General features: G+C 33.9%; 4 protein-coding genes and 1 long non-coding RNA gene across 6 annotated transcripts; 3 read left to right on the top strand and 2 right to left on the bottom strand.

The window, feature by feature from the left end:
- The first annotated feature begins 15183 nt into the window (after positions 1 to 15183).
- Positions 15184 to 17931, top strand: LOC120087911 (phenylcoumaran benzylic ether reductase POP1-like). Its single transcript, XM_039044923.2, has 5 exons — positions 15184 to 15550; positions 15813 to 15947; positions 16565 to 16802; positions 17181 to 17384; positions 17508 to 17931. The coding sequence occupies exons 1-5, from the start codon at positions 15368 to 15370 to the stop codon at positions 17672 to 17674; spliced, it is 927 nt and encodes a 308-aa protein (XP_038900851.1). The 5' UTR covers positions 15184 to 15367; the 3' UTR covers positions 17675 to 17931.
- Positions 17932 to 29810: 11879 nt separating this feature from the next.
- LOC150033444 (uncharacterized) lies at positions 29811 to 30925 on the top strand. Its single transcript, XR_016523663.1, has 6 exons — positions 29811 to 29889; positions 29995 to 30212; positions 30309 to 30367; positions 30454 to 30508; positions 30578 to 30637; positions 30758 to 30925. It is a non-coding gene; the product is annotated as an uncharacterized LOC150033444 (long non-coding RNA).
- A 15251-nt stretch (positions 30926 to 46176) lies between these two features.
- LOC120087858 (phenylcoumaran benzylic ether reductase POP1-like) lies at positions 46177 to 48680 on the top strand. The gene is made up of 5 exons (XM_039044822.2): positions 46177 to 46473; positions 46752 to 46886; positions 47568 to 47805; positions 48039 to 48242; positions 48340 to 48680. The coding sequence occupies exons 1-5, from the start codon at positions 46291 to 46293 to the stop codon at positions 48504 to 48506; spliced, it is 927 nt and encodes a 308-aa protein (XP_038900750.1). The 5' UTR covers positions 46177 to 46290; the 3' UTR covers positions 48507 to 48680.
- Positions 48681 to 48931: 251 nt separating this feature from the next.
- LOC120088311 (FtsJ-like methyltransferase family protein) lies at positions 48932 to 55648 on the bottom strand. The gene is made up of 11 exons (XM_039045520.2): positions 55019 to 55648; positions 54347 to 54394; positions 54107 to 54265; positions 53944 to 53990; positions 53353 to 53509; positions 53208 to 53269; positions 51675 to 51864; positions 51025 to 51114; positions 50772 to 50914; positions 50534 to 50660; positions 48932 to 50238 (listed from the first exon to the last, which is right to left on the bottom strand). The coding sequence occupies exons 1-11, from the start codon at positions 55490 to 55492 to the stop codon at positions 49195 to 49197; spliced, it is 2541 nt and encodes an 846-aa protein (XP_038901448.1). The 5' UTR covers positions 55493 to 55648; the 3' UTR covers positions 48932 to 49194.
- A 2303-nt stretch (positions 55649 to 57951) lies between these two features.
- On the bottom strand, positions 57952 to 60993 carry LOC120087626 (protein RER1A-like). 2 transcript variants are annotated; one of them, XM_039044464.2, is made up of 4 exons: positions 60747 to 60993; positions 59849 to 60221; positions 58417 to 58597; positions 57952 to 58237 (listed from the first exon to the last, which is right to left on the bottom strand). In XM_039044464.2, the coding sequence occupies exons 2-4, from the start codon at positions 60196 to 60198 to the stop codon at positions 58184 to 58186; spliced, it is 585 nt and encodes a 194-aa protein (XP_038900392.1). In that variant the 5' UTR covers positions 60199 to 60221; positions 60747 to 60993; the 3' UTR covers positions 57952 to 58183. The 2 variants fall into 2 exon arrangements, with proteins under 2 accessions (XP_038900392.1, XP_038900393.1); XM_039044465.2 differs by having other exon boundaries at positions 59849 to 60217; positions 60747 to 60970.
- Between the last annotated feature and the right edge of the window lie 11096 nt (positions 60994 to 72089).

Below are 72089 nucleotides of genomic sequence, written 5' to 3'. Positions count from 1 at the left end.
CACTCCTTCCCAACGTCGGGGTAAGTAGATAAATTACTCCATTAAGGGCTAATTTTGAGGCTTGAAGAATGTAGCACCACACCCTCTCCTAATCCGAGAGGGGTTTGGTCATAGTTAGACTATGATATATTATTCATTAGAGAGATCAGTGGTATTTAAGAAGTTAGATGTAACTACAAGGGCAAAATAGTAATTCTGGCCCAACTATACTTACGAGCAATTTGCTAAGGGTCATCGTACTATTGATTGGTTATATCCAATGGACATAGAATATATCTGTAGTGCAAAGAGTGTAGCTATCAATCTTTAGTGGAGTGTTCGATAGTTAACGAATGATGAATATCTTAATTAAAGAGTTTAATTAATTATTCACGTACTATTGGAGCTTCAAGCTACAAGTCCATGAGATCCCTTCTGTAGATCAATGGGAATCAATGAAGATCAATTTTTGGATTAACGTGAATTATTCAAATTAATTGGGGAATTATATGTGATATAATTATTTTAATCTAATTGTATATGATATAATTACTATAATGTACTTGATATATTATAATATAAAGTTTATTAGGGAGGAAATAATTATTTGAATATGATTAAAATATTAATTATGTGAATTGGACTCATATAATTAAATTTAATATAAATGAGATTTATATTAAATATTGTTGTTGAGAGAATTAAACTATATTTTATATTTTATTGGATACAATATTAAACTATAGGTTATATGTTATATTTGAAATAACATATAGTTTAATATAGATTATATGATAAAGTAGTTATCATAGATAAATGCATTAAAATTTTTCTCTCCACAGCGTGAGAGTGGGAGGGACATCGTTTATTCTTCTTCCTCCTGGAAAGGTTTACAAACACGTTCTGTAAGTTCTATAAGTTCCAAGTTTTTCCTTCCCAATCTCCTCCTCTTAGGGATGGCAATGGGGTCAGTGTGGGGTGGGGATGCACTCCCCATCCCCGCCCACCGGGGACCCGATTTAAATCCCCAGTTTGACCCCCGTTCTTGGTCAAACCGGAAATTCCTTGCCCCGATCGGGTTGGGAACCCGTGAGGAATTTTGTCATCCCTACCTCCTCTCTACTATCTCATTCTCCCTCTTCCAAAATAGCTAGACACACAAACTCCTAGATTCTCACCTAGAGAATACATAGGTTTCATTGTGGTGGTGTCCTTTTGGTTCGAGGGTTTCTTTCTTGAAGAAGATCTTCAAAGGTAAGGGTTTAAACCCATTTTATTTTTCTGTAGATTTATTCCAAGCATGCTATATTTTAGTCAAATTCATAATCTTTTCTATATGTCTACTATAAAATCATTGTTCTGTAAATTTGGGTTTTTGGGTCCGATCCACCTCTAGATTCGGAAATGAATCTCTAAACTCTGGAGGTTTAGGGTGGGTGTGTTTCATGACTTTTGTGGGTCTCCCGTTGGCGTTTATTTTTCGCAGATCTCCAACTTGAGAGTATTAAGGTTTTTTAAGCTTGTGCAATCTTTGAAGGGCTCTAGCATTGTCTATTATTGCCATCGGAGTTGCTTGATGCAATTGTCATGGAGTTAGACACTTGGGATGTGGTTAAGTTGTTGAATAAGGAGATCATTAACCTTTATAATATTGTGAATGACGTGGGGAGTTAAATATGAGTCTTTTTGACAAGTTTTTTCTTTTTGTAGTCACATCGTCACTTGGTGGCGCAATGCCTAATTTAGGTGTTTTGAGCTTTGCTACTATCTTCATGGTTGGTTGTCCTCTGCTATAATTGAACTCAACCATTCTCCTCGCCTTTCTATTTAGTTGTGTTTATGCATTTTTTTAAATTAAGAACTATATTAATCCAAAGTACCATTGATGTTCACTGATTAGAGATCTTCAAGAAGAGTCACCATATGAACTCTTTTCACTCCATGAAAATTCCAAGTACCGTTGATTTCCTATCCTCTTTTCACTCATTTCTCAACCAATATAAAAAGTGCACAACAATAATTAGGAAAACAATGAAAATAAGACAATTGAACCCTATTTACAAAATATCATAAAATTTTTACACCATTCATACTCATTTCTAACTCTCAAGAAGAGAATATAAAAAGAGAATTTAATTAAAGTTAGCAAACTCAAACTTAAGTGTTTCTAACTTAGACGATTTGAAATCAAAATTATAGATTTCTTTTATAGTATTTGGAGTCCACCACAATCTTAAATATCTTTAATGTGAAATTACAACACTCTTAAAATATTTTGTCTAACATTTTTCCATATTCACACCGTATTGGAGATATTAACTAGACTTTTTTAATATTCTAATCTTTTGTTAAGTAGCATTATGAGCTACAACGGTATGAAAGTTGTCATTTTCTTTTCCTTATTTGGTGATTAACCATTCTTTGTATCTATATTTTCAAACTTTCTTCATTAATGAATAACAGTGAGAGAATTCATATTTCCTCCTCTCATGAAATGGTATTAGAGTTTCTTTGAATTAATTGCTCAAAAGACCAATTTTAAAGATCTAAAATGGTAAATGACTCAATTTTTTTTTTTTAAAAATATCAAATGCCCATGTCATGAACACGTGAAGTTACATTATTGTCCTTCTTTTTTCTTTTTCCTCCTCTTTCCCAGTGCAAGAAATCTTCCTTTGCACGTCTTCTTCTCCTGTGTACGTCTTCTTCTTTTCTGACACGACGAGTCCATACGAGCATCTCCGATGCAATCAACTCTGGTGAGTAAGAGTCGAGAGAGGAGTGATTTTGTGAGTGATGAAACGAAGAGAGAGCGAGAGACATAGTGATTTGTAAGTGAAAAAAAAAAGAAGAGAGAGTGAAACGAGCTAGAGATTTATGAGCAAAAAAAAAAAAAAAGAGAGAGTGAGACAAGCGAGACTACTTTTCTGCATGCACGTGATTATATTTTTGTAATTTCACTCGAATTTGACATCAAAAATTGACATTTTTTTCAAAAATAAGGCCATTTCACATTTTTCGCATAATTTTTGGATCATTCATTTGGCAGACGGACCTTTTTCTCTTTTATCTTAGGTTTTGCTTCATCTAAACTTTTGTATATTTCTTCTTCGTTTTTCATTTTCTTTTCTTGAATCGTCCATGGCGGAAGAAGGAACGAACGAAGAAACGAATGAAGAAACTCTATTCAATGCATCAATGGATGCACAACTCAATCATTACCTTCTTCATCATTCATTCGCGCCGACTTCGATTCTTTTTTCTCAGCCTCTTCTTGGCGTAAGTAATTACAATTTGTGGAGTTTGGTAATGTTAATGGCGTTATCAGGTAAAAATAAAGCTATTTTTATTCGTGGATCGAAACCTATACTTGAAGGCACTTTGTTGTCCACTTGGGAGTGCAACAATGATATCATCGCATCTTGGATCTTGAATTCTATTTCAAAGGATATTGCCGCTAGTATTGTATACAATATAATGGATCTGTGAAGGAAGTATGGGATGAACTACGAGATCGATTTAATCAAGGCAATGGTTCAAGGATTTATCAATTGCAGATAGAGTTGGCTACGATGCAGCAAGGTTCTCACAATGTTGAAGTGTACTATAGCAGATTGAAAACTCTTTGGCAAGATTTGGTAGACCTTCGTCCTGTTTTCGAGTGCACTTGCAAAGGATTCAAAACTTTCGTCTAATACAAAGGGTATTGTTGCCCCTGTAGTTACTGGAAGTAATTCAACTTCATTAAATTTCTTTCCAAGTTTGAATTCTTCTCAATACACACAATTAATGGAATGTTGTCTTCACATCTTCAAGCGGCTAAGAATGAGTCTATCACTGTTGCTTCTTTGTCACTGCGGTATTGCCTACCAATTTTAAGGTTCAGATTGATTTTATTGGGGATATCAAGCTCTCTGAAAATTTAGTGTTACAAGATGTCCTTTGTATTCCTCAATTACAATTCAATTTTATTTTCCTTAGTTGTTTGTTGCAAACTCAGGTTGTTTCATTGAAGTTTTTGTTTTTTTTTTTTTGATGAGTTTTGTCTCATACAAGCCAAGTTAACCATGATGACTAAGCTTGGCAAAATTTTCCGCAAGGTTCACCCCGATCGGGATTGAGAATCCCCGGTTTGACCAGGGATGAGGTCAAATCGGAGACCTTTTTGGGTTCTTTCCATCCGAGGACGGGAGAGTATCCTTGCGCGACCCCAACTCCGATTAGATTTTAAAATATATTATATATATTAGGTATTTAACTTTTTATATTTAGCCCAATCTAACCCAAATAAAATATCCAAGCCCATATTAGGTATTAATCGGGGAAACGGCGAATAGGTCCCCGTGGGAACCCGTTTCCCTCGAAGGGGAATCTCCACCCCCGTCCCCACCTTTAAATGGGAGGGACGGGGGCGGGGGTGGGGCCAATTCTCTCATTGAGGATGGGGTAAATTCCCTCATCGGGGATGATGATAGGTAACACCCCCCTCCCCTGTTGGGTTGTATGTTTTGAAATCATTATGTGGAGACATGCGAGTTGAGACATCCTATGCAAAAGATGTTTGCATAAGACCAAACCACGAAATAGTCACTTTTCATTATAACGCCATTTACTGTTAAAACTGACTATTTAAACTAGATGACCTAAGGTAACTCGATCTCAATCCCGAGCTAACTATGAACTCCTGTTTATTCGAGATTATCCTTTAATCTGCAATGGTGAGAGTGGCTCAATATTGCCGCTCAACAAACCTCCCATTTTAGAGGTAAGATTGGATAGATAGCTGGGGACATAGTGTCACACCCCGCCCCAAATCACCCTCTTAGCCTAGTGAAGGGCGTGACTGCAGCAGTTATCAACCCTTAAGCTAACACTTACTGCCTAAAAACTCTTGCGGAATAACTCTGAAACCAAATACAAATTATATCCAACGGGACGGCTGTAGGCCCACAATTTATTAACTTAGAAACTTAATATGTTTAGAGTATTTACAACATTAGATGTACAAGTCCCAAAACCCACAAACCCTAGTCCCTATATGAACAATAGTAACATGTGTACAATATTAACAGTAACCACCTAGCAAACGGTTACAAGTCTTTTCGTCCTTTAGTGGCAGAGCAGATACTGAGCTGTTTTTAGAGGATTTGACCGCTACCTGTGGGGGGAGGGGGGGAAAAAAACATTTGAAAACGGGGTGGCTTACGCCCAGTGAGTGACCGAGAAAACATAGTAAATTCTCATGCATAATTTCAGAAGATAGTTTTATCTGAAATATAATTTAATGCAGCATAAACAATTTCCAAGCGTAATGTATATAAAACTATTTTAAACATAAAACAGTAAAATCATTTCTCAAATCAAAGTACTATATAACTGGTAAAATAATCCCAACACCAACTACTAGTCCAGAGAGAACCCTTTTGCTCAATCTTTGACTTTATTCACCTGTGGCCACATTAGGTACTACTGCTCAGATACCTTCTCCTTGTACTTCAGTATCGAGCTACTAGGATACCTTCTCCAACATACTTCAGTATCCCGTTGGCTTGGTACCTTCTCAAACGTACTTCAGTACCAATAGATACCTTCTCCTTGTACTTCAGTATCTAGTTGGGTGGATGCCTTCTCCTTGTACTTCGGCATCGTATTTTACCAAAACTATTTATAAACAACTTTTCTCTTTAAAGCATGTACAATATAACACATATACAACATGACTTTAAAGATGGTAACGCATGCTGGATAAAATCAATACATATACATATGTAAATAATTTTTCAACAATATGCATGCGTTCATAACACAATTCAGATCTTGCTTGGAAACCACTTTATAAAACTAGTAGGCATGAGAATTATTTTCGCAAACATGCTTTCTGTAAAACGTTTGTAATCAAAACAGTTTAAAAACATTTTAGTTCGAAAATATTTTAGCCACTCATCTCGAACTCTTAGGAACTTTTCACTCTAGTAGCTCCTCGGGTCCCTTTTTCACCCCTAGAATCCAGATTCAACTTACAACTTAGATTACTCATAGTTCCGTACTTTATTTGGAAATACTTCCTTCTATAAACTTATTCTAAAATGTATTAAGAATCTTAACCTAAACTTTCAACTCAGAATTCCTCGTGATTTGGACGGAATCTCAAAATTTTCAAGACTGGCTTAGACTGATCTGACAGTCTGACCCTTCTGCCTTCTTCTCAACCTCCAGCTCAGTTCCTTTGATCTTTTTCCTCTGGAAACCCTACTCTGAAAACTAGACTTCCAGAGCTTTCAGATGGATTTGAAGTCACTCAAAACGCACGAATAGATTGGAAGATCTCCTCGTCCAAAGTTGACACATTCCTCTAAACCCTCACTGCCCTCTACTTTCTCTACAAAATTTATGATTTTTGTGTGATTTGAAAATGAAATCCCAACTCCCTATTTATAGAAGTTCAAATTGCTCGTAGGATTGACAGCACCTACTTGGCTGCATGGCCAAATGTTTAATCCTCCCTTTATCAACGTCAGCTGACTTCACCTTGGTTCAATGTGTTCTTCCCAAATGCATCCAACACAATTTCTTAGGGTTTAAGAATTTCTCTTAATCGGACACCTAAATTTTAATTGACGTTTGCCCTTATGTCTTCAAGCTTTGTTTGTATTCAAATTAGGGTTTTTACATGCATAATCCACCCCAATGCATCCAAATACATCGCCCAAAAGCTTGCTCGGCCGTTCAATGCATAGGCGAGGCGTGGGCGTGACGTTCGAATGCAGCACCGGACAAGGCGTGGTTGATGCACAGGCTGCTCTCGCTCTCTCCCACTTTCTCGCTGCTCTCGCTCTCTCCCACTTTCTCGCTCAAAATCTCGCTGGTCTTGATCTCAATGATCTCGCTCTCTCGCTGATCTCGCTGATCTCACTCTCAACGATCTCGCTCTTAGCTACTACGAACATTATTTGTTTCCGTGCAACTTCTACACGTTTTTTCCAGATTTTTCCCAAAATAATTTCCCATATTTTTCTCAGTTCTTCAATCCTTTCTTCAGCCATAACGCATTTCACATAACTTCTCTATACTTAGCCGAAATTTTCCAAACTCAATTTCCATATTTTTCTTTTCAAATCCCCATTCCTTCTTCACCATTTCACATTAACTTTCTCATCAACCTACTCAACCTTTTTATACAAATTTAAATAGGGACACACAATTAAGTGGAAAATTAAGACAATTTAAATAAGAAAACACACTTAAGTATAAAATTGGGATTCGGGGTTCACACATAGTTCTACAAGATGAAATTCACTCTTAACCGTTTTAGGGTTAGCAGATAAATTGTTCCCTTAAGTACTGACTCCTAGTCTTGAGTAAGAGACCTCGCCTTCTCTATGGCTGAGTGGGACTCGGTTTATTAATTGGACCATAAACCAATTGTTCCTTAGTGGATCAGTGGAGATTAAGAGCAAAATATATTACAAGGGTAAATGGTAATTTTGACCCAGCTTTGAATATGAACAACCTATGAAGGATCGACTTACTGATCATAGTTAAATCATATGGACCGAAATATATCTACAATATGGAGAGTACAACTACTGGGTTTTAATGATGTGACCCGATAGTTAACGAATATTGGTTAATTCGGTTAAAAGAGTTTAGCCAATTAATCTCAAATCATTGGAGCTCATGATTTGTAGGACCATTAGCTCACAAACAGACTAAATCTTAGAATAATGTGATGAGAAAATTTGAGATGTTTAAATTTAATTTAAGGGACTTATTAATTATATGCGATATAATTAAACGTTTAATTATCGAATGAAATGAAATTGGAGAACTAAAAAAATATTTAAATATGATTTAAATATTCAATAGATGAATAGGGATTCATGTTTATGGAATTGGTATTTAATTAATTTAATATTTGATATTAGATTAATTTATTTAAATAAATTATTTAATTAATTATTAAGAAATGATTTTATTTAAAATTAATGGTAGAATTAATTTTATTTAAAATTATTTTTTAATATTGATTATTGAATTAATATTATTTTTTTCCAATTTTATTTTTTGAAATTATATTTCAAAATAAAAAAAGTTGAATCTTAATTCAATTAAAAAATTGAAAAAAATTGAATAAGTGGGTTTTTTCTACTTTTGCCACTCAAATTCCATTAATTTCTTGGTAGTTTGGTGTCAACATTTAATGCAATCAAATTGTATGTTCGATTTGTTTAAAAACAATTTCATTTAGATGAAATTTAAAAAGTTGATGCAATTGGAAATGTGTGTAAAAATTGGTTTTTCTCAAACACTTACACCAAAATCTAAAATTCTTCTCTAATTTTCCTAAATTTCAACCTCATCTTGAGTTTCACCTCAGAATCTAAGATCCAAGAGAAGAGTAGAGAAGATAAAGTGATGGTCTACAAGAAATTGGTGAGAAAAAACGAATAAGGTATTGTTGAATTGAAGGAGATCTTCAAAGATAAAGCATTATGAAACCCTAAACATATTATTTATGTACTTGCATGCTCATTACTCAAATTAGTGTAATTAGAGTGCTTAATGATTCTGTTTGCTTTCGTTTATTGCATGCTACCTCTATCACCGCCCTGATCCCAGTCTTGTTGTCAACCCTAATAGCGACGATTGACAGGGCTAATTGCATCAATGGACTTTACTTACTGTGAACTTCTGATTTTGCTATGACACACAGTTTATCAGCCTCTGTTGCAGTATCTTCTATGGTTTCGTCTATTACTTGGCACCAAAGATTGGGCCATCTTTCTAATAAACATTGGGCCATCTTTCTAATAAACATTTGTTGTCACTGAAAGATACCCTATTGTTTTCTGATTCTATTTCTTTTGATTGTGAAATTTGTCTCCTTGCTAAACAAAGAAGGTCGTCTTTTGATTCACATAATCATGTTTCTTCACAAATTTTTGATGTTGTACACTGTGATGTTTGGGGACCTTTTAAATCTCCCATTTATAAGCTGATTTTCATTACTTTGTTACTTTAGTTGACGATTGGTCAAGGTTTACATGGGGTTTTCTTGTGGGTCAGAATCTGGTGTTTTAACTACCATCCCTCGTTTCTTTCAATTTGTTGAGACCCAATTTTCAAAGTCTAATTAAAATTTTCGATCTGACAATGCCCTTAAGCTTAAATGTGAAGAACTTTTTTTCTTTTTTTTAACTTCCAAATGGGTTCTTCATCAATTTTCATGTGTTGAAAGGCCTCCACAAATTTCTGTCGTTGAACGCAAGCACCAACATCTTCTTAATGTTGTTTGTGCTTTCTTTTAGTCTCGAGTATCTTATCGGTTTTGGGGTGATTGTGTTTTGACTGCAATGTATATTATCAACTGCCCACCTATGCCTTTGTTATCAAATGTAGCTCCTTACACTGTGTTGTATAACAAACCGGTTGAAGATATTTGTCTCTCGGGATGTTATATTTCATGAGGATAAGTTTCCTTTTCTGCATGTTGTACTTGTTAAAGTAATGGTTTTTTATGCTTTTCGAGAGTTTGTTTTGCTTATTCCAATTTTAGAGAATATTTCGCAACCTTCTGTTTTTTATGGTTTATCTCTATAGAGGCTACAAATTCTTTGCATAGTTCAGTTGAAGATGGTGTTTTGGCTGGTTCTTCATCACTTTTGTCAAAAAGTTTTGATCCAGCACAAGTTGTTCAACATGCTGTTCCAAGGTTGATGAAGTATCAGGTTCCTCCTGTTGATGATGCTCATGTTCATTCTATTGATCGATATTTGTCCTATGATCGGTTTGCTACTCCTCATAAGTCTTCTATTCTAAAATTTCTACTGTCTTTGAGCGTAATTATTATCATCAAGCAGTGAAATTTCCTCAATGGCAAGTCATGGATGAGAAAATTGTCGCTATGGAGTGCATAAATACTTGGACTTCATTTTAATTACTTGAGGGTCGTCACACTGTTGATTGTAAATGGGTTTACCGTATTAAATATAAATCTGATGGTTCAATTGATCGTCATAAAGCATACCTTGTTGCAAAGGGTTTTAGTCAACTGTAAAGTATTGATTTCACTGACACTTTTTCTCTTGTTACTAAAATCGTCAATGTCAATATTTTTATCACTTGTTGCCTCATATAATTGTTTTCTTATTCAAATGGATGTCCATAATGCCTTTCAGAATGGTGGCTTATTTGAGGAAGTGTATAGGGATTTGCTTTCCGGTTACTACTTGCATATGGTTCAAAATTTGAAGTTGTCCATTGATTTTGGTACAATGTTGAGTTCTGACGATGCTTCATTGTATAGCCGTCTGATTGGCATGTTGTTGTATTTGCAAATCTCACGTCCTGACATTTCTTTCAGTTGTTCATAAACTAAGTCAATATGTTGCTAAGCAACATTTTGTTCATTTGGATGTTGTGTATCATCTATTATGCAATCTTAAAGGTAATATTGGCCAAGGGATTTTAATATTCTTGATCGACTACATGGAGATTCGTTACTAGTTTTTGTATTTCTTTTTGGGTGATTCCTCAATTTCTTGGAAGACCAAAAAACAAGCCATTGTTTCTATGTCTTCTATTGAGGTTAAATACTTCGCTCTTTCTACCGTGGCTAGTGAACTGACTTAGATCTTTAATGTCCTTACTAATTTACATATTTCCTATCAAACACCTACCTTCTTGTATATTGTGAAAATATTATGGCTATTTCTATTGCTTCTAATCCTATTTTTCATGAAAGAACCAAACATACTTGAAGCTTCTTAGCTCGCTGATATTCTTACGAAAATTTTGTCGTTCTTCGATGCTTCAACATTTTATGTTTAAGATGACGGTTTTCAATTTATGTAGTACATCTTGAAGGGATACTAGAGATATTAGTTAGAGTTTGTTAATATTGTTATATTTTGTAAAATAGCATTGTGGGTTACAACTGTATGAAAAGTGTCATTTTATTTATATTTTTGAACTTTGTTCATTAATGAATAACAATGAGAGAGTTTATATTTTCTACTTCTCTCGTAAAACATCCAAATTGATCAAAACCAACTTTAATCCAAATATCCAAATATTACAACTCATCAAAACCAACTTTAATCTACAACTACAAATATGTTGATGTTGTTTTATCAATCAAAGCAACTCCTTCATTTCATCATAGAATCCATTCGAGTTTTTATGTTAATCAAGAGAGGAAGAAATAACAAAAAAATTGGTAGATAGATTTGAACAAATTTGACAAAATTGACCAAATTGGTAGGGGGAGTTTCAATAATGCTTTTCATTCAAAGTTATTTTAAGGAAAATTGTAATTGATAGCAAATAATAATAATAATAAGAAAAATAAGAATATTGCTAAATATAGCAATTGTTTCTAAAATTGTAAATATAGCAAAAAAAAAAAAAAATTAAGTCTGATTCCTTTTTTTATTATTATTATTTTTACGATTTTACTCTCATTGTATCAATAGGTATATCAATATATTTTATATTTGGTATATCAATAAAGGCTTGTTTGGATTGGTTTGTGTGTTTTTTTTTTAAAAAAAACTCATTTTTATTGAAACATTTTTATAAAAAGTGATTAGAATATACTTGAAAAACTATTTTGAGTGGTTGTCAAACACTCCAATTTCTTCCAAAAAAACTTCTATGGTCAACATTGTTCGTTCGATTATGATAAATACTAATTTTATTTTCATTGGACCAATTCAATTTTGATGTTCATGGTATATGTTAAATGCATTTATTTTGTCAAGTAATATATCAAATATAAATTATATTAGTTTAAATTTGGTTTATTTCCAATTTCTTTATATAATTTTAATGGTATATAAGTTATTTACGTTGGTATATCAATTGTATAACAAATATTTCATATTTCGTATATTAATTGATTAATATACCTAATTTAGAAAGGAAGAAACATATCAATGATATATATACCAAATATGAAGTATATCATTTAGAATGAAACTTAAAGTTTAACATTGACATTTCAGTTGTATATTAGTACTAATTCAAAATGAATTGCAAGTAGATCATTAGTATATCAATAATATATCATAATGAGCTGAAAATGTAATACTAAGCATTTGGTGTATTAGTAATTTATTAACACTCATTTAAGTTTTATTTAAATTGTAACATAGATATATCAATAGTATATCAGTAGTCATTAAAGATTCATTTCATGTGCATCTTTAGTGTATCGATAATATATCACTCATGATCTAAATCTATTTTAGGTATTGTACGAATGTATTAGTAGTATATCAATACTCGTTCAAAATTCAATTTCAAGTATATATATTAATAGTGTATTAGTAGTTATGGTTAGACACTTATTCAGAATTCATCTAAAGTGCAAATTAGTTTATCAATATTGTATCAATGCTCATAAAAACTTAATTTGAGTATATCATTAGTGTATTAGTAGTATATCGACATTTATTCTAAATACAATTTTAAGTATTAGTATTATATCAACATTAACTCAAAATTCGTTTCAAGTATAAAACATTGATATACCATTAATATATCAGTATTTCTTAAAAATACATTTGTTCAAGTATATCAATGCAAATGTTCAAAATACAATTCAAGTGTGATATTGGTGTATCGATAGTTTATCGACATTCATTCAAAATGGCTACTAACATAACATTTTGAACTATGATAAGCTGATTATAATGTATCAGAACAATAATATTCTATAACAGATAAATAAGGATTAAAATTAATTCCTCGAAGAATAGTAAATGAACAAGCACTTCTTGACTGATAAATATGGTTAATGAATGATTAATTTTGTATATCCATTATATAACTTGCATACTTTATGTTCAGTATATTAGTCAATTGGTATATCAAATATAAAGTATACCAGTCATCTGATATAGTGGATATAAAGTATATCAGATAATAATATACATGATGAGACGCCAATAATGGTAAATTTGGAATAATAATGACGTAGATCTACTTTTATATTTTTTTTTGTTATATTTACACATTTTGAAAAATCATTGCTAAATTTATAGATTTAATAATGTTATATGCTGTTCTTGCAAGTGTCCCTATTTTTAATTCATTATATATATATCAAAACTTTTGTATGGATGACTCATTTTCAGCTCCCTAAATGATGAATGACTCACTACTAAAAAAACAAATGAAATCTAATCTTCTGCTTAGGTTAAAGTGCATCATTGCTTTTAATTTATATAGAATCACATTAGGGATAACTATATCTATCGTAGCTCTAACGTGATAGTCATGTCTATCGCGGTTTTTGTTTTTGTCCACTCCATGGCAATATTCATGGCAAAAACACAGGAAAATTGAAGATTGCGATAGACATGACCGTTGTGTTAGAGTTATGATATATATGGTCATCCCTAACATAAGATTCTATAAAAAGTGGTAGTGTGATTTGACGTAAGCATAAGATTAAGTTTCATTTGTTTTTTAGGGACAAGCCATTAATCATTTAGGGAGTTGTGTGTGTACGCATGTGTATATTTTTTCTTTTGTTTTCTTAAGTAGGTTCAATAACTAAAATCTAAAATAATATAATCATCAAGCAATATAAAATCAAGGAAAAACTAGATTTTGAATAATTAACGTCAATATAAGTTTTAAATTTTGAAATACTTCCATAAAATGACAAGTTTTACATATAAATAAATTTCATCAATCCTTTTTTAAGATAAATTTCATAAATCAAAAGCAAGCAACTTGTGTACTATTGAAGATGATAATGAATTAAATGTTCCTTTTTTTAATTCATATTTAATTTTTAAATAAATTAAAACTCATTTTTATTGTACTTTCAATTTCATATTCATTTTAAATTAGTCTAACAATTACAAGGTCTATAATAATTTTTATGTTATTCTACTTCTCTTAAGACATCGGTTTTGCTATTGACTCTTCTCCTTGAGATCTTTTTCGATAAGGTTGTGTTCCTTTTACTCCTATTTTCATTGTGTTTGGTGTGTTATTTGGTCTCATTGTGATCCTAATGTTTCTTATTTATTTGTGCCTTGACCCTTAAGTAGTGAAATCTCTTTCTTTTTTTTTTTTTTTTTCATTTACAACAAAAAAAAAAAATGGTATTCATATTTATATGAACCGTCCTACCTACTACTTTATTTATTCTTTATTATAAAATACTAAATACTAAATACTAAATCATGAGTTTCTTGTTTTTATATTAATAATATTATTTTAGGAAGTGCATCTATATCATGCAACCTAGGTTTTGTAACATAGTAAAAATAATAATCACAATTAGTTTCTAAAAAAATCCATTTTTAAAAAATATATTTTTTTCCCACTAGCAAATTTTAATTGGATAATTGGGTGCACACATAGTTCAAAAATTCAATCCAAATATCGAAATTTAAGATTTTGATAGTCTCAAAATTTTGATAGAGGAGAATTTTGATTTTCCCTCCATTTCTAAAAATTTAGAAATTTCGAGCTTCTTATTTTATTTTTATTTTTTTAGTAATTAGCTATGCTTGTTCAAGGGAAATATAAGAGAGTTTTTTTTCTCTTTTATCATACAAAATCTTTATTTTCAAAAAATAATCATTCAAATATTTTTCATTGAATTTTCACATCATTTCAACTCAAACTTGAATCAATGTGAGTTCTCTAATATTCCTCTCATTTTCTCTATTCTCTATCTACTTGTAGAGTTTACTTTTTCTTCTTTCTTTTCATTTTTGTTGTGTTATATTTATATTATTATCTTTCTATTCTTATTACGTTAGGTTAGTTTAATGTTATGATTTTTCATTTGTATCAACTTCATTTTACAATAAACAATTTACAACTATTTTATATACAAAAATTTCATGTCCTTTAATTTTATAATTAATTTACAATATTTGATATTATCTATAATTATTTATTTTTTTTAGTTTATGCTTTACATTTACACAGATATTTTACAATATATATGTAAATATTATCTTACTTGAAATGATGATTAAAAATGGTCAATTTTAATCTAATTTAACTGCAATCAAAATTTCATTAATTAATTACAATTTTCATAAAAAAAATTGATATTTTTATCGATATTTACATAAAATCATGACTTTAATATTTACATGAACATGATATTTTATTTTGAAACATGACTTGCAAAGGTGAGTCCTTAAATTTTTTTCCTATTATTTTAAATTTATATATTAAATTACATGACATCATCCTCCAAAGAGACTTTACAAAATATGTGAATTTATATATGAGTTTCCCACGCATATAGATCTTGCTATAACAAAAACAGTGTCGAAGCATCATCTTCTGCCCATTTGCAGCACATCGGTACAGCTCCGATCAGGTATTGTTCGTCGGAATTCTTAATCCGATGGCTCAGAAGCTCAAGGTTCTCATCATCGGAGCAACTGGTTACATCGGAAAATTTTTAGTAGAAGCCAGCGCCAAAGCAGGTCATCCAACTTATGCATTTGTCCGCGTAACTACATACTCGGACCTTGAAAAATCTCCCATCATCCATGATTTCAGGAGCTTAGGTGTTAACTTCGTCTTTGTAAGTTCCTTATTCTCTATCTCTCTGGATTCTGTCGTTTGATTGTTGAGAATGTTCAGTAAGATTACTGAATCAATTGCTGAAATGTGAAATGTTCTCCAATTTTCTTGGTTTCCAATTAACTGAATTAGGTCTTTAGTTCAATTCTTCAAAGTGTTCATTATCTAATTCGGTATGTACTGATGATCGTTCAAATCATTCATACTATAATCTTGGGAAGTGATAATGTTCAATTTGCTAAAGCGCTGAGAAATTAGGGCAGGGCGATATCTTCGATAATGAAAGTCTGGTTGAGGCAATACAGCAGGTTGATGTTGTGATATCTGCCGTTGGTCGTGAACAGTTAGGCGATCAAGATAAGATCATATCTGCTATCAAACAAGCTGGTAACGTTAAGGTAATCTTCAATCATTTTCACCACTGTCATTCCATTACCAAATTTGTTCAATGTTTTACCATTGATTTTTGTTGCTCTGCGAGATGCATCCTGCTGGAAGAGTTGTAAAATTTTTAGCACTAAAAGTTAAGCCATATAATATTAAATTTACCTTCACGAATCGGGTTAAATGTTAAGAAGTCAACAATCAAAGATGAACAGAAAAACGTAAACCAATAGAGAATCGATACACAGATTTTGTAGTTCACTAACTGTTGTTAGCTATATTCACAGATATAGAGTGAGAAGTTTATTATTAGAAAGAATATTAGATTACAAGTCTGAGAAGTGCCTCTAAGGTTAGAGAGTTTATATGGCGCACTCCTTTAAAACTTAGGGTCATAATCGTAAATAATATAAATCATAGACTTCAGGCATTCCAATATTAAACTTTTGGGTCAAACGATGATTTAACATGGTATGAGAGCAACTAGTCCTAGAGGTCCTGTGTTCAATGTTCAAACCCGTGCAATGTTATTTCCTCTTAAGTGAAGGAGAGTGCTAAATGATAATCTTCACCCATAAGCTTAAGGTTTTAGGTTAATCGGTGGTTTAACAAAAGAATTTTTGTGGTATAGAGATTCTTCCCCTCGGAGTTTGGCAGCGATGTGGATCGTGTACACGCAGTGGAGCCAGCAAAATCGTTGTTTGCCAGTAAGGTTGAAATTCGTAGGGCTGTTGAGGCAGAGGGAATCCCCCACACATTTGTTGTAAGCAATTTCTTTGATGGTTACTTTCTTCACGGCCTTTCTCAGCCAGGAGCCACTGACCCACCTGGAAACATAATCAAAATCTTAGGAGATGGAACTACCAAAGGTAATATGCGGATTGCAATCGCATGAGTTGTTTGATTGTTTTATTGTTCAACACTATAATCCCATTTTCTTGAATTCCAAAATGAAAACTTCCCTGAAAATCCAAAAGATATTGAACTGTTTCATTGGTGATGCATGATTCTAGTCGTGTAGCAACCCAATTAGTGCGAGATATCTGTTTTGCAGGTCAACTTAACCATCCGGACCGACCTGCCTACCCGACTAGAATCATTCAACTACACATATATATACACTTGTTAATACAGAATTGACTGCATCATCATTTATAACCAGTTTGTTGAAGGGAAACAAATTTGGTTAGAACTTAGAACAGCCCCCTCACACTAGTTTCATTATTCATCTGTGTTGTTTTGTGAAGTGATTTACAACAAGGAAGAAGACATTGCGACTTACACCATTCGGGCCATAGATGATCCAAGAACACTCAACAAGATCTTGTACATTAGTCCTCCTGCCAACATCTACTCGACGAACGAGCTATACTCACTGGTGGAGAAAAGAGATGGGAGGATTGTTGAAAGGATCTACATCCCAGAAGAGGAGGTGTTGAAGAACATCCAAGGTTGGGCCTGCTTGGGAAAAACAACAATTTGTTGATTCTATCATGCTTTTTAGATTTAACAAAAAAAAAAAAAAAAAAAAAAAGGCTGAAACACAGTGGCGTATTTGCTATGTTCTTTTGCAGATGATCCATTTCCAGCTAATATAGTATCATCAATTCTATACTCTGCTTTTGTGAAGGGTGATCATACCAACTTTGATATTGAACCAGCAATTGGAGTTGAAGCTTCAGAGTTGTACCCAGATGTTCAATACACAACTGTGGAAGAATACCTCTACCAGTATGTTTAGAAAGCAAACCGTCTATCAACTTGTTAGGTTTTGACAAAATATTAAAAGAGTAGTTATCCCACATCTAAAGTAATGAACTCCAAGCATAATAAAAGGTGTTTGTGCCTTTAATTTCAAATCATCTCAATTTGAAGCACTTTAAGCTTGGTATACTAACTCAATTGTGTGAGTGGATAATGCTTTGTAATTGGGGTCGGGGAGAATTATTACGTGATTTTAATAATTTTTCATATGTAATAGAATTTTTTTGTTGTCTATGGTTTTTTTCTTCGGTTTGAAGTTTTTCCACATTAATTCTTTTAATTTTTCTGTTATTTTCTTGTTATTTCCTTCGATAGTGGTGGGAGTTTTTTCCACACAAACTTTCAAGCCGTTGATATTTACCTTTACTTGGTTTAATAATGATCTCATTTGAAGAAATAAGTTCTTATAGATTGCCTCACTGATCCAAAATTGCTTATTTATTTATTATCTTTATAAGATGATAGTAGGAAAAAAAATTAGGTTTAAATTTGTGGTCTGTATCGATTTGATCCCTTGATATATCTTAGTAAGAAAATTTAAATTTTAGATACAAAACAAAATAAATGTATACTTTCGAAGGAAATACTAGGCATGGACTATTTTTCTCTTTTTTTTTTAAGTTCAACAATGGCTAAGATGTGATATAATCATCAATAATTGAAATGATATTGATTTTTTATCCACTAAATCAAGCTCGAATTTGCAAGTTATTATTTATTATCATTTTGATACATTGCCATATTAGGAAGGGACAGTTTTTTTTTTTAATTTTATTTTTTAGATTTAATAACATGGGGAAGTGGTATCTCCTAACTAGTTGGGACTAAGTTTACAAGTAGTAAACATCTTATCTGGTAAATGATGCTCGAATTGACTATAACATAATAAGTCAATAATGCCTTGCTTTTTAACTGATTAAGACATATACCTCATTTTTTTGCACTTTTAACATAATATTTTAAAGATTATTGAGCTTTGAATTTCCTCGCTCCTTAACGTTGTTGAACTTAAAAGATAATAATAATAATACATCACTTTTTGTTATTGAAGATTAATATCTTTTGTAAAATGATTTATATTTTGCTATATATGTAAATAAGTTGCTCATTTTGTTATATATGAAAACATTCCTTCTAATTACAAATTTCAAAACAAAAAATTATTACGTGGTTATAATACCATTTTGATAGTTTGTTTGATTTTAGTCTAACTTTGCCCAATTTTAATCCATGTATTTCAAATAATTCTTAAATTCACTCCCTCAAACTTTATTCTTATCATAATTTGTTTTATAATTTTAGTAATTTTCCTGCAAATAAATATAACATGTGAATATGTCTTCAAATTTTGTAGTGAAAATGTAAATAGCTAACAAAATATTTGATAATTTTTTATTTGACCTTTGCACTCTATCAAATTAGATATTCTAAATTTTGTTGCCCTATTTATTAAACATAAATTTAAAAGTTTATAGACCTATTTAATAAAAATTTAAACTTTAGAAGACTAAACTTCTAATTTTAATTAATTATAAACAATAATTCACAAATCCACACGCCAAAAAGAAAAAGAAATATATAAATCTGTGATAGAAGAAGTGAAGAAACTAGAAGTTGACCTATGAAGCACAAATATTTCATGTGAGGCAAAGAAACAGTATCAGACACGTACCAGATATCGATACTTCCAGATACTTTTCATATACGTATCTGACATGCGATTTGACATATCTATTTCTACGCGTACTTTTTTTTAAAGAAAAAAGACAAACAACTCATCTAATCTTTTCCAATCTAAAACTAGGCAACCTATTTAAAAAGCTCACTAATGAAGTCCAAAACTAAAAGGAAAAAAAATAATAAATAACAGACCAAACCTTAGACTAGAATCATATAATCTCCATCTTCACATTTTAGTCGCCACAAAGTCCACTAAAATATAAACCATTTAGATATCTTCAACAATTCAATGAAGAAGTTATTCATTTATCTTCATATTTCTCCCTCCAATCTTCTTCTTTTTCTTTGCAATATGAGTCACTTTTCTATTGCATTTTATTGACTATGATAGTATGAAAATTATGTCAGTTGAACTACGTTCTTGTTGGCTAAACATTAAATTTGAAATTAAGTTAAATTAATAAATATCCACGCCATATTTATTCATCTATCAAGTTCTAAATTCTCTTAGCTAAACATTAAATTTGAAATTTAAGTTAAATTAATAAAGGATTACTTGGTAGACCATCTTAAAACAATAGATTTAATAAAATTTGAGTTGTATTTGATGTTTTTAGATAGTGTAATTGTTTTAAATGACAAAATTGTTGAAACTGTTTTTAGATATAATAAAATGACACTGTCTATTAGTGATAGACATCTATCAATATTTATCACTCTAGACATGTGTTTGGTAGAAGATTCAATAATTAAAGTTCAATTTAAATAATTTTCAAAATGTGTTTGGTAATACATTTATATATCATAAAACTAATTATAGTTACCCATTAAATATGAGGTAGTATATAAACTATTGCCAATTAATTTATAAACTTAAAATTATGTATGATTATTATTTTGTAGTATAAAATAATTTATAATATATTTATATACATATTTCAATTGAACAAAGATAACTAAGTTTATATCGGTTAATGTTTTTATATTTTTTTAGTAAAAGTTTACATTTTTAAATTTAAAATGGAATACATTGAAAATATAAAAATATTGTTTTTATAATTTCAACCATTTTTGGTTTACATAATCTAGAAGAGTTTTCAAAAATAGAATTTAGTAAGAGCTCTTTTTCAATATAAAAATGTATTTAGAAAATATGAAACTGAATCAAAATTGTCTAGTATGTCCTAAATTCTCTAAATAAAATTACATATTTGACCTACAAAATAACCACTATATTATATAATTTTTTTTTTTTTTAGAATAGGTTATATTATATAGATACGACATCATTAAAAAAGTTTTGAAATATATTATATAAAATTCAATCAACAAAATATATTGAATTAAGTGCAACTAAAATGTATTTGGATTGACAATTAAAAATACAAATTCAATAGTATACACAAAATAACTCACACGAAGGTTTAAAATATATGTGTCAATGAAATTATTGAGATCTCAATTTTAGTGAAAATATTGATAATATATCGACATCGATGAATATTTCTAAAAAGAATATAAAAATATAATTTTTTTTTAGAAAAGTATTTAACATAGTAAATAAACATTCAACACTTTTCAAATTAGTTTAGAAAAATTGTTCTAAAAATAGAGTTTATCATGTATATTATATTTTGTTGTTTATTTTTTCTTTTTTATGAACGTTTTATATAATAGAAATATTAATTCACCTCCCATGTCAATGTCATATCTATAGAAATATGAAAATGTCAATAAATACCAACCTATGGATGGAAATTTAATACCATGTTCACGCCAAAATATTTAAGTTAATTTCAAATATTAAAAAAACACACACTAATTGAAGATATAAATTTTAGCCTACATTTAAGATTATGTTTAATTTTCATTAGTTGAGGTAACCTTGACATTTTTTTCTTTTTATTATGTGGGTTGGGGAATCGAACCTCTAATCTTAAGGTTGATAATACACTTGATATCAGTTGAACTACGCTCTTTTCGGTAACATTTTTTTAAAAATAAACCTTTGACATTTTTTAATTATCACATTTTGCAAAATATATAGAAAGAGGTAAATTAAATTATAAACTTAGTCACCATACTTTTTTCCCTTTAAAAAGTTCTAGTAAATTTTTTAATTTTCATAATGGTGTTATTTAGTGACTATCATTTTTTAACATTTTAATCCTTTATAAGCACACTTTTGTAATTTAACATTTTTCTTAATTCACAGTAGGCAATAAGTATCTTATATATTTGATATATACCCTCTACCTCTACAAAGTGGAAATCTAAGCATGACGCGAAAATCATGTGGAATTAGTGAGGCCTGACGTGTAAATCATGTGGACATAGCGGAGTATGATGCGTAAATTATGTAAGAGTGTCAGAGCATGACGCGTGATGAGATTGAATGTATTTGAATATGATTTAAATAATATGAATGAGATTCACATTAATACTATAGATTAAAAATTAAATTAATATGAATGGGTTTCATATTAAAATTATAGGTTATGAGAGAAATAAATATTTGAATATGATTCAAATATTCGTTTAATAAAATATAATATATTTAATTAAATTAAATCGCTCTTCTTTTACACATGGGAGTGGGGAGTTACCTCCATCTTCCTTCCAAACACAAGAGGTTGTTTAGTTGAAAGGTTTTCTGCATGAAAATTGACACACGAATCCAAATGACATGTTTGTTTCACAATTTTCAACTATTTATCTGGGAAAAAGTTATTTCCAGCATTCTCATTTCACAAGGTTTTCTATTCCCTTCAAAAAGTGTGAGTTGTCTCTTTTTCCATCTTTATCTGCTTTTATCTTATATATAATTTCACTTTAAATATAGTTAGTTAGTTAAGTAATTAATATTAATTTAATATAAATATTTATTTTAATAAATCAATAATAATCTATTAAAATATTTACTTAACTTATTTTTATAATAAAATTTTATTAAAGGAATGCAATTACATTTTTACATAAATTAATAATTTATTAGCCAAAAATATCTTAAATATATTTAATTAGTAAACTAGGATTAGTTAATTTTAATTAGTACAAAAGTTCTATTCTATAATAATAATTTATTACTTTATTGTTTTTTTTAATAACCAAGTAATTATTTGTTGAGATTAATTTTAGTGTTCATCTGAATGAACATGTAATCGTTAATGATCAGTTAATTATTTATTGTTATTAACTTTTATTACTTCATTCATTATTAGCATATCATATCTAAAAAAAAAAAAAAGAAAAAAATTAGTAATCTTTATCAATATATCATATTTTTATTTTTATTTTTTTACATTTTATAAAATATATATTCTTTAAAAATTAAAATTACTAATTATAAAAATGATTAGTTATTAGATTATAATTAGTCTGACATTCATTAAATACATTTATTTGTTAATTTTTAATTATAAATACTCATTTTTCAAATATTTATAATTAAAATTATTATTGATTCATAATTAATTAATTTTTTTTATCTATATATTGAATTTTGTTTATTGGTTAATATATTATCTATTACAATTATAAAATATTTTCATGCATACTTTTATAAATTAAATACAAACATAATTTTTGTTCATAAAATTCTGATAGTATTCCCATGCACAACCAAACATAGTCATCCTATTGCCAGACATCTTATTCTCAGACATCTTTTATTCTCAAGTATTTATAAAACTTTAAACCAAACGACCACAAGATAGTTATTTTTTGAAAATGGTAATAGAACGTCCTACAGTTTTCTTCTTCTTAATTGCTCTCTCTCTCAAAATCTCCCACAGAGAAAGTTCTTCGTAAAAGTTTTCGGAGAAAGTTCTCTGTAAAAAAGTTTTCATTCTCCTCGGAGTTCCCTTACTCTTTCAAAAGGAATGCTCCCACAAGCTGGTATCTTGTTAGAGAAATAGCAAGGAAGACTTTTGAAGGTATCGATTTGAAAGAGAAGTTGTTGTGAAGAGTTCTATAAAGGTTTTCTTTTTCTTTTTCTTTTTTTTTTTTCTTTTCCTTCATGCTAAGTCTAAAATTGTTTACAATATGTGGTTCAGTAATTTTTTTATTAATTTTCATCTTTCCAAAATTGAAGCAAAAATGATCAAACGCTTTCGCTGTGAGATTCGATCCCTTCAAAATCAATTTCATAAATCAAAGATTCAAAAGTAAGCAATTGTGTCCTATTTAAGATGATAAAGAATTAACTTTTCACTTTTTGTTAATTCACATTTAAGTTTTAAATTAATTAAAACACTGTGTTTATTATATTTTCAATTTCATATTCATTCTAAATTACCTAACAAGTAGGGCATATAATAATTTTTGTGTTGTTCTACTTGGCCCGAGGCATCTATGGAAGGTTTTGCCATTTGCTCTTCTCCTAGTGATCTTTTCTCATGGTTGTATTTCTTTTAGTCTTGTTTTCATCTTGTGTTTGGTGAGTTGGTTTGGTCTCATTGTGACCCTAATGTTTCTTATTTATTTGTGTCTTGACCTAGTTAAGTCTCTCTTTTTTTTTTTTCATTTACAATATAGAAATGGTATTCATATTTATATGAGTCGTCCTACCTACTATTTTATTTATTTTTTATTATAAAATATTAAATCATAAATCAGAAGTTTCTTGTTTTTATATTAACAATATAATTTTGGACAATGTTATAAGTATAGCCAACTCCTTTTCTATAAGATAGAATTTATTATTATTAGTTTTTCCAAAAAAAAAAAATCATAATAATTAGTTTTTCAAAAAAATAATAATAATTCAATTAAAAAATATATTTATCACATGATAAATTTTAAATTGAATAAGTAGATGGGCTACACAAAGATAGGTACAACTAAGCCAACTCTTAAATTTTTTCTTATACTTTAAATTACATGACATTATCCTCGAAAGTCAACAATTTACAAAATATGTGAATTTATATGAGTTTCCCACGCATATGCATATCGATCTTGCTACAACAAAAACTTGGAACTTGAAAATTCTCTGTTCATTGATAATTTCTGGAGCTTAGGTGTCAATTTCGTCTTCGTAAGTTCATTGTTCTCTATCTCTCTGGATTTTGTCATTTAATTGTTGAGAATGTTTAGTAAGATTACGGGATAATGAAAGTCTGGTTGAGGCAATAAAGAAAGTTGATGTTGTGATATCTGCCATTGGTCGTGAACAGTTAGGCGATCAAGATAAGATCATATCTGTTATCAAACAAGCTAGTATGTTAAGTTAATCTTCAATCATTTTCACCACTGTCATTCCCTTACCAAATTTGTTCAATATTTTGCCATTGATTCTTGTTGCTCTGCAAAATGGATTCTGCTAGAAGATCAGTTGGAAAATCTTTAGCATTAAAAGTTAGCGATACCTTCACCAATTAGCTTAAGTGTTAAGAAGTCAACAATCAAAGATGAACATAAAAATATAAAACAATAGAAAATCGGTAAACGGATTTACATGATTCACTAATAGTGTGTTAGTTACGTCTATAGTAAAGTGAAAGAATAGTTTATTATTAAATAGAATAGTATCAAATTACAAATATGAGAAACGTAAATACCAAAAATATCAAATTCAAGGCATTTTAATATCAAGTTTTTTGGTCCACGGGTGATTTAACATGGCATGAGAGCAAGTAGTCATGGAGTTCTTGTGTTCAAACCGATCCAATGTTATTTCCTTTTGTTATAATTCGATTGTTAGGTTTTTCTATTATTGTAAGTATCTTGTATTTTCCTTTTTTGTGTTTTGTACACTTGTATACATTCATATCTTTGGTGAATGAATAGAGTATTTTGATTCTCTCTTGAACCTAAGAGTTTTACATAGTATCAAAGCCCTCTAAACAAACTTAGGGTTTTATGAATCTTAGGGTTTGAGAATTTAGAACCCGTTTGTGTTACATCTAGGGTTTTGTGAAGAGGCGAGTTTACACTTTTTCTCACAGCCGCCGTCTTCAGTTCATTTGTCATTGTTAGCCACTGCCGCCGCTGAAAAAAAAAGGTAATTTTTCAACACCGCCCAGTCCGCCGAGGAGCCCAGCCGTGGATCCACAGAATCTGAAAGTCCATATTCTATCTTACCATCGCGTGAGGCTCACGCGTCACTTTTCTCTTTTGTCGTCAATCCACGCAACAACGGGTGTAGGCACATGCACCACCTGTTTCAGTTCGTCTTCTGTGGGTTTCCTCAGTTTTGTTTACTCTTCTTGGTAGTGTGTTTGTTTGGGCTATATACTCACTGTTTGTAAAGCTATCTCTTCGATAAATTAGGGGTTGATTCTTTTCTGTTTGGTGTTTATTTTTTGAGGTAATGGCTGATAAGAAACCAGTAGTCATGTCTGAGATGGTTCCTATGGTGTCAAAAGTAATTGAACACAAGTTGAATGGATCCAACTACTATTCATAGAGAAAAAATGTTCGCCACTTTATTAGGAGCATGGATATGGATGATCACATCAGGGAAGAGCCACCAATTGATGCTAATAAAAAGATTTGGTGGAGAGATGATTTAAGAATGCTTCTATAAATCAAGAATTCAATTGATCGTGAAATCGTTCAACTAGTAAATCATTGCGAATCAGTTAAGGAACTATTGGAATATTTGGATTTCCTTTATTCTAGAAAGAGAATATTAATAGAGTGTTTGATGTTTGTAAGACTCTATATCAACCTGATCAAGGAGAAAAATCTCTTACAAGCTACTTTATGGAGGTTAAAAATACATATGCAGAATTCGATGCCTTGATGCCAATCAGCACGGATCCAAAAGTTCTAATGGCTCAACGTGAGAAGTTGTTCATCGTAAGTTTTTTAGTAGGTCTTGCACCTAAATATAAGATGGCCAAAGATCAAGTGTTGTCAAGCTCAAATATCTCATCATTGGAAGAAGTTTATACTCGAATACTTCATACAGAGAAGATACAAGCAGTTATGTCATCTGATTCTAGTAATGCTTTGATTGGACGCACAAATGATTATAGAGGTAATAAGGAAGTTGAATCAAATAGCTTCAAAAGTCATTCCAATAACCAAAGATCAAATCCAAGAGGTGTTGTTTGCTATTACTGTCATAAACCTGGCCATACAAAACATGAATGCAGAATATTGAGGGTCAGAGAGTGCCATCACTCTCTGCACATGTCGCTTCTACTCTTGATAATCTTGACAAGTTAATTACGATTTCTGTAGAGGAGTTTGCTAAATTTCAATAGTATCAAGAGTCATTGAGGGCATCATCTTCTACTCCCATTACAGTCATCAGAGAGACAGGTAACATTTCTAAATGCCTTCTTTCCTCCACGTCAAAATATGTCATTGACTCTGGTGTTACAGACCATATGATAGGTAACCCCAGTTTATTCTCTAACCTTTGTACATCTACCTCTTCACCTAATGTCACTATAGCTGATGGAACCTCTACTCCTATTTTAGGATCAGGAACCATCCATCTTAATGAATTAATTTCTTTGTTATCAGTTTTAAATTTACCACATTTCTCGTTTAATTTGATTTCGGGTAGTAAACTCACTCGTGATTTTCATTGTTGTATCTCGTTTTTTTCCTTGTTATTGTTTATTTCAGGATCTTACGATGAAGTAGACTATTGATAAAAGGCATGAATTTGGAGGTCTTTACATCTTTGAGCCACAAACACCTACAACCATCATATGCTCTAGTGTGTTGTCTCCCTTTGAAGAGCATTGTCGTTCGGGTCATCCGTCTATCTCTGTGTTGAAGAGTCTTCGTCCACAACTTCAAAATTTGTCTTCTTTAGATTGTGAGTCATGTCAGTTTGCTAAATTTCATCATTTGAGTTTGTACCCTCGAAATAAATGAGTTAGTGCTCCTTTTGAATTAGTCCATTCTGATGCTTGGGGTCCATGTCCTATTGAGTCCAAAGGAGGATTTAGGTATTTTGTTACATTTTTCGATGACTATTCTCTTGTTACGAAGTTATATTTAATGAAAAATCGTTCTGAGTTACTTTCTTATTTTCGTAACTTCCATGCTGAAATTCAAACTCAGTTTAGTGATGCTCTTAAAATCCTACTGAGCAATAATGGTAAGGAATATTTCTCTCATGCACTCAAGTCTTATTTAGATGCCCATGGCATTATTCATCAATCTTCTTGTGTCGATACTCCATCTCAAAATGAGGTTGCAGAACGAAAGAATCGTCATCTCCTTGAGACAGTCAGAGCTTTGATGTTTCAGATGCATGTTCCAAATTCTTTTTGGGTCGATGCTGTTTCCACAACTTGTTTCTTAATAATCGCATGCCCTCTTCCATTCTTAAGGGTGAGATACCTTTTCGTACTTTATTCCCCAAGCAACATTTGTTTTTCATTCCACCCAAAATATTTAGTTGTGCTTGCTTTATTTGGGATGTTTGGCTTCAACATACCATGGATCCAAAGTTCTTAGAATGTATTTTCCTTGGTTATTCCTATATTCAAAAGGGGTATTGGTGTTATTGTCCTAGTCTAAATAAAGAAAGTTATCGATTGCAAATGGGTGTTTACGGTTAAAGTTAGTCCTAATGATTCTGTTGCTCAGTTAAAAGCGCGTCATGTAATGAAAGGCTACACACAAACTTATGTCGTTGACTATGCTGATACTTTTTTTCCTATAGCAAAAATGGCATCTGTGAGGTTGTTTATTTCATTAGCTTCAATCAATCTTCACTACTACAAAATCTACATTACTTGACACTTGTAGTTTTTAATTACTTGACGTTTCTGTGGAAAAAAAATGTCAAGTAATATGATTTTGGACAAAAAAATGTCAAGTAAAAGGGTTAAAAAAACGGAGATTGATGGAATATTTCAGATATTTGATAGGCCTCCAATTATGTGGCAATATAAAGATATAAAGAATAAAGAAGAGGCGGTTGAATTGGTTAAAGAGGTCGTCCAATTCCGTTGAGAGAAGTGGATGTTTAAAAGAAGAAGGAAATGGAAAGAGAGGGCAGTGAAATATGAATATCAAGAGTGAGGAAGGGGAGCTCTCGAGAGTGGGAGTTCAGAAGTCTCTGTCATGGAGAATCCATCGCAGTGTGCCACTCATCGTCTACTTTTACTAAGTGATCGTGTAGCAGAGCTAAGTGATCATGTAGTAGAGCTCAGCGATCGTGTAGCATTTGGTAGGCGATCGTATAGCATTTAGTGGGCAATTGTATAGAAACTGGTAAGTGATCGTGTAATGTTTTGAAATCAATCGTGTAGTTCCGGGTAAGTGATCGCGGGGTGTTTGTGGGCGATCATCTAGTTTTACTCAGCAATCATGTAGCAAAGCTAAGCAATTGTGTAGCATAGCTAAGTGATCGTGTAGCATTTGGTAGGCGATCGTATAAAAACTGGTAAGCGGTCGTGTAATATTTTGTAAGCGATCGTGTAGTACCGGGTAAGAGATCGCGGGGTGTTTGTGGGCAATCGTCTAGTGTTACTCAATGATCGTGTAACAAAGCTAAGCGATCGTGTAGCTTTTGGTAGGCGATCGTATAGCATTTGGTAGGCGATTGTATAGAAACTGGTAAGCGATCGTGTAATGTTTTGTAAGTGATCGTGTAGTTTTGGGTAACGATCGCAAGGTGTTTGTGGGCGATTGTCTAGTGTTACTCAGTGAGTTAAACGATCGTGTAGCAGAGCTCAGTGATTATGTAGCATTTGGTAGGCGATCATATAGCATTTGGTAGGTGATCGTATAGAAACTGGTAAGCGATCATGTAATGTTTTGTAAGCGATCATGTAGTTTCGGGTAAGCGATCGCGGGGTGTTTGTGGACGATCGTCTAGTGTTACTCAGTGATCATGTAGAGACTTTAAGCGATCGCACTACTACAAAACCTACATTACTTGACAGTTGTACTTTTTCATGTCAAGTAAAATAATCTTTACTTTTTGTTTCCCTCTCTCTCCCATTTTCATTTCCCACTCAAATTAAAAACTCTTTCTCTCCTCCTTCACCATCTCACTCACGACCTTCCCCTTCCCCTCAATTTTTTTCTTCTTTCGTGTGCCCGAGAGCCCTAGCCGTCGTCAACCTTCATTCTCCCCTCGCCTCCGTTCGCGCCGCTGTTATTGAGTTTTTCATTCCGTCGTCTGCTCAACCGTGCCAGCCTTCTCCCTTATCGTCTTCTCAGCTCTCTCGTCGTCTGCTCAGTCGCGCCAATCGGCCAGCTGTGCACGTCGTTCGGGAGTCTTCAGCCCCACCCAGATTTATAGCCGAATGCCCCTAACTACTTTCGTCGCTTCAGTTGCGCCCAGATCTGTAGCCAAACGCTTCTGTCGCTTCAGCCCCGCCCAGATCTATAGCCGAATGCCCCAACCCTTGTTTTGGGTAAGGTTTGGTAATTTTGTGGGTTTATATGCATAATTTTGATTATTGTTTGATTTTGGGTTAGTTCTGATAAAAATCCATTATGTTTGGGTCATAGATTCAGGTTGTAGCGGAGTTTGAAGATTGGAAGCGTTTGTGTGGAGTTGCAAGGTTTTGACTTTGACAAATTTTGGTAACTTTTAGTAACTTGTTATTAAACTTTGGTTTGATGTATATTCATACTGGACAAATAAATCAGTGTATGAGTGTTCTTGTTCCTCTTTTGTTTTCTTTTCAGGAAAGTTGGTTGAGGCTCGAGTGAAGCATCGATTTGAGCAAACACTTGGGGTAAATGTTTTGGATGTATTTGAATGAATTTGTGATTTGGAGTTTTAATGTAGCATCTTCTGTAATGATTTACTTGTTTGAATGTTTGATGATGAGATTGATTTTGAAGTGTTGGAAGGAGTTGAGTAATTGTCCAATAGGTTTGAGACCGATCTTGGCAAAGTTTTGGTAAGTTTGGAGGTTAGTATAAATAGTTCTTTGTTACCTATTGAAGTATTGGTCTAATAATTGAGTTATTTTCAATTTTTGATGTTCAATTCAAAGATTTCAAGGGATTGGAGCCACTGTCCAACAAAGTTAATGAAGTTTGGATGTTTTGATAGGTATTAAGGCCTCGAAACTCTTTTGAAATTGTTACATACTTGCTAAAATTTGTGTTTTATAACCATTATTATTGAACTTTTTGTAGGCTGGATTACTTCATTGTAGTTTTGAAGTGGCATTCGAATCAAACCACACTTTGGGTAATCTATTTGGAGTTAATTGGTTATTTTGGTGAATGAAATTTTGAAGAAATTTTTTATTGCTTGTAGATAAGATTGGGCTTCCAATATTCTCTATTTTTTGTGAAAGTTGTGAAAGTTGGGGGAAAGGTATCTACATTCTTCTATTTTAAATTTTAGCATGTGCTTGACTTTTTGTCATTGTTGTATCTTAACACTTATTTATATATTTTGAAATTTGATGTTATCACCTTTTATTCTATTTTGTAGGTTGACTTGCTTAAACATGGCTTACTTGACTCTTAGTTCTCGATCTTTAGACTTCAAAGCTCAATGTATAGATTACATAATGTACTTTGTTGAGAGGTTATTTATTAAACAATTTGTCACTTTTGTATTTGTTGAAATTTGAGTTTTATATACAAAAACAATAGTTGAGATTTTATTTTATGCATGTACATGTGAAAGAGAAATATTTTTGTAATTTGTGAGGAGTGTTCATATGAAAGGTCATAGTTGAACATATGGATTTTCAGTGAATATATTGAGTTGATAGATCTTAAATGTATAATGTTTATTTAGTTGATGTAATTGTATTGTTGGAATACAAGACAGAAAATGAGAATATCGATTGGGGCATTTAATTTGAAAACAAAAAGACATATACTTGACACAAAAAAAGGTAAAAAAGTTATCATATATGATACGTAATCAATGTCAAGAATCAATAAACTTGACATACCACCAATGTCAAGTGTATTATCTTTCTTGACACGAAAATTGTATCAAGAAACATATGTCTTGACGTTTTTTCGGAGTCAAGTTATCACATTATACTTGACACTTGAATAGTTGACGCTTTTATAAGTGTCAAGTATACCCTTTACTTGATATTGGAAAAGCGTCAAGTAATCCAATTTTTGTAGTAGTACTTTGACCTTTACATCAGCTTGATATTAAAAATGTATTTCTTCATGGTGATCTTCAAGAAGAGGTATATATAGAGCAACTACCAGGGTTTGTTGATCAAGGGGAGAATGGAACGGTGTGTCACTTTCGTAAATCTTTGTATGGATTAAAGCAGAGTCCACGTGCTTGGTTTGGTAAATTTAGTCAAGTGATTGAAAGCTTTTGAATGTGGAAGAGCACGTCAAATCATTCAGTCTTTTTTAAGAGATCTGAGGGTGGTGTCATCTTGTTAGTCGTATATGTGGATGATATTATGATTACTGGTGATGATGCTTTAGGTATCCAATCCCTAAAGACCTTTATTCATAGTCAATTCCATACAAAAGATTTGGGCATGTTGAAATACTTCTTAGGAATTGAGGTAATAAGAAGCAAAAAAGGAATACTATCATTACAGAGAAAATAGGTACTTAACTTATTGACTGAAACAGGGAAGCTAGGAGTAGGGGCTAAGCCATGTAGTACCCTAATGATGCTCAACTTACAGCTCACAAAAGATGGAGAATTGCTAAAAGATCCTGAAGATATAGGAGGTTAGTGGGAAAACTTAATTACCTTATTATGACTCGACTCAACATAGCCTATTCAGTGAGTATTGTGAGTCAGTACATGTCATGCCCTACAGTTGAACATTGGACTGCATTGGAACAAATTCTGTGTTATCTGAAGGCTGCTCCCGGGCGTGGTTTATTATATAAGGATTATGATCATACTAATATCGAATGTTCTCAGACGCCGATTGGGCAGGATCTAAAGAAGACAGAAGATCAACTTCAGGGTATTGTGTTTTTATTGGTGGTAATTTGATTTTTTAGAAGAGTAAGAAGCAAAATGTGGTGTCACGTTTAAGTGCAGAATCAGAATCTAGAGCAATGGCACAGTCTGTGTATGAATTGATTTGGATATATCAACTTCTTGTTGAGTTGGGATTTGAAATCACCACATCGAAAAAGTTGTGGTGTGATAATCAAGCAGCACTTCATATTGCGTCTAATCCAGTATTTTATGAAATGACTAAACATATTGAAGTTGATTGCCATTTTGTACATGAGACAATTCAACAAGGATTGGTATCTACAAGATATGTGAATACTGGAGAACAATTAGGAGATATTGTCATGAAGGCATTAAATGGAATATGTATAGATTATCTATGTAACAAGTTGGGCATGATTAACATATATGCTCCAACTTGAGGGGGAGTGTTATAGTTCAATTGTTAGGGTATTCTATTATTGTAAATATCTTGTTATATTTTCCTTTTCGATGCTTTATACACTTGTATATATTCATATCTTTGGTTAATGAATAGAGTATTTTGATTCTCTCTCAAACCTAAAAGTTTTACACCTTTCAAGTGAAGGGAAGTGCTAGATTAGATAATATATAATAACAAAAGAATTTTTGTGGTATAGAGATTCTTCCCCTCGGAGTTTGGCAGCGATGTGGATCGTGTACACGCAGTGGAGCCGGCAAAATCGTTGTTTGCCAGTAAGGTTGAAATTCGTAGGGCTGTTGAGGCAGAGGGAATCCCCCACACATTTGTTGTAAGCAATTTCTTTGATGGTTACTTTCTTCATAGCCTTTCTCAACAGGAGCCACTGACCCACCTGGAAACATAATCAAAATCTTAGGATATTGAACTACCAGAGGTATATAATATGTTGATTGCAATCTCATGAATTGTCTGGTTATTTTATTGTTCAACACTATAATGCCATTTTCTTGATTTCCAAAATGAAAACCTCTCTGAAAATCCAAAAGATATTGAACTGTTTCATCTTTCATTGGTGATGCGTGATTCTAGTTGTGTAGCAACCACAACGTGCAAGATATCTGTTTTGCAGGTCAAATTAACCATCTGGACTGATCTACCTACTCGAGTAGAATCATTCATCTACACATATATACATTTGTTAATACATAATTTAATGCATCATCATTTATAACCAGTTTGTTGAAGGGAAATAGGTTTGGTTAGAACAACCCCCTCCTCACACTAGTTTCATTGTTCATCTGTGTTGTTTTGTGAAGTGATTTTTAATAAGAAGACATTGCGACTCTACCAGTATGTTTAGGAAGCAAACAGCCTATCAAACTGTTGGATTTTGGCAAAATATTAATGGGGTGTTTGAGGCAAAAACTATCATAAGATTATAATAATCAGTAAATACTATTTCAAAACCCCCAGTTAGCTACAGTACACACTATTTCAAAATCTCATTTGCTACGGTATTTACTATTTACTATAGTTATTACTATTTTATGTTCATCATTTTTTTTACTCTTTACTACATTATTTATTATTTCCTTCTCAAACTAAAATAGTTTACACCTCAAACACGTATCATTATAATCAAAACTAAAATAATTTACGCCCCAAACACAAACTATTATAACCCAATTATAATAATTAAGGAGTATAATAACTAACTCCTTACCCAGCTTCTAAAAAAGTAGTTATCCTATATTTGAAATATTCTAGAAAGTAATGAACTCCAAACACAATAAAGATGTCTATGCCTTTAGTTTCAAATCATCTCAATTTGAAGTACTTTAAGCTTGGTATACTAACTCGATTGTGTGAGTGGATAATGTTTTAAGAGAGTTTTCTTGTAATTGGATCGGTGAGAATTATTATGTGTGATTGTAATAATTTTTCATATATAGTAGAATTTTTTTGTTGTCTATAGTTTTTTTCTTCGGTTTGAAGTTTCTTCAAATTAATTCTTATTGTTTTCTTTTAATTTTTCGATGATTTTTTTGTTATTTCCTTTGATAGTGGTGGGAGTTTTTCCCACACAAACTTTCAAGCCATGTTGATATTTACCTCTACTTGGTTTAATAATGATCTCATTTGAAGAAATAAGTTCTTATAAATTGCCTCACTGATCCAAGATTGCTTATTTATTTATTATCTTTTTAAGATGATTGTAGGATTAAAAAAAAAAAATAGGTTTAACTTTGTGGTCTGTATCGATTTGATCCCTTGATATATCTTAGTAAGAAAATTTAAATTTTAGATGCAAAACAAAATAAATGTATACTTTTGAAGGAAATACTAGGCATGGACTATTTCTTTCTTTTCTTTCTTTTTTTTCCAGTTCAACAATGACTAAGGTGTGGTATAATCATCAATAATTGAAATGATATTGATTTTTTATTCACTAAATCAGGCTCGAATTTGCAAGTTATTATTTATTATCATTTTGATACATCGGCATATTAGTAAGGGACATAAGTTTTTTTTTTTTTAATTATATTTTTTATGTTCAACAACATATGGAAGTGGTATCTCCTAACTAGTTGCAGTTAGGTTAACAAGTAGTAAACATCTTATTTGGTAAATGATACTCGAATTGACTATAACATAATAAGTCAATAATACCTCACTTTTTAACTGATTAAGACATATACCTCATTTTTTTCACTTTTAAAATAATATTTTAAAGATATTTGAGCTTTGAATTTCCTCCCTCCTTAATGTTGTTGAACTATAAAAATAATAATACATCACTTTTTGTTATTAAAGATTAATATCTATTGTAAAATGATCTTTTATTTTACTATATTTGTAAATAAGTTGGTCATTTTGTTATATGTGAAAACATCCCTTCTAATTACAAATTTCAATGCAAAAAATTATTATGTGGTTAAAATACCATTTTGATAGTTGGTTCAATTTTAGTCTAACATTGTCCAATTCTAATCCTTGTATTTTAAATAATTCTTAAATTCACTTCCTCAAACTTCATTTTTATCATATTTTGTTATATAATTATAGTAATTTTCATGCGTGAATTTGAAAATGTTAATAGTTAACAAAATATTTGATAATTTTCTATTTGACTTTTACACTCTTGTCAAATTAGATATTCCAAATTTTGTTGCCCCTACTTATTAAACATAAATTTTAAAGTTTATAGACCTATTTAATATAAATTTAAATGTTAGAAGGCTAAACTTTTAATTTTAATTAATTATAAACAATAATTCACAAATCCACACGCCAAAAAGAAAAAGAAACATATGAATCTATGATAGAAGAAGTGAAGAAACCAGAAGTTGACCATTGTTGACCGTAGGAAAGAAATCACTAATGTGCCGTCGGCGACGGCGGCTGCGGCGGCGGCCATCCTTCCCCCACCAACCACATGCCTTGGCAAGCTCCTCTCAATTTTTTTTCCTTTGAGAAAAGGAATATCCACGCCATACTTATTCATCTTAATTTCAAGTTTTAAATTCTCTTAGCTACACATTAAATTTGAAATTAAGTTAAATTAATAAGGGATTACATGGTAGGTCATCTTAAAACAATAGATTTAATAAAATTGAATTGTATTTGATGTTTTTAGATAGTGTAATTGTTTTAAATGATAAAACTATTGGAAATATTTTCAGATATAGTAAAATGACATTGTCTATTAGTTAATCAGTATCTATCACTAAATACATTGAAAATATTTTTATATTTTTTAGTAAAAGTTTACATTTTAAAATATAAAATTGAATACATTGAAAATATATAAATATTGTTTTCGGAACTTCACAATTTGGTTTTAAAAAATGATTTATTATTCATATTATATTCACATTAGTTATATTTTGTTGCTTATTTTTTCTTTTTTATGAACTTTTTATATAATAGTATTGAATGAGAAATTTTAGACCAATCACAAGTTGTCACGTCATTTACTAAATTAATGATGAAATTCCAAATCATTAAATTTGGGCTCAATTAGGAGTTGAATATGTCTTGAATTGAAGTTGAAGACAAATTTCGATGACGCCACGTGGTTTTATCATGATCGTTGAATCAGATAAGATTAATTTGACTCAATTTGATATTATAATTTGGGTCAAAGTCCAACTAAGTCCAAAAATAGGCTGAATTTGACCCAAATGTCAAATCAGGCCTAAATCCGATTAATTGAGTCCAAAAGCTAACCCCATGGACCAACCAAGCCCAAGTCCAACTAATTGAGCCCAAAGGCTAGACCCATGGATCAACCAAGCTCAAGCTCACCTGTGAACTCTATAAATAGATAAGCTCTCCTCATTTGGAGGGGAAACAATTCTATACTCTAGAGAGCTTATCCATTCTTTACGATCAGAAGACTCTTTGACTTCTGAAGCTGACCACGCCTGAAGACTGAAGTCCTTTGAAGCCATGGATTAACCAAGCTCAAGCCCACCTGTGAACTCTATAAATAGATAAGCTCTCCTCATTTGGAGAGGAAACAATTTTATACTCTAGAGAGCTTATAGGGAATTCTTTACGATCAGAAGACTCTTTGACTTCTGAAGCTGACCACACCTGAAGACTGAAGTCCTTTGAAGATGCAAGCATTCTGAGACTGAAATCCTTTGAAGATACAAGCCTTCTGAAGACTAAAGTCCTTTGAAGATACAAACATTTTCTACATTCAAAGAGCCCAGAAAGAATTCATCAACAAGCAGAAGACTCCAAAGACTCCTGAAGCTGCACTCCTAGAAGACAGAAGATCCTTGAAGACCCAAAGACTCTTCCAAGGCTTCTACTTCAAGAACATTCGGTGCTTTTCTTCTTCAAGTCAAGCACATTCACCCAATTGAGAGAGAATCAGAGGATCAAGTACTAGAGATCGAACCACATCGCATCAAATCAACTTCAATATCAATACCAACTTAAGTTCAACTCTACGAAACAAGTTTCTCCGGAAGCCTCGTACGAATAATCCTCCAATAAGATCAACAAGCCTAAAGGCCAATCATCCAAGAAGACCATCAAGCTCAAAGGCCGATTATCCAAGAAGATCATCAAGTCCAAAGGTTGATCATCCAAGAAGATCATCAAGCCCAAAGGCCGATCATCCAAGAAGATCAACAAGCTCAAAAGCCGATCACCCAAGAAGATCAACAAGCCCAAAGGTCGATCATCCAAGAAGATCAACAAGCCCAAAGGCGGATCGGTCAAGAAGATCAACAAGCCCAAAGGTCGATCACCCAAGAAGATCAACTAGCTTAAAGTTTATAGTTTATTTTGAAAGCATCAAAATACTATGTATTAGAGATTGTACTCACTTTCCACAAAATTAATACAAATACAAAGTTCAAGTTCCACGAAATAAATTTCTCTTGAAATCTCGTGCGAACAAATTGGCATGCCCAGTGGGACATCTCTACCTCTCATCTCTCTCTCGTCATCCAAGTCTAACAAATCTACAAATGGCACCAAAGAAAGTTGCATCCAAAGCTACCATCGCAAGCAACACTTACATATGCTCTGTCATCATGGAGGAAATTTGGGACCAGCTGATGGAATCTCTTAAAGGCAGGATCGTCATAAAAAAAAATCCCTTGTTCGACAACTATGCTTCTGCTACTGATCTATCAGAGAAAGTATCACATTTTGATGTAGTGTCTGTCATGATGACTGACGTAACAACTGAGTCGATCATGGTAAAGATAGAGGTAAAGATAAACTCCTAATGAAGGTTGTAGAGGAGCAAGATCATGAAATCGCCGCTTTAAGAGATCAAATACAGGCTCAAGATACTACTGATCAAGTCAATCTCTAGCTACAAAAGCCAATGACAAAGGAAAGACTGTCTTGCAAGAAAGTTAGCCACCACAATCCACCTCTGTTGCCTCCCTGTTAGTTCAACAGCTCTAGGATATGATCACAAACTCCATAAGAGCTCAGTACGGAGGACCGTTGCAAACTTCCTTTATGTACTCAAAGCCATACACCAAGAGAATTGACAACCTGAGAATGCAGCTAGGTATCAACCTCCAAAGTTCCAGTAGTGCGATGGAAAGGGCAATCCAAAACAACATGTTGCATACTTCATTGAAACCTGTGAAAATGCAGGAACCAAAGGAGACCAGCTAGTCAAGCAGTTCTTTCATACCTTGAAAGGAAATGCTTTCGATTGGTATACTGATTTGGAGCAAGAAGTGATTGACAGTTGGGAATAGCTAGAAAGGGAGTTCCTGAACCGCTTCTACAGTACAAAGCGTACTGTTAGCATGATGGAGCTGACGAACACCAAACAGTGGAAGGGAGAGACAGTCGTTGATTACATCAACCGATGGAGAGCTTTAAGTCTGGATTGCAAAGATAGACTTACTGAATTATCTGCAGTGGAGATGTGCACTTAAGGCATGCACTGAAAGCTTCTCTACATCCTACAAAGGATAAAACCTCGTACGTTTGAGAAGCTGGCAACACGCGCTCATGATATGGAGCTGAGCATTGCCAACAGGGGAACTAAAAATTTCCTAGTTTCTGAAGGGAGAAAATACAAAAATGATGCCAAGGGCACTGAAAAGATCGTGGGTAGTGCCACAAAAGAATCTATGGTCGTTCATGCATCCCCGTTGAAATTTTCCTCCAAAGGAAAACAAACAAAATTTGAAAGAAGGCACAATGAGGGCGAGAAGCGTCGTCCAACTCTTAAAGAACGACAAGAGAAGGTTTATCCATTCCCTGACTCTGATGTAGTAGATATGTTGAAGCAACTACTAGAGAATCAACTTATTCAGCTACCGGAATGCAAGCGACCGAAACAAGAAGGAAAAATAGATGTTCCTAACTACTGTAAGTATCATCGGGTCATTAGTCACCCATTTGAAAGGTGCTTCATGCTGAAGGAATGAATTATGAAATTGGCTCGTGAAAAGAAGATTGAGCTAGATTTGGAAGAAGTAGCTCAGAAAAATCACGCTACAGTAGCGGTGACTTCAAATGTTCCAATACTGTCTGTGTCCCATATTCAAAAACAAAGCCCGATCCAGTTTGGAGAATTCGAGCCTATAGTTGTTTGGTTTCAACAAGAGATTCAAACAGAAAATTCCGAAAAGAAAGATGAGCTTGATGAAGATGACAACGAAGGGTGGATAGTAGTGACTCATCGAAAGAGAAGACAACCAAACTTCACCCAAAAAGAGTCGCATTCCTATCGAAGCTATAAAAGAAGAAACAAGACTCATAAAAAGAAAGGCAAAAAGATGACACAGAAGCCTAAGCCAGCTAAGAAAGAAGACAAGGACTTCCCTCAATTCCGACGGCCGAAAACTTCGGCAGAATTTCTCCCAAGAAACTTTCTCAATAATCATCAGAGAAGGTATCAGAAGTTATTGCATGTTACACTGTCGGCATAGTGGAAGTCGACAACAATCATGTGACTGCTGAAGAAGTCAACGACTCAGAAGAAATGAAATAAAGAACTTCTATCTTCGATCGTATTAAGCCTTCAAGTGCTCGATCTTCAGTCTTTCAAAGATTGAGTATCGCCACGGTAGGAGAAGAAGACCAATGTCTAACGACTACTTCTGCTCGAACTTCAGCCTTCAAAAGGCTAAGTATATCCACATCAAAAAAAGATCAACCTTCAATATCTGCTTTTGATCATCTCAAGACAACAAGCGATCAACGTAAAGAAAGGATGAAAATCTTGAATCCAACGTCATTCCATGAAGAAAACAACGACGAAAAGATTCACAGTCGTGTACCTTCACGCATGAAGAGGAAATTTTCTATTGACATAAGTATAGAAGGTTCCTTGATAGTGAAGCCAACACTCATCATATTGACAAATCCTACAAATAAGAGGATAATCAAAACCATGATGAAATAAGAGCTTCTGATGTTTAAATGAAGAAGCTCCTCATCGCAAGAGCCTAAACTGCATGATGCTCCTAGACCGCATGAGCTTAAAATGTGAAGGGCCCAAAAAAAATTGTACGAACTATATTATGACTTGATCCCTATCATTATAAAGGGTATGTAGGCAGCTTGAAAGAAACTTCAAGTTCAATCTAGTTAAAAAATAATAATAATAATAAATAAATAAATAAATAAATCTTCTTGAACTATATTATGACTTGATCTCTATCATTATGAAGGGTATGTAGACAGCTTGAAAGAAACTTCAAGTTCAGTCCAGTTAAAAAAAAAAAAAAAAAAATTGAACTACGTCATGATTTGATCCCTTTCTTTAAAGATACGAAGGAAACTTAAAGAAATTTAAGTCTAGTCCATCAGAAGAGGTACGACAACCACGCAAATATGATACTACAAGATTGATGTTGATCGTCCCCATTAAGGAATGACACTCCAGATTGAAGATGTTAATCCCTATTGGGGGCAATATAATGGATGAAGAAGTTCATCCCTCGTAAGGAGCTAGCACAGTAAATAAAAGGCATACGCTTGGAATGCACTTCGCTTCCTCTTTGAAATCAAACTCGGATGCTCTTCTATCTTCAAGTTCAGAGGTTTCATCGATGTTTCATCTTCATGCTCAAGTCTGGAGGCTTTTCAATGGCATCTTCATGCTCAAATTCGTGAAGTCGAGCTCAATGTGAAGATTCATCGATGCTTCGTCAAACTCAAGTGCGGAGGATTTACAGATGCTTCAAGCTTAAATGCGGAGGATTCATCGATTCTTCAAGCTCAAGTGCAAAGGATTCGTCGATGCTTCATCAAACTCAAATGCGGAGGATTTGCCGATGCTTTGTCGAACTCAAACACAAAGGTCTCGTCGATGCTTCTCCATCTTCAAGTTCAGAGGCTCCATCGATGCTGCTCCATCTTCAAGTTCAAGATTGGCGTGCATGACCCCACTTCTATCTTTAAGTTCAAGATTGACGTGCATGGCCCCACTTCCATCTTCAAGTTCAAGATCGGTGTGCATGGCTCTGCTTCCATCTTCAAGTTCAAGATTGGTGTGCATGGCTCCACTTCCATCTTCAAGTTCAAGGTCAGTGTGCATGGCTTCACTCCGTCTTCAAGTTCAAGGTCGATGTGCATGGCTCCGCTCCATCTTTAAGCTCAAGATTGGTGTGCATGGCTCCGCTTCATCTTCAAGTTCATGGTCGGTGTGCATAGCTCGGCTCCATCTTCAATGAGTCAATCTACAAAATCATGACGCAGCTTCGCTTCATCTCCAAAGTCTGGCGTGGTTCACTTCATCTTCAAAGCCATAGCGTGGCTTCGCTTCATCTCCAAATTGATGGCGCGACTTCGCTTCATCTTGAAAATGTTAGTGCAATTTCGTTTTATCTCCAAAGTCTAGCGTGGTTCGCCTCATCTTCAAAGTTATGGCGTGACTTCGCTTCATCTCCAAACTATTGGCGCGACTTCGCTTCATCTCCAAAGTCATGGTGCGGTTTCGTTTCCTCTCCAAAATGTTGGTATAATTTCACCCCTTCTCCAAAATTGGTGTAGCTTCGCTTCCTCTAAAAAAAATATGGGTGTGGTTCCACCTCATATGCGAGATCAAGTTTGGTTTGCCAAACTCTACCTCATATGCAAGGACAACTCTGGTCCGTCTGGCTTCACCTTGTATGCGAGATCGACTCTAGCCAACCTGACTCCACTCAAAAGCTTGATGGCATATTCTTCTCATCTTCAAAGTTTGATGGCATATCAATCTCATCCTCAATACTTAATGGCATATTTCTCTTATCTTCAAATTTTGATCAAGGAGTAACATAACAAGGTAGACTTTATTGGGATCCTCCCTAGGGTGAAAGCATGGGAGAGTTGTAAGCCTTGCAGGGCCCCTCCCATGACGTTCAGGATATACGAACGGTGCTACAAGGTAGACCTTATCGGAATCCTCTCTAGGGTGAAAGCATGGGAGAGTTATAAGCCTTGCAGGGCCCCTTCCATAACATTCAGGATATGCAAACGGTGCTACAAGGTAGACCTTATCGGGATCCTCCCTAGTGTGAAAGTATGGGAGAGTTGTAAGCCTTGCAGGGCCCCTCCCATGATGATCGGGATATGCGAACGGTGCTACAAGGTAGACTTTATTGGAATCCTCCCTAGGGTGAAAGCATGGGAGAGTTATAAGCCTTGCAGGGCCCTTCCTATGATGATTAAGATATGCGAACGGTGCTACAAGGTAGACCTTATCAGGATCCTCCCTAGGGTGAAAGCATAGGAGAGTTGTAAACCTTGCAGGGCCCCTCCCATGACGTGTAGAATATGCGAACGGTGTTACAAGGTAGACCTTATCGGGATCCTCCCTAGGGTGAAAGCATGGGAGAGTTGTATGCCTTGCAGGGCCCCTCCCATGACGTTCAGGATATGCAAACGGTGCTACGGTAGACCTTATCGGGATCCTCCCTAGGATGAAAACATGAGAGAGTTGTAAGCTTTGCAAGGCCCCTCCCATGACGTTCAGGATATGCAAACGGTGCTACAAGATAGACTTTATCGGAATCCTCCCTAGGGTGAAAGCATGGGAAAGTTGTAAGCCGTAGACCTTATCGGTATCCTCCTTAGGGTGAAAGCATGGGAGAGTTGTAAGTCTTGCAGGGCCCCTCCCATGACGATCAGGAAGCATGAACAGGCATACAATAGATAGACCATACAAAGGTCATCCTACAAAAGACGCGGTTGTACACCCTTGAGTTGCGCTTTAGCTCCTACAAAAGAGTAAGGGGACAAATTAGTAAACCTATGAAGAAAAAAAAAAGGCAAGTAAAGAAAAAAAAAAAGGCAAGTAAAGAAAAAAGAAAAAGAAAAAAAAAAGGAAAAAAAGAAATGTTCTTTAAAAAAAAATGAAAGAAGAAGAGAAAAAAGAGAAAAAGTAAAGATTAGAAGAAGATGAGGGGATGAAGATAATGGAGGGGTTTGAGTTCCTATTTATATTGAGGTTCCTGGTTCCATAACAAAATATGAAATCCAAATCAAATAAAAGATTTGATTTAAAATATTAGATTTTTTTTATCAGATTTCTTAATTTGATTCTATTCTAATTTCAAATTAAATTAAACAAATTTCCTATTTAATTTAATCTTATTAGATTTTGTCCTCAAATTTATCTTCAACAAATTTAAATTGTGGATAAAATCATAAATTAAAATCTGACCATATTCCAAATTTTATTCAAAATAAAAAATTTTCAACATTGAGATTAAATTGCAAATAAAATCTCAAATTAAAATTTGGGCATATTTCAAGTTTTATCCCAAATCTAAATTATGAGACTTTTATGCTTAAGCCAAATTATTAAGGATAAAATCTCAAATTTCATATTCCAAATTTTATCCCACCTAAATCACCAAATCATACTTTTATCCCAAATTATTAAGTCAAATTAAAATTTGGGCATATTCCAAATTTTATCCCAAATCTAAATCATCAAACTTTTATCTTCAACCCAAATTATTAAAGATAAAATCTCAAATTAAATTTGGGCATCTTCCAAATTTTATATCAAATTCATCTAAATTTAGGTTCTAAATCAAGTTGTGGGAAAGATCTAAAATTTATCCCAAATTAAAATTTGGCCATATTCCAAATTCAAGTATCCTATTGAGCGGATAAGAAAAAAAATCATCTTTTATTAAAATTTGGGCATATCCCAAATTTTATCTTAAATCCAAATCAAATTAAATTGGGACAAAGCTCAAAATTTTTCGTAAATTTGGGAATATTCCAAATTTTATCCCAAATTCAAGTTAAACTTATGTACTAAATTCATAGTTTGACTAACACATCAACTAAGGTCAAATTCAAGAATAAATATATTTGGATTTTGATTCCAACTTTATATTTTTCGAGATTCATCGCATAAATCTTGAAAGGGGCATTTGTTGAATGAGAAATTTTAGACCAATCACAAGTTGTCACGTCATTTACTAAATTAATGATGAAATTCCAAATCAGGACTCAATTAGGAGTTGAATATACCCTGAATTGAAGTTGAAGAAAAATTTCGATGACGCCACGTGGTTTTATCATGATCGTTGAATCAGATAAGATTAATTTGACCCAATTTGATATTATTATTTAGGTCAAAGTCCAACTAAGTCCAAAAATATGTTGAATTTAACCCAAATGTCAAATTAGGCCTAAATCTGACTAATTGGGCCCAAAGGTCAATCCCATGGACCAACCAAGCTTAAGTCCAACTAATTGAGCCCAAAGGCCAGGCCCATGGATCAACCAAACTCAAGCCCGTCTATGAACTCTATAAATAGATAAGCTCTCGGGAAAACAATTTTATACTCCAAAGAGCTTATAGGGAATTCTTTACGATCAGAATACTCTCCTTTGAAGATGCAAGCATTCTGAAGACTGAAATCAGAAGACTGAAGTCCTTAGAGAATTCATCAACAAGCAGAAGACTCCCAAGACTCCTGAAGCTGCACTCCTAGAAGACAGAAGATTCTTGAAGACCCAAAGACTCTTCCAAGACTTCTACTTCAAGAACGTTTGATGCTTTTCTTCTTCAAGTCAAGCACATTCACCCAACTGAGAGAGAATCAGAGGATCAAGTACTAGAAATCGAACCACATCGCATCAAATCAACTTCAACATCAACACCACCTTAAGTTCAATCCCACGAAACAAGTTTCTCCGGAAGCCTGTGCGAACACTAATCCTTCAATAAGATCAACAAGCGTAAAGGTCAATCATCCAAGAAGATCAATAAGCCCAAAGGTCGATCATCCAAGAAGATCATCAAGCCCAAAGGTTGATCATCCAAGAAGATCAACAAGCCCAAAGTCGATCACCCAAGAAGATCAACAAGCCCAAAGCCGATCACCCAAGAAGATCAACAAGCCCAAAGCCGATCACCCAAGAAGATCAACAAGCCCAAAGTCGATCACCCAAGATCAACAAGCCCAAAGCCGATCACCCAAGAAGATCAACAAGCCCAAAGCCGATCACCCAAGAAGATCAACAAGCCCAAAGGCCGATCACCCAAGAAGATCAACAAGCTCAAAGGCCGATCACCCAAGAAGATCAACAAGCTCAAAGGCCGATCGGTCAAGAAGATCAACTAGCTTAAAGTTTATAGTTTATTTTGAAAGCATTGTATTAGAGATTGTACTCACTTTCCACAAAATTAATACAAATACAAAGTTCAAGTTCCACGAAATAAATTTCTCTTGGAATCTCGTGCGAACAAATAGAAATGTTACTTCACCTCCCATGTCAATTTCGTATCTATATAAATGCGAAAATATCGATAAATACCGACATATGGATGGAAATTTAATACCATGTCCAAACCAAAATATTTAAGTTAATTTCAAATATTAAAAAAAACACACACTTGACTAATTGAAGATATAAATTTTAGCCTTCATTTAAGATTATGATTTAATTCTCATTAGGTTGGGATATATATTTTTGCTCAACATTCTAACGGAAGACTATATATATTTCAAAACTATATATAGAGAGAGCAATATAGTTTTTAGGAAAAATTACAACTACCATCATACTTTAGGAATGGTTTTTTGCCCTACCATCATAATTTAGGAATAGTTTTAAAAATAATTTCTAAAGTATGATGGTAGTTGCAATTATACCCTTAAACTTTCAATTTTAAATGTAGAACCCTTAAAAACAAGTGTTAAATTGAGTCCTCAAACTTACATAATTGTATAACTTTGAAGGGTTCCATGTTTATCATTTGTGAGTTCATTTTCTACAATTGTTGTAAGTTTGAGTGTCCAATTTTAACACCTCTAGAAGTTTTGGGGCCTATCCTTTACAATTGAAAATTTAAATGTATAATTACAATTACCACCATACTTTAAGCGTGATTTTTGCAATTTGTCTTCATTTTTATTAAAAAAAACAATTCTTTAATAATGCAAACCAAAAATTAACCTCTTAATAATTTTTCCAAAACAATGAATTGACACGTGGCGATTGTTAATTGTTCGCTCACAATAGATGGCGGCCCCAAATTTTTTCCATATATATATTTTCCACTCATATGGATGTAGATACAACGAAAAAGTAGGATCATCTTCTTAGTTCTTTCCATTTGCAAGTCACCGTTACAGCTCCGATCAGGTTTTGTTCGCCGGAAACCATGCCTCAGCAGCCCAAGGTTCTCATCATCGGTGGGACTGGTTACATCGGAAAATTTTTAGTAGAAGCCAGCGCCAAAGCAGGTCATCCAACTTGTGCATTGGTCCGCGAATCTACGCTCGCTGACTCCGGCAAGTCTTCGATCATCGATAATTTCAGGAGCTTGGGTGTCAATCTCGTTACCGTAAGTTTCTTATTCTTTATCTCTGAATTTTTTTCGTTTGATTGTTGAGAATGTACAATACAAGATTACGGAATCGATTGCTGAAATGTGAAATGTACAAGTTGGAAGTGATAGTGTTCCAACTGAATTAGGTCTTTAGTTCAATTCTACGAAGTGAAGATTATCTTTTTGGTTTTTCTGAAACTAATAATGTGCTGATGATCCTTTACGTCCATTCATACTATAATCTTGGGAAATGATAATGTTCAATTTGCTAAGACTCTGAGAAATTGGGGCAGGGCGATATCTTCGACAATGAGAGTCTGGTTAGGGCAATACAGCAGGTTGATGTGGTGATATCCACCGTTAGTCGTGCTTTGTTATCCCATCAAGATAAGATCATATCTGCCATCAAACAAGCTGGTAATGTTAAGGTAACCCTTCAACCATTTCACCACTGCCATTCCCTTACCAAATTTGTTCAATGTTATGCATTTGATTGTTCTTGCAAGGGTTGTAGTGTTGTAGATTGATATAATTAAATATAACATAAACCATCTTAAGATTTTTGGTTGATTAGCGATTTAGAGTTCATAAGGATCTAAGAGTTATTCAGTCTAGAAGAAAATTAGATCTAATCCAAGAATAATGAATCTAAAAGAGGCAAATCCTATAAGACATGTTGAGGATCCGTTGGAAATAGGAAAGACTTTAGCAGGTGACCTTTTTTTTTCATATCTTTGTTTTATCATTTTCAGGATAGAGAAAATACGAATCCCCATCCACTCAATAAACCAAAAAGTTTTTGTTGATTTTTTTTATTTTATTATATATTTTAGGTATTATATATAATATCTAAATATAGAAGACCAAAAGAGTAAACTAAACTCTTTATTAAAATTTAATGGAACTTTAAAGTAATGACATTAGTTGATTAAGTTGTCCAGTTTGAACCCTATAGTATCATTTTCTCTCTCATTTAATATTTTTTTTTAATTTGTTTATCATTCTATAAATTTTTAAGTTCATCAACTTAACCTTTTAGGTTGATTGGTGATTTAACAAAGATACATTTTGTGGGGTTGGTCTTTGCATTAAAAATTTGTTTGGTACAGAGATTTTTTCCCTCGGAGTTTGGCAACGATGTAGATCGTGTTCACGCTGTGGAGCCTGCAAAACGGATGTTTGCTGCTAAGGCTGAAATTCGTAGGGCTATAGAAGCAGAGGGAATCCCCCATACATTTGTTGTTAGCAATTTCTTTGGTGGCTACCATCTTCGCAACTTCTCTCAACCAGGAGCCACAGACCCACCTAGAGACAAAATTAAAATCTTAGGGGATGGAAGTCCCAAAGGTATAGTATGTTGATTTCAATCTCATGATATACAGCTATATAATCCCATGTTCTTGAGCTGTGATTCTTTTCTTTTAATAAAAACACTTCTACATAACATACATATATACACATTGGGCTGGCTGCAACATATGAAGCATCATCATTCATAACCAATTTCATAAAAGGAAACAGGTTTGGTTTTAACAGCCCTTCCTCACACTAGTTTCATTATTCATCTGTGTTCTGTGAAGTGGTTTACAACAAGGAAGAAGATATTGGGACGTACACCATCCGAGCCATAGATGATCCAAGAACCCTCAACAAGATCTTGTACATTAGACCTCCTGCTAACATCTACTCGACTAATGATCTAGTCTCACTGTGGGAGAAAAAAATTGGCAACAGTCTTGAAAGGACCTACGTCTCAGAGGAGGAGCTTGTGAAGAACATCCAAGGTCTGTTGGGACAAAACAACAATTTGTCAATTAATCTACACCGTTTCTTAAATAAAAAGACTAAAACACATTTGTATTGCTAATTTTCTTTTTGTAGAGACTCCATTTCCACTGAATACAGGATTAGCAATTAGTCACAGTGCTTTTGTGAAGGGAGATCATACCAACTTTGATATTGAACCAGCAGTTGGAGTAGAAGCTTCAGAGCTGTATCCAGATGTTCAATACACAACTGTGGAAGAATATCTCAACCAATTTGTTTAGAAATGCCCACCCACCCTCAAACCAATTTGATCTTTACTTTGTTTAATACAGCAGCTCTGCCCTTCATATTTGTATAATGCAAAAATGATGAAAACAGAGGCTTTTGTAGATAGCCTCAGGTTTTTTTTCTTTTGCAGACTAATTCTGAAATAATCTCGTCTTTGATTCACTTCATATCATTCTAACATAGTTCACTATAATCCTCATTTATAAAGTATAAAAGCATGGTTAAGAGTGATTCTAACATAATTAAAACTACTTTATCATTTTTAAAATCATAAAACATGATTTTAATCATTCAACTCCAATTTTGATGATATAAAAATTGCATTTAAAAATATGAAATTAAATAATAAATGAATTTTAAGTGATTAAAAATGTATTTTAAAATAATTTCAAGCGCTTATGTAAAGATGTCATCAACATTTAAAAGTTACAAAGCAACTATCATAATTTCTCTTTCTCTAGTCCCATAAAGTCACTTCCCAATCATCCGATACTACAAAATGCATATTTTTAAGTTAAAACTATACTAAACTTTGATGGTGTTTCCACATAATAGCTTTTGTTGGACAAAGAATAAATATCAAAATTGAATCGAACTGCAAAATTGTACACGAGAGTAAATTGGCAGAATGCTTCATCTCTGTATATCACCAGTTTGGACATTTCCACACATTTTCTTCCATCATTTATTTCCCTTTCTTCCCTTCTTCCCGGAAGCCTTAGCGAATCCGGCATTACCTCTTGGTGCCTTTGAGTCCTTGGCAAATCCCCCCTTAGCTCTTGGAGCCTTTGAGTTCTTTCCCTTCTTTGAACCTTTACCCTGCTTGCTCATTCCATGCTTCCTCGCGTCCTTCTTCATACGTCGATCAACCAAGACTTTACCTTTACCAACCCTGACTTGAACTCCTTTCTTTGCAACCACAAGTTCCTTTTTGGGCCTTTGGGGTACAGCTTTTTTGTAAAGTTGATCAATCATCTTCCTCTTTGATCGATCCGATATATCAGCCTGGTCTGAGATGACGTTTGCCTTCTTACGAACCTTCTCGAGTCTCTTCATTGCAACTCGCTTCTTTCGTGCTTTAGCTTCAGCTACCTTTTTAGCAGGGCGAGCATCGATTTCTTTGAATTGTGCTCTCATTGCCGCAACCTCCTCTTTGGTTACAGGCTTTATCGGTTGACGATGTCTACGCTCCTCATCCAAAAACCACTTGGGCAAGCCTGTGTCATCAAACATGTACTTGTTGTAAGAATCGTCAAGAATTTGCTCTCTTTGCTTTTTCCTCAGCATCTTCTTTGCACATGCTAATATCTCAGCCTTTGTGTCAGGATCTTCATCGTCAGACTCTTCAGAGGATGAACTGTCACTTGAATCTGTAGCCGGGGCAGGGACTACCTCAAATCCATTGTCTGCTTCGTTAGATTCAGTTGAAATTTTGGACTTCTCTCTTGCATTCTTTGGAATATTTGACTTGCCTTCTTTGGAGACAGCAGTACTTTCCTTTGGTCCATCAACCTGCGTATCATCTTCGCTATCCAACCCCTTCAAATCTCCCTCCTCTGCTGCTTCAGCAAAAATATCCTGACTGAACCACTTGTTTGCAATGTCCTCTTGAGTTGGCTCCGCACCATCATCAAGAGATACCATCAGTGGATTTCTATCCGCATCTACAATATTTTCGTCGGAGTCATAATCAGATTGAACACCATCGACTCCATTCTCATCCTCCTGCAGAAATCCGACTCCCAGGTGAGGATAATATTTTCTCAGGAACTGATATATGTTTCATATGACCATTCTACTAACATGGGAATGATGATTGAATTAAGCTAACTATTACAGTTCCTATTTCCAAAGGGAAGGACATTGCTCATATATACAAAAATAGACCAAAAGAAAAACCAAAGTGACCAAAAACCGTGAACTGCATCAGAAAACAAAAGCAAACATGACCAGGGGTCGTACGTCAAATTGAACTAGTTATCAATTATAATTAAAAACCTTTAGCACTACAGCTTCATACCTCAAGCATCTCGACATCATCAGAATAGGCTTTTCTTGCACGTTTCCGCTGCTTTGCAGTTCCTTCCTTTCTGGAAATAAAGCTTTCATAAGCCTGATCCAACAATTCTTCCATATGTTCATCATACCTGAAAAAATAGTATCAGTATGCATCACAGAAATAACAATAAGCAGTCATTACTTCATTATAAAAGTTAAGCAGAATGTTAACTGAATTAAAGCAAAGGGAGGGAGGAAACCTTCTGCGCTCTTCATCAGAATCAATATCACTAGCTGAAGACCCATGGTTTTCCTCGTTGGTCACATCATTTTCATGTTCTCCAAACTCATCATTGCCATCATCATAGTCAGTTGAATCAACAACTCTTAAATCATTCTTACCCTGGTTAATATACAATAGTAAAAGAATTTCAGAAGAAGATACAACATTCCCAATGCCAAAAAAAAAAGAGAGAAATGGATTGGCAGGGAAATGTGTAAGTGAAAGCATACCTTGATGTTGGAAAGAGAGAATAACTCATGATCAACATAACCCTCTTCCATGACATCTAGTTGCGCCCCCATCGCTTTCCTAGCTTTGTCCTTTATGATAAAGAAAAATACCCACGTAATCAGATATTACATGACTAGTGATAAAATACTAGGGTGAAGGCATGGGTCATATTCTGAGATTTTATGAGGTGGAGAAAAAGATTCGACAATGCCAACATTAGATTGATCAGCCTATACTTTACCTCTATTCTACTATTTGATGAAACATGAAATCTACAAATCGGTGGACAAGTCAACTGGAAGTGATTGCAACTTACAAGAACATGCCCTTCCCTTTCCATGACAAATTGTAGCTCGTAGTAATAAGTTTAAAAAACAAAAAAAAGGTCTAGAAATCTACAAAGAGTTAGACACTCATACTGTATTGAGCAAGACCCTAATTCTTTATCCAAATAATATTGTGAATATTAGAATTCCCAAGTGCAAAAATACCAATCAGCAACGAATTTTTCCGTAATAAGCAAACATCAAATTTCAATTAATTGAAACACCATAGTCACTTCTTGTGTAAAAGAGCAACATAAGTCTCTGTAAGCATTAATCCCAAGTGGACAGGAAATAATGAAAGAGAACTCTGCAAGATCACAAACCTTAGCTTTCCTTTTTGCAAGTAACTTCTTTGCCCTTTTCTTCTTCCGCTCCATAGCATATGTCAGCTCCTCCATCTCATTTAGTAGTTTATCATCTTCATCCTGCTTTACCTCATTTTCAGCATCTTTAACCAAAGTGGATGTAGCCTTTAGATTGGGAGATAAGGCCTTCCTTATGTTCAATCGCCACCTAAATGAAGAATGATAAAAAATAATAATAATAATAATAATAATTAATGAATGAATTAAAAATATTTAAAACATATATATATATTCAGAAACGTGAAGTTATCAGAGAATTGTTCCGACAGCTGCATGCAAAATGTGCACACATATACACAACCACCATTACAGTATATCAACCTTTAAGAATTTGCCTTCCTATTATACAAGTAATCTCCAGGTGGAGGGAAATCTATTGCTCTACCACACCTGTTTGATCCTATCAGGTGGAACAAAACGTGAATAAGACTTACCCATAAGCCTAATAATTTATGGCCCCATACAGCTCTACATCTATGGTAGTAATGTAACACCTCCAATCTGAATTATGAAGATTACGAGAAAGGCTACTGAGCCTACCAAGAGAGGCTAATAATTCTATTATTTAGATGAGCAATATTTATGGGTACGTGTGGGGCCAATTTTGTAAAATAGCTGAAGATAGTTCCTAAACTAGTTCATAGACATCTAAATCCATACTACTTAAAACTGGTTCTTAAAGTAATTGAAAAGGATATGGAAACTAAAATATCAATACCATAGGTCCCATTTGGTAACCATTTGGTTTTTTGTTTTTGTTTTTGAAAATTAAGCCTATTTCATCCACAATTCTTATAACGATTTGCATCTTTCTTAATTATAATGGTTGAATTCTTAACTAAATTCTAAAAAGAAAAACAACTTTTTAAAAGCTACATTTTTTAGTTATCAAAATTTGGCATAATTTTTTAAACTATTGATGAAAAGTAGATAACAAAGGATGAAATATGGAAGTGGAAGTACTGTCCATAGGCTTAATTTTCAAAAACAAAAACAAAAAACAAAATGATTACCAAACGAGGCCATAAGAATTCAAATCCCGAGACTTCAATTTTTGTGTGCCTACTGCTTTCAACCAAAACAGGAGCATAGACCAGTAACAGAAAAGTTCAACTTTAGAAGCCCCAAAGACATGATTTATTTTTTATTTTTTGATATCCGTGAATGTTCAGGCCAGCTTCTGCATACCTCAACTAATCTCACGGGAAACCTATTGACCCTACAACGTTTAGGCGTTAAGAAAACTCATAGGATATTAAATTTTAAGTAGGTGACCACCATGGATTGAACCTATGATCTCTCAGCCCCAAAGAAGTCATGATTTAGTCCTCTCCAACATCTAAAGACCGCATTACATCATACACGAGACCAAGGACTTAAACTATAGATTAGTCTATGCTTATAGGAAAAAGAATAATAATAATATTTAAAAAGATGCAAAAATAAAATAAAAAGACTTGAATGCAAGTATCTAGAGGGTGTGAATCTTACTTCAGCAGATGCTTGAAATCTTGCTTTCCCAAGACACGCAAATCATCACAAAGTGCCTTAACCTGTCAGAGTATAGGCATTTAGTGAATAAAGTTCCCAGATGATGATTGGAACCTTCAAAAAACAAATGCTAAATATACAATACCTCTTCAGTTGTTAAATCATTATCCTTAATCGGCAAACAAGCAGGATCATCAAAAGTTATGCAAGTCACAGTTCCTAAAATCTCAAGAGGAGAATCTGACCAGATGAAATTAGATGCAGAAGACACTTTCCGAAGAGTCATATCTCCATCTTCATATCTATTATCACAACAAACATAAAATAAATAAAAAATCCTTCATGGGCAAAAAGATGACACATGATCACCGCTGATCCCACCACTACCCATGACCCAATTCTTATCACTAATACAAATTAAAAATAATTCAGCAACACTTTTTGGTTTCCTCTCTCTATGCACAGACACAGATGAACAATCCTTTCCCAGCATAATAATGAATATAAGCAGTATCCTCTCCCTTTCCCATTCTACCATACTTTGTACCCAAAACAATTGGAAATTTACTGTCTCCAAATAACGCCCTTAAGTACTCATAGAAATCTTTCTAACTATAAATGATTCAATAGTTGCTGGCAATCAAGCACCCTGCTTCTTCGTAATATCTAAATTGTAAGTCAAACATGAGCATGAACAAACATAACATATAAAATATGTCCTTAAAATGAAAATTACCCATCACGATGTCTCTTTTGTTTTGTTCCTCTAAGTACATCCACCACCTAGACACAAAAAAATAATTTGATATAATATATTAACGACGATGATGAATGGACTACAAACTCAGGAGGCAAATACAACACACACATTAGCTACATTTGGATGTAGCAACAATTACCTTCCGTTGGGGTTCGACAGATCCTTGAAATAGGTGTTTCACATCAAGAAGATGAGGATCAATCTTTGCAGGAGCCTTATAACTAAAACCCAAAATATAAATTTCTGCAGATGTAGATCGACTTGCTGCTGGTTTATCAACCTCAACCTTATTAAATAACTGCAATACCATTTAAATGCTAATAAATATCAGATATATAGAAACAAAATGACTATGACATCATATTAGAGTGAAAATTACCTGCTTGAGACAATATAGGACAGAACTGTAATCTTGTGACCTGAAAACCTGAAAATGAAAGAGCAAATAAGCAATCGGAAGGCAGTCATATTTGTGATGGGGAAAAAAATAGAGAGTGCTCGTGACTTCCTGATCCGCACATAACTAAAACAAGATTAAGAATGATCCTATTTCCTTTAGTAGATATTGATAATTGTAATAGCTTAAAATTCTCATTTAAATTCTAAACCCCCAATCTCACTAGTATTTCAGTGTTTTACGAACAAAAAAAAAATCCCAATTGAAATCCTCACATCCTTGACTCCAGAGCAAAGGAACCTAAAGTAAAAAGATGGAGGACCAACAAATTAACTTCACTCATCATGAATGTAACAAATTGCAAACACAACATACAGGAAGATGAAAGAATAAAATTTACTAAACTTGTTTTTGTTATATAAGCAAAAAAAAAAGTATCCTAAGATTTCATATTGAGAACCACGATAGACCAGGGGCTTGCTTGTTTATCAACTAAGTAAGAGAAGAATCAACGACAGATAAACCGAGCGTAAGTTAAGACGACTACCCATTGAAATAATATTTAATACCCAACACCCAGAACGATCACCAAGGAACAAGAACGGACCTCAGAGGATTACAAAACAAATGAATACCTAATATGAAAAAACCCACCTTGGTAACAAATGTGCCCTTCGGAGCCAACAACTGAGTAGCTAATTTAACAGAGTCTATAACCAAGGAATTCTGAGCCATAGCCTCCTGCGCCCAAGCCCCGCCAACATTGGGTGAACCATCGTGCAAAATCAAATCAAAAGCAGCGCACCCTTTGTCACTCATAATCTTCTTGAGCCGGGCCTTACACTCCGGCTTGGTAATATCCTGCTCGATAGCGACAGCACCGCGGACGGGCGCAATGGGAACCAAATCGACACCGACGACGAGGCTACCGACGGGAACCCGCTCGACGGCAATTTGCATCCAACCACCAGGAGCGGCACAGAGATCGAGGACGGCATGGGAGGAGCGGAGGAAGTTGTATTTGGAATCGAGCTGAGCAAGTTTCCATGAGGCACGAGAGCGATAGCCATGCTCTTTGGCAAGGCGATAGTACTTGTCCAAACGATGCTTCCCCTTGACTTTGCCCATTGCCGGAATTGAATTCGGAGTTTTGAGGGATTCGCCGGCGACGCCGCTGTGGGCTTTTAGGTTTAGAAAGAAAAGAAAAAGAGTGTGAGAGTTTTATGGCGTTTTTATTGCTCCTCCGAATAAGCCTCACAGTGGGAGGCGGTTCACTCGGTGTTTAATATTTTTTTATTAATTCGCACAATATATAATTTTTTTTTAATTACCATTTTTGTCCATTATCAAAATTTAAGTGATTTTTGCCCTTTTCAAGGAATTTAAATAAAAATTAGTCCAAAGTTTAATTTTAATCTTTCACTTGCATCAACAACGTGTGAAATTACTGATTTAACTTAAGAATGCACACATTTAGATTTTCGCTCGCGCTTCTTACTCCTTCCCTCTTCTATCATCCTCAATTTGCTCTTCTATACTAATAAGTTTTCTTACTTCTCACTCGCTCTCCTTATTTCTCAAAAAAAAAAAAGTACATATTGAGCCAAAAAAAGTTAAAGAAATTGATTGAAGAACAAGTTGTAGATTAAAAAAGAAGAATGATTAGGTTTAAAGAAAAAACTGTAGACTAGACTTTAAAAAGAAAAAGAAAAAAGAAAGTTGTAGTCGATGAAGAAAGAAGAAGCATGCACTGTCAAAGTGGTACTTTCATATGACATTGACGTTTTGTAGAATGCCAAAATTTATTCATTTTCAAACTCAAAGCTAATTTTCATTTGGGTCCCTTCTATTCAATTTTCTCAAAAATTAAGTACATATCGGGTTCTGGCACTCAAAATCAGGGGCACTCATAAAAACAAAACATCCAATTGTGTACAATTACAAATTTTGATGCATCATCTATTATGGGTTTAACAACAAATTCGATATCGATGATGTATCAAAATTTCCTACATACTATATACAACATTGTAATCGTATGCAAGGGTGTTTTGTTTTTTGAATGGGGTCCTTTGATTTTGAGTCTTCGAACCCATTGTAGGTTAAAGTTGAACAAATTTAAAGTATTAAGACCAAAATAATATTTTTACCCTTTTTTCTATGAAACATCAATGTAAAGGTTCAACCTCAAGAAAATGAGTAGGTATGTACACGTTGATATAATACTTATTCTAAATATTATTACTTTTACATTCTTTTAAGGAGGATTTCAAAAATAGAAAATAAAGGAAACTATTTACACAAAATAATAAAATTTAATCTTATTTTATAGAAGTTAATAGAAGTCTATCAGTTTTAGAAACCGATAAAAGTCTTATCATTGATGCAACGCTCTCAATATTTTTTTATTATTATTATTTCTATAAATAATATGACATTTTTCTATTTATGAAAATTTTCCTTCTTTTAATATAAAATTAACATAGAACTCAATACTCACCTGGCTTATAAGAGTAGTTGAGTAGATATGACATTAATTATTATCTCAAGATGACCATTATTGAACTAAAAGGAAAAGAAAACATAGTTTAGGAGTAAAAGTATTTCTATTTCTTCTATGGTCTCACTCATACATCATACTCTCACCTACACATGCTAGGTAATATTTTATTTCTTAATGTAATTAAATTTCTAAGTTAACAAAAAAAAAATTATAAATGCTAATTGACACATAACTCATCTATTAACAAAACCCCACCCACCTAGATGTCCAAAAAATTTACATAGACAAAGGCCATGACAATCCCTGATTGGGATCCAAAGGAAGCTCGCTCTTAAATCGACTACTAAATAAGAATACAAGGCCTAGATATCGAAAAAATATACATAGACAGAGGCCATGACAATCATTGATTGGGATCGAAGGGAGGCTCGCTCTTAAATCGACTACTAAATAAGAACAAAAGGCCTACATGTCAAAAAAATATATATATAGACAAAGGCCATTACAATCACTGGTTGGGATCGAAGGGAGACTCGCTCTTTAGATCCGCTACTAAACAAGAACAAAAGGAAAATGGAGGTCTAATAGATGCAGAAAGATGTTCAGTGTACTTGCTAATGGCCGAACCGGTCACCTCACCTAAGAATCTTCGACCATCGAATAGATCAGATCAACATCCGAATGTTTTTGGTGCCAGGTCTGACCCAAGAGTGGCCTTGCTTTGATCCCTCCAGTGGAAATGGAATGAAGAGAAGATTTTTTTTCATACATAAAGTCTTTTTTTTTCGTTTTTGGCTTCATAATTAGACAATATGTTGCATTTACTTTTGGATATGCATGTTAACCCATCCATTAACAAAATCCAACCCTCCTAAAATTCTCGCTAAAAATTGTTTCCCAATATATCTATTTTCTTTCCTCACTTTCTATAATGGCTAGGCAGATAGAATACTCTCAACATCATCATCAATGGCAACCCAGAAGTGATTGGGAAATTCTACAAGAATACTGCAGGGGCCAGGGAAAAAGGTAGGAAGATGAATCAGAAACAGCAAACAAAAAATTCAAATGAAGCCCTGCGAACTGAACAGATCACGACGTGTATTAAACTGAGAGTTTCTACAACAGCAGTTCTTCAGTTATCATAAAGGATTTGGCATAACCATGTCCTGTGCCTCATCAATGATTAAATCCATAAGCAATCTTAACTACAAGTAACTTCAATGAAAAAATTTTCTGCTACTGTGAATATCAAGTCTCTAATTTCTCCCCCAATTCAGTACTTGTACTAATTGCTGCAAATAATAAGCCATGTATCAATCGTCGTTGGAGATACCGCTACTTGCAGAAGGTTTCTTGCCACCATACTTCTGCAAAATATCAGAAAATTTTACTTAAACAATTGTTTCCTCAACAGGAAAGACTTGTCAAAAGCAAGTCTAACGACTATTAAGTACATTTGTAAGTCACGACATTAGAAGGCTGGAGAAAGGTCAACGGGACAGAAAGAAACAGTGGCGTAATGCATAAGAAGTATTTGACAAGTCACCTGCTTTCCAAAACTAAATGGTATGTATTTGTACTTGATCATATGTGAAATCTGACGCCTCATTGTCAGGACAAAAAGGACGATCCAGTAACAAAGTAAAATAGGCCAGAAGACCGGAACATCAAATATGGAAAAGAAGGTCATAACAAAGGCAATGCAAAAGGCCTTTGTAAAAGAGTACCTACAAACACAAATTTTCATTTCTATGAGAAATAAACAAAAACTTAATAACTTCAATAAGAAAAGGTGTTAATGTGTTGGACAAGAAGTTGAACACCGAATAGTGCAAATAGTAATCAATTGAAGATTCAAATTCAATTAACAGAAAAGAACTACATAAACACACAAGTAAAACTGTGCTGTAACAGTATCCATTAATCAACCATGAAGCGAATATTAAGTATTTCTAAAGTCTAGCAAAATTCCACGATAAGAAATTAGAAAACTCATTTACCCACGTTTCACACCCTTGCATGATTGAAGGGGATGGCAGAGCTCTTCCAAAAAGAATTAATATAAGAAAGGGAGAAAGTTCAAGGAATCAAGGGAAATCTTTCTGTTCGTGGGTATAAACTGGAAGAAGCTTAGAGTAAGGCCTTTCCCTTAAGGTGCAAACTGGAGGAGCTATTATCTTGTTAACATGTTTACGTCATTAAGCCTCCAGGCAATATTTGAGATAGTTACACAACAAAGAGGTTAATATTTTAGAACCATTGTCGTACTGAGTGACATCTATAATGTCAAGGAACTTTCTCCAGCAAGAAAAAAACATTGAAAAAAAAAAAGAAAGAAACTGAAACTAAAATGGAAAATGGATAAAAGGTAAAAAGAAAGTATTAACCTACACTACATAATAAGGCTAGATGAGACCAGGTTCCTCTAAAGAACATCCAAATTTCAATGAGAACCGATAATTGTTTCTTTCTGTCGTGTTTAAATTACAAAGTCACAGGAAAAACCTCTTCTTGTTCCATTACAAATTACTTACTAATTTTTGAAATATCAACTAAGTAACTGGGGGCGGGTGCAGGACAATAAGCCTGACCATGTGGATTCAGGATGCCAAGATTGCTGTGTGCATAACAAGCAAAGCCCATCAACAAGCACCAAAAAGTAGTGGTCACGATGGACAAGACAAAAACAAACAAGATTACTTGATGCATACAGGTTTTTGCACGACATAACCCAACTATGCACACCTCACTCTAAGTTTCCTCCCACACCACACCCTGTGATTTTTCCCCTCCAAAGAACCAAAGCCAACCAAGTTTAGACAAGTTTTCAGTACCAGACTTGGACATAATAGACAAACAGGATACTGAGAATCAGATTTGTAATGAAGAAACAACAGAAAAGGCAAACTTCAAAGTTTACCAACCAAATAAAAACATGCAAATAATGCAAAAGCTCATAAATGAAATTCCATAGTTACCAGAACTTAAATTCTGGAAGTCGGCGGACGAATGGCTTGAATTCATCTGAACCTTTAGTAGGCAGCAAAGGACCATCTGAAACTTCCATCTCTGGGTCAACCAAAGGCGACAAAAATCCAATCAACAAATTGAGTATATAGATACCCAGACCATAAGAAACAATGTAGAACCCTTGCACATAGAAGACCCTCAAAGCATAAATTGCCACTACAAAGATGGTTCCAATCCATCTGTAGACAGTATGTGGGGTAGTCTTATCCAGATAATATTGATAAAGCCTTGAAATATCATGTTGCCACTGGCTCAAGGGTGCTGCCGCTGAGGCAGCTTCACCTCCTATCCCGTCCATTGAATATTAAAAAGCTTCACTATCTGCATATGACCCATACAAGTTATTCAACTTCCTGCACATTTTGCATAACATTCACAAAAAATATGCATGTTGATTATCCCCAAAAGAAAAATTATGTTATATAAAGAATCCCAATACATTGAATGTTCGGGATCCTGGAAGCAAAAACCTTCAAAAGGCTTCCACCAAATTGCATGCGATGAACACTATCCAAGGCTTAGTCCATTTAATCGAAACATAAACACCAAACTAACATTAGGGTTCTACACAAAACGCTTCTTCCGTAGTTAGATCCAGAAACGAACACACCCCACAAATCTACAATCAGAAGAAATTTCGAAAGGAAACAGCATCCCTTAAATGCAAAACAATACAAACAAGAGAAGAAACGGAAAAACATCCAAAAAAGCTAAGAAAGTGAAATTCATCCTCAGACAAAGGCAAGATTTACAAATCTAATTAAACCCCACATCAAAAATTTCAACATTGGAAAAAGGGAAAGAAACGATTCATGAGGAAAAAGAAAAATGGAACGAGTCACTTACGTTGGAGTAAGCTTTGAAAGCTGAATGAGTACGAAAAAATGGAGATTCGAAAGGTAAGGAAGCGAAAAACGAGCAGATCTGCGAGTTTTGTGGGACTCTGGTTTTTCAATATTAATTTTCTAAATTTCGAATAATATTCTTTGTTTGTTCCACTTCCATCTATGAGAACGAGAGAAAAAGGTAATAAAGAAATTCGTTAACACGACGATAACAGTGACGGAATTGAAGACAACACCACTGAAAGATTGGGTCACCCATTCGTTTAAGGAACGGAAGATAATTGGTCTGTCACCTTGAAATTCTTCAACTGCATGTGAGGATATCACCTTCAAGAATATGCCATATCCTATCCCTTTTCTTGCTTGCAGCGGGCTCAGGCCCGTTTAAATCTTATTGGGCTTCTTCAATAGGTATCTATTTTGGGCCTGTTTATTTCATAAACTCCTTCTCCTAATTGACCCTCTCAATCATTTTTTTAGAATTACAATGGGTAGCACTTTTAGCACTAATAATTAAGTATATAGTAAAACTTTTAAAGAATTTAAAATATAAGTCTATCAGAATGGAAAACTCTAAGAACTAGATCTAAATTTTATTAAATCTGCAAATTCGTTTACATTATGTAAATCTATTAATACTTTGGGCATGATAGTTACATTTGCAACTGCCTCCATTTTTTGTCACGATCTTTGACCATATGGACCGTTGCTACAAGTTATGGAGTTCTAAATTTCCGTCAACGTATCCACGTTTTCATCAACAATTTTATGTGTTTACAGATTTGATATTGACATAAGATGTAAATTGACATTTTTATTTTTCTACCTTATCCTAGTGACACTACGAATATGACATGTTTCGTAGTTGTTACAAGTATTACAAACTACTACAAATGATTTGATCCTGATCATTCATGTAGAGACATATGAGCAGGGGTATCCTATATAAAGAGTTTGTAGAAATACAAGCTATTGCAGCCTTTTACTTAGAATTATGAGGGTTGATGAGCAGAACATGCGTTAATTTTTCTAAGAATTCATGTGGAATAATGAGCTTGCGTTGATCAGCATTAAAAATCCCCATTAACCCTATATCATGCGTTATTTTGCATCAAAATGTCTATTTCATAGTTGTCGCAGGAATCGATCACATGCGTTGTTCCCAAACCGTCACAAAGTTGATTGCACGCGTTGATCTTAATGAAGACAAATTAGTTGCATGAAATGTCGCAATTACAATGATAGCCGTGATAGGAGGATGATCGCAAAATGGGTGGAGTGCGTTGATACTTGAAAAGAAACAATCATGAGCGCATACTTCGGGAGTATCAAAGAGATAAGACCATGATGACATTTCACCTACCGTGACAGGAATGGCAGTAATTCAGAGCGGGATTACCAAAGCTGTTGGCGTTTGAGCTCCATAAATAGAGTTTTGAAGCCCAAATTCAAAGTATCCAGGACTTCTGCCTTGGGCAGATTCTTGTGATCACAGACAAGAGCATGAGCAAGAAAGTTTTATAGAGTTCTTCGCTTCCACAACTTCCTCCGATTGACGACCGAAGCTTCGTCGGAGATAGATCTCGAGAAGGACTACTCCACCGCCCATCCATTACACCACCAACAGCCTTGACACACATCTGATGGAAGCAAGAGATTGCCTACATCTAGCCATCCAACTCTCTTCTCACCTCTGTATTGTATTATATTTTGGCTTAAGACATTACATTTTGTAATCAATGCATTTCTTTAATTCCTTTACCATCATTTTCATCATTTTATTCTACTTTATCATCTTTTTCTTTCACCGCAATGAGTTAAGTGCAGATTGCAAGAGTTATCGCATACTTAATCATGCGACATAGAGATATGACGCATGTAGTAAACCACCAAGAGGTGTGCGTTCGAGTATAGTGAGTCAATCTTGTTTGCTTAGTGCGAGGCTATTGCAATACTTGCTATGAGCGGAATAACTATAACCAATTGCCCAAGAGGGTAAGCACTTATTCACTAAGCAAAGTAAGCAGTGTTCCTAGAGATAGGAATAACCTTATGCTCAATGCAACCATGCGTTATAGAGATATAAGCATGTGGCTGACCACCAAGAGGTGTGCAATACATTAGTGTGGCGAGTTGGGATTACCCTTGCGACCAAACTTAAGAACTTGGTGATATCTCCTTCACAACTCCACTTCTCCATGCATCTTATTACATGTTAATAGTTGTCACATCTCTATCGATTCTCATAGTCAAACTTCAATTGTTCAGTCTGTTTAGCTAGGGGTAAGAGTAACACATAGTTAATCAGTTTCTTTCTTTTTATTTTTATTCTCCACCTCAAATGCATTACTTTACATTCATCTTTTAGTTGCAAGTTCTTGTGTTCGATCTCGGATCATCCTGAGAAATTTTTGATCACGTTATACTTGGCAAGAGAGCAAGAAAACTTATAACAGGAATGCATGGTTATCGCATACACGTTTAACGTATATTGCATATTCATCAGATTAACGCATGATCGGCGCATGAACATCAACGCATATCCATTAACACAAAAACAAACTAAACTAGTTTTCCTCCCAACAAGTTTTTGGCACCATTGCTGGGAATTTGACATCTAATAGTTTGTTTACGTTTTGTGTTTTTGCAGGCACCCTTTTAGTCTTAGGCGTATTGTGGCTTGTGTGACCAAGTTGCGAACGATATTTGAGTGAAGGTACTGTGCCCAAATTCAATATTGACGCTAAGATTGAAAGGTTATTTGTCGTATGAGTTGGAAGCAGTCTTAGAAGCATGGTAACCGTCATGTGGCCATTGATTACTGGAAGCTCTGGTGGTCGGGACAACGAGTCCCTTGACCTAGGTAGTGAGTTCGATCCCCTACATGGAAGAATCCTTGCAGTGACTTCACTCCAATTCCTCTAGGGACGTCTTCTACTCTATCTTTACTTTGCTTTCCTAGTTAACTTCTTTAGTTTATTTATTTGATTATTGTCATTTTGGACTTGCAGTTGCTTTTCTTGGATGTGGTGTTAAGCTTACTCCTTTTTGGTGTGATAACAATTTCCTCTCAATGTGTTGTTTCGAAAGAAGAATTCTCTCCCTTATTTAACACATGACTATTTCTTCTACATGAATTCTAGTATTGACGCAATTGGCACTCTGCCCACATCTATTATTTTCTTGTCATCTTGCAGCACTATCCATTTTAAATTCTCTTTTGTATGTTTTCCTTCTTTTGCATCGATAAATTAGCATCCACGATGATACTTATGTAAATTCACTAAATCCACTCACTAAAGGTCGCATGACTCACCTCGCTTTAGTAGCTTCTTCAAAGTTTGACAGTCTTGAATTTTATTGTGTGTAAACCTCTGCTCAAATCTCTTTTACCGCATCTTGGAACAATTTTGTCTTTAGTTTTTTAGCAAAGACCCTGCCACTCTCTAAATTTGGGGATGGGATCGGTTTGAGAAAATGCATTCAATATAAACATTACGATAATGCTTCAAAAAAAAATTATCATAATAAAATCCTCTCTGTCAACGCAAAGGGGAAACCCAAGATGATAAGAGTTAAGTTGTGAAAGATACCTACCCGTAGTTAGATACTTCGCATGATACCCTTACAGGTAAGCCAAATGAAAGAGGTGACCAGAATTAGCGCATAATAACAACTCCTCTATATGGTTCAAACTAAATTTAGCTAAGATAAGAGTTGAGTTGAATATGACACGCAACCGAAGTTGGATGCCCACATGACACCCATGGGGGCAAGCCAAAATGAAGAGCATAACCAGGTTCAACGCCTTAATCTAATAATGAGTCACAAAGCTTTGAATCGTATTAAACGATCGCATTGTAAAAAGCTAAAAACAAAGTTGTTTGTGATTAGTAAAAATTTTTTAGCAGAGGCTTGCCGGAATTAAACTTAGAAAATATTTCTTAGAAGAAGTTGCTAAGTCTGAGGAGAGTGTTACTGCCAAGTTTAGAATTGCAAGTGAATTATATTCTAAGAAGCTGGTTAACGCAAAGAAAAAGTCAGAGGGCAAGCTTTGAGTTTTCTTAGTATAAGGCATGCTTGAGGACAGACATGATTCTAAATTTGGGGATGTGATAACTTGTAAAAATACAAGCTATTGCAGCCTTTTACTTAGAATTATAAATGTTGATGAGCAGAATATGCACTAATTTTATTAAGAATTCATGTGGAATATTGAGCTTGCATTGATCAACATTAAAACTCCCCACTAACCCTATATCATGCATTATTTTGTGTTAAAATGTCTATTTTTTAGTTGTCGCAGGAATCGATCGCATGCGATGATCTCAAACCATTGATTGAATGCATTAATCTTAATGAAGACAAATTGGTTTCATAAAATGTCGCAACTACAGTGATAACCGTGATAGGAAGATGATCGCAAAGTGGGTGGAATGCGTTGATATTTCAGAAGAAACAATCATGAACACATACCTCGAGAGTATCAAAGAGATAAGACCATGATGAAATTTCACCTACCGCGACAGGAATGGCAGTAATTCAGAGCGGGATTACCAAAGCTGTCGGCATTTGAGCTCCATGAATAGAGTCTTGAAGCCCAAATTCAAAGCATTCGGGACTTCTGCCTTGGGCATATTCTTGTGATCACTGACGAAAGCATGAACATGATTTTTTTTTAGAGTTCTTCACTTCCACAACTTCCTTCGATTGACCACCGGAGCTTCGTCGAAGATAAATCTCGAGAGGGGCTACTCCACCGCCCATCCATTGCACCACCAGTAGCCTTGACACGCATCTGATGGAAGCAAGAGATTGCCTACATCTAGCCATCTAAGTCTCTTCTCACATCTGTATTGTATTATATTTTGGCTTAAGACATTAATACATTTTGTAATCAATGTATCTCTTTAATTCCTTCATCATCATTTTTATCATCTTCTTCTACTTTATCATCTTTTTCTTTCACCACAATGAGTTAAGTGTAGATTGCAAGAGTTATCGCATACTCAATCATGCGGCATAGAGATATGATGCATGTAGCAAACCACTGAGAGGTGTGCGTTGCACGAGTATAGTGAGTCAATCCTGTTTGCTTAGTGCGAGGCTATCACAATGCTTATCTATGAGCGGAATAGCTATAACCAATTGCTCAAAAGGGTAAGTAGTGAAACTCACTAAGCAAAGTAAGCAGTGTTCCTAGAGATAGGAATAACCTTATGCTCAACGCAACCATGTATTATAGAGATAGAAGCATATGACTGACCACTGAGAGGTGTGCGATACATTAGTGTGGCGAGCTAGGATTACCCTTGCAACCAAACTTAAGGACTATGTGATATCTTCTCCAGGTGCTGCATGTAAGGAAAAGCTTTTAATTTGTTTTCGTTAATGGATATGCATTGATGGTCATGCGTTGGTCTGAAGAATATCTAGTATGCGTTAATCGTATATGCGGTGATCATGCGTTTCTGTCACAAGTTTTCTTGCTCTCTCGCCAAGTATAAAGAGATCACAAGTTTCTCCGGATGATCCGAAATTGAACACGGAGACTTGCAACTAAAAGATGATTGTAAAGTAATGTGTTTAAGGTGGAGAATAAAGAGAAAAGTTGATTAACTATATGCTACTCCTAATCCTAGCTAAACAGACTGAACAATATGACTTTTCGCCGAGCACCCCTGTGCTCTGACCATAACGCTACGATGCTCCGACAAGTTGGACTAGAGCGTAACGACGCTCTCCCTTAGCACCGATGTGCTTCGATGACGTGCGCGCGTGTTTGGAAAGTTCATGAGACGTGCGTTCAAGACCTAAGGAAAGTTGTTTGCAACATTTTTTTTATTCTTTTATTTGTTAATTATCATTTGTAATAATTAATTTAGTTTTGGTTAATTAAATTATTATAAGTCATAAAGTTAGGTATGTCAATTTCGGTCCACAATTGCCATTTTATTTAATTGTGCATGTGATGTATGATTTTATATAATTATATGTCATATTATATGTCATATAGTTAAATCCTACCTTAGGATAAACATTATTCATGCATCATATTTAATAAAAACATTATATTATATAGTTGTATGAATATTCAATGTGCTCGTGTACTTATTAATACAAGAGTTATATTATAAATGCATGTTTTATATAGTTTCATTAGGATAATATAAGTGTTATCTTATTAATGAAAAGCATATCCATGCATCATCTATGTAATAGTTATATGATATGATAACATGCATTAATAACATGTTCATGCATCATTTATATTATTATTGCTATAATATATAGTTTAGATGCATGAATGGATATTATTTATTTTCATTACTTTATTATATAAATTTTATGTATGTAATAATGAAAATGGAATGCATGAAGCATGATATCATTTTAGTAAAATATAATTGTTATATTTTTTAGAAGTATGTTATTAAATGCATGGAAATAGGTTTTAATTATTTCATTCACCTTATAATAGTTATAAATTAAAATGAAATTAGAATTAAAATCTATCATAAAGAGTTGCATGCAAACATAGGTTAAATTAATTTTAAAATGGTTTAAAATTGATTTCCCCTCTAGACCTATGTTCACATTATTTCTAATATGATTAGAAATATGTTTAATCTTTTAATTCCGTTTAATAGGATTAAAATAGATTGAATAAAAGATTAAATTTATGAAATAATTATCTATAAGGGACCTTTATCTAAGGAAGGTTATGTCTAAGGCTAGGGTTTTTAAGCTGGTAGAAACAAAATACCCCTCCCTGGGAACCGACCTGAAAGGTGACTTAGATGATTATATTATAAGCATGCAATGAATGATTAAGGTTTATTAACGTGTTTAATAAACAAGAATCATTATTTGTTAAACTATCCAATGTAATAGTTACTTTGGCCAGAGTTAACAATTACTTAGTTAAATTAATTAGTCGAATTTACCTAAGTAAGAAACCCTACGTTTGAAATACTCGGTGGGAGGAAATGGATGTATATGATACATCATTTTTCCACTCACGTTCTCCCTTAATATTCACATCGTAAAACTAATGCTTGGCCTTGAGGCGCCCTCGTAGTGTCCTCTTCGGATGGTGTTTGCATGGGCCAATATCAAGGTGAATTGAGAGAGTATCTATTGTAAGTGGGAGAGGTATCTGTGTCAACATGTCATACGGTCTTCTTCATTCTTTTGCATTGTGAGACCTTCTTGCACGACCTCGAGGCGCCCTGGGAACGTCCACCATTGGATGGTTTGTGCATTAGGTCAATATCAGGGCAAACTCTAGAAATGGATAGGATCCTTTTAGTTTTTGCTCCAATCGATTTGTCCCTTCGGTTGGCTCATTGGGGCGAAACTCTAGGGTTTAAAATGAAGAGTTACACTTGTGAGAAATTGTTAAGCTAGTTAATGATTTCTTGACCAATGGTGACTAATTATTATAGGAATACGAGTTATTCTGGTGTGTGATGATTGGTTGAGAGTGTCTCAATTCAATGAAGTGGCGATTGATCACCCTTCGGTGGCTTTTGTCCTAAATCACTGAAACATCGTTGCAAAATTAGATGTTAAATGGGGTTCATTTAATTTTTGCTAAAATTGGTTGGATGTTTTAGAGTTATGTTAAAATCTAACATAGATAAATTTGTTTCATTTCAGCAAAATGTTAAATTCTGTTTTTCCGTCATTTGCCTTCTCTTGTTTAACCGAGTTTAATTATACAACTTGGAAAGATTCGATTAAAACAATTTTTGTGGATAACGACCTTGACTTTGTCTTAACTGAAGAATGTCCTTCAATCCTAATCCCTGATGCAACACAAAGTGTTCGTGATACATACGAAAGGTGGACGAAGGCCAACAATAGGGCTCGAGTTCACATTTTGGCGAGCATGCCTGATATCTTAGCCAAAAGGTTTGAGAGCATGGTCACTATACTTAAGATCATGCAATCAACGCATGAATGGTTTGAGTGAAAGTTCTCACAATTCAAGCACAAAGGGGTTGATTACGACCAAACTAGTAATGTTAGCTTCTTAAACAAACTTGGTCCATATTGAATGTCAAGGGACTGATAAAAAAGGCAAATGTTGCCAACTCTAGTGAAGTTAATCAAAGAGGTTCGTCCTATGAGATAAAACTTAGAGTTTATGATAAGGGGTATAAAGTCGATCCCATTACTCTTCAGACAAGGAAGAAATCCAATGATGGTAAATCTTATTTACTTGGAGACACGCTTAGTAGAAAATGATGATTCTGCCTGGATAATTGATGCAAGGGTTACTAATCACTTATGTTCTTTCTATTAGGGATTTAATTCCTGGAGACATTTGGTAGCTGGAGAGATGACTCTTTGAATCGGTACTATTGAGGTCGTTTCAACCGTTGCCGTAAGCAGGTTTAAGTTATTTTTAGACAAAAAACTATATATATTATTAGATGACATAACTGTAGTTCCTAATATCAAGAGGAACTTAATTTTTGTTCCTTGTCTGATTAAACAAAAATATTCTCTATCCTTCTCTAAAAATAAAGTGTTTATTTTTAAGAATTGAATGGAGATATGCTTTGGTTTAATAGAAAGAAATTTGTATGTATTAAGGTCGTTAGTTACAAATGTTGTCCTAAATACTAAAATTTTCAAAATGGCAACAACTGCAAAAAAGACCAAGAGTTTCTCCTAAACAAAGTGCCCACATTTGGCATCAAAGGTTAAGTCACATTAATCCTAATATGATTGAGAGGTTGGTAAAAAGTGGACTTTTAAATGGTTTAGAACAAAACTCTTTACCTATATGTGAGTCATGCCTTGAAGGCAAAATGATAAAACGACCTTTTACTGGAAAAGGTTATAGAGTCAAAGAGATCTTGGAGCTTATACATTCAGACCTTTATGGTTCGATGAATGTAAGAGCAAGAAAAGGGTATGAATATTTCATCTCTTTTATAGATGATTATTCTAGATATGGGTATCTATACCTATTGCAACAAAAATCTGAAGCACTTGAAAATTTCAAGGAGTACAAGTCCGAGATTGAAAACTTGTTAGGTAAAAAGATTTTACGATCTAATTGTAGTGGAGAGTATATAGACTTAAGATTCCAGAACTATATGATAGAACATGAAATAAAGTTCCAACTCTCAGCCCCTCATACACCTTAGTAGAATTCTATGTTGGAAAGAAGAAATAGAACCCTATTGGACATGGTTCGGTCTACGATGAGCTATTCTCAACTTCCTTATTCGTTTTGGGGATATGCAGTGGATACTAATCTACATCTTGAACAACGTTCCCTCAAAGAGTGTTTCTGAAACATCTTAAGAGTTATGGAGAGGTCGTAAAGGTAGTTAATGCCACTTCAGGATTGAGGGATGTTCAGCTCATGTGCTAATGACAAATCCCAAAAAGTTGGAGCCTCGTTCAAGAGTCTTCTTATTTGTGGCCTACCCCAAGGAAATGAGAGGTGGGTACTTCTTTGATCCAAGTGAAAATAAAGTGTTTGTAGTGATAAACGTTACTTTTTTGGAAGAATACCATATGAAGGATCACAAACCACAAAGTAAAATAGTTTAAAGACAAATTTCTAACGAAACTACTGACACTTAACAGGGATTGTTGAAGAGGCTAGTACATCAATAAGGGTTGTTGATGTCGGTTCATCTAGTTAAACACATTCATCTCAAGAGTTGAGGTTGCCTCAACACAGTGGGATGGTTATGAACCTACCTGTATGCTATATGGGTTTAACAGAAGCTTAAGACATCATATCTGATGATAGTGTTGCGGATTCATTGTCTTACAAGAAAACAATGAAAAATGTTGACAAGGATGAATGGATTAAAGTCATGAATCAAGAAATAAAAGCTATGTACTTCAATTCTGTTTCGAAGCTTGTAGATCAACTTGATAGGGTACAACCTATAGGTCAAGAGGAAAAAAGGTGTAGATGGAAAGGTATAGACCTTTAAAGCTAAACTAGTGGCAAAAGGTTATACCTAGGTTGAAGGAGTGGACTATGAAGAAACTTTCTCAAATATTGCCATGTTAAAATTTATATGAATTCTTTTGTCCATAGCCATATGTTATGACTATGAGATATGTAAAATGGACGTTAAGACTGCCTTTTTGAATGGAAATCTTAAGAGACCATCTACAAGAATTAATTAGAGGGATTCATTGAATAATATCAAGAGCAAAAGGTTTGCAAGCTTAATCAGTCCATTTATGGACTTAAACAAGCATCTCGATCTTGGAATATAAAATTTGATAATGCAATCAAATCTTATGGCTTTGATCAGAATGTTGATGAGCCTTGTGTTTACAAGAAAATCATTAATAGCTCAATAACTTTCCTCATATTGTATGTAGATGATATCCTACTAATTAGGAATGATGTAGGCTTTTTGACAGATGTAAAGAATTGGCTAGCCACCTAGTTCCAACTGAAAGATTTGGGAGAGGCACAATTTGTTCTAGGGATCCTGATCATCAGGGATCGTAAGAACAAAACGCAGTGCTTGTCTCATGCATCGTTTATTGAAAAAATGCTTATCAGATATTCAATGCACAATTTCAAGAAGGGTTTATTAACTTTCAGGCATGGAATTGTTTTGTCTAAGGACCAGTGTCCTAAGATTCCTCAAGTGGTTGAGGAAATGAGATGAGTTCCCTATGCATCAGCTGTTAGTAGCCTTATTTATACAATGTTATGTACCAAACCTGACATTTGCTATGCAGTAGGGATTGTCAGTAGATATCAATCCAATCTAGGATTAGATCACTAGACAGAGGTCAAAGCAATCCTTATCTACGGAGAATAAGGGACTATATGCTTGTGTATGGAGCTAAGGATTTGATCTTTACAGGATACACACATTCTAACTTTTAGACTAATAGGGATTCTAGGAAATTCACATCAAGGTCAGTGTTTACTCTGAATGGAGGAGCTATAGTTTGACGAAGCATCAAGCAAGGATGCATCGCAGACTCCACTATGGAAACTGAATAAGTAACTGCTTGTGAAGCAACTAAAGAGGCTATTTGGCTAAAGAAGTTCCTCACTGATTTGGAAGTTGTTCCAAATATGTCTTTGCCCATCACACTTTATTGTGCAGTGGTGTTGTGATAAATTCTAAGAAACCTAGGAATCATAAAAGAGGCAAAAACATTGAGCAAAAATATCAATTGATTCGGAAGATTGTGCAATGAGGTGGCGTGATCATCATGAAGATTACTTCTGAGCACAACGATGTTGATTTGTTTGCAAAGGCTATCTTGGCTAAAGTGTTCAAGGGTCATCTAGAAAGTATGGGTCTACGAGATATACGACATACTGTCTAGA

Source organism: Benincasa hispida, chromosome 10 (genome assembly GCF_027475165.1).
Source record: "Benincasa hispida cultivar pf3 chromosome 10, pf3_genome.v1.1, whole genome shotgun sequence".
NCBI lineage: Eukaryota > Viridiplantae > Streptophyta > Magnoliopsida > Cucurbitales > Cucurbitaceae > Benincasa > Benincasa hispida.
Note: the sequence above shows the minus strand (reverse complement) of the source record. Positions and strands in the feature narration are given on the sequence as shown.

Bases quoted from the DNA above. Each gene is read 5' to 3' on its own strand.
- LOC120087911 (XM_039044923.2), top strand. From the start codon at position 15,368: ATGGCTCAGAAGCTCAAGGTTCTCATCATCGGAGCAACTGGTTACATC. The intron at 15,551-15,812 runs GTAAGTTCCTTA...AAATTAGGGCAG, and splicing joins TAGGTGTTAACTTCGTCTTT to GGCGATATCTTCGATAATGA. The intron at 15,948-16,564 runs GTAATCTTCAAT...TTTGTGGTATAG, and splicing joins AACAAGCTGGTAACGTTAAG to AGATTCTTCCCCTCGGAGTT.
- LOC120087858 (XM_039044822.2), top strand. From the start codon at position 46,291: ATGCCTCAGCAGCCCAAGGTTCTCATCATCGGTGGGACTGGTTACATC. The intron at 47,806-48,038 runs GTATAGTATGTT...TGTTCTGTGAAG, and splicing joins AGGGGATGGAAGTCCCAAAG to TGGTTTACAACAAGGAAGAA. The intron at 48,243-48,339 runs GTCTGTTGGGAC...TTCTTTTTGTAG, and splicing joins GCTTGTGAAGAACATCCAAG to AGACTCCATTTCCACTGAAT.
- LOC120088311 (XM_039045520.2), bottom strand. From the start codon at position 55,492: ATGGGCAAAGTCAAGGGGAAGCATCGTTTGGACAAGTACTATCGCCTT. The intron at 51,865-53,207 runs GTAAGATTCACA...TTCTTCATTTAG, and splicing joins GATTTCAAGCATCTGCTGAA to GTGGCGATTGAACATAAGGA. The intron at 50,661-50,771 runs GTTTCCTCCCTC...CTATTTTTTCAG, and splicing joins TCTGATGAAGAGCGCAGAAG to GTATGATGAACATATGGAAG.
- LOC120087626 (XM_039044464.2), bottom strand. From the start codon at position 60,198: ATGGACGGGATAGGAGGTGAAGCTGCCTCAGCGGCAGCACCCTTGAGC. The intron at 58,598-59,848 runs GTAACTATGGAA...TTGTGTTTGTAG, and splicing joins CTTCCAGAATTTAAGTTCTG to GTACTCTTTTACAAAGGCCT. The intron at 58,238-58,416 runs GTGACTTGTCAA...GATATTTTGCAG, and splicing joins CATTTAGTTTTGGAAAGCAG to AAGTATGGTGGCAAGAAACC.